Genomic DNA, 72,089 nt, shown 5'->3' with positions numbered 1-72,089 from the left:
GGATACCCTAATGTAGGAAAGTCCAGTTTCATCAACAAGGTAAACATTTTTAAATTAGCTTTATTACCCCTTGCATTTGTCTTTTATTGTAGAAAAATAAAAAGTGTGAACAGTCAAATTTGTTGTGACATGGAAGTGTGGCATTTGACTCTGCTGTGATGCAATTCTGCTCCTAAGGTGACTCGGGCAGATGTGGACGTTCAACCATATGCCTTCACCACCAAGTCACTGTTTGTGGGTCACATGGACTACAGATACCTGCGCTGGCAGGTAACAAGCACCTTGACGTGTTTTACAGTGCAGGATGTATTACACGCTTAAATTATACTTTCCATGGACACATAATTAGGTATGGAAACAACATGGAATGTAGGGCTGGGCGATATGGCTGAAATCTGTATCAGGATACTAGTGTTTTATGTTGTTCCAACTATAGTTATTGTTGTTTTTGTGACCTATCAAAAATAAGGACCAAGACAAAATATTGATTGAATGTAATATTTTTTATTTAAAATGTAACCATCCTCTGATTATAATCTCTTCAGCTATCATGGAAGAATGGAAACGTCAACACCACCATGGAAAACCATAAAATGCAAACACAATTCTAAAGTCACATTGAAAATTTTACAATAACCTCTTCAAATTGAGGTGCAAAATATGTACAAAATACTTAGTGTAACAAAATAGTGCTAAGTGTGAACACGTAAACGTAGAGAAACCTAAGAAAAACTATTTCAAAGGTGAATGTGGCTAAGGTAGTGTGATATTACTGATTACTAGCGCTTTGGGCTGACTGCGCTCCGTTTAGAAAAAATCTGAAAAACTCCCTTACTATCGAGGCAACTTTTCCTGTTTTATTGACAATTTCTGCGCTCTCTATAGCATACATTTTTAGTTTCTCTTCTCACTCCATGCATGCAAAGAATCAACCTCAAGACAAGATAGTGCAATCAAACTTGACGGTTGATACTGTTACCTGATTGGCTATTAGCGTATCACTCCCTACGTTATTCGGTTAGCGATTGCTTTTTCTGTTCCCTTCGATGAAGAATAAAGTTTAGCGAATGTTTTATCTATCACTTTTTTTTCCATTTTATTTGTTTGATATTGTTTCTGGATATACTATGTATTGATATTGTTTAATCACCCAGCCCTAATGAATGGTGTATGAAAAAGTGCGATATGGTTCATTGCATTTATTTATTATTTTTTTTTTTTATCAGTTTGGAGCGTCTATTGTGATGTGAAATAGGGCTGTACGATTTACGTGTTAACGCCGGGGACACAATCATGGAATTGGCTGAAGAAAACAATCACTGTTAAATGGGTAAAATAACAAAAATGTTTATACCATATTTTACATTTTAAGGTGCACTTAAAATCCTTTAATTTTCTAAAAAAAATGACAGTGTGCCTAAGGTAAGGATTAATTCTGGATGTGCTTACAGACCTTGAATCAATTTTACTTGGTACATGGTTTAATAAGTGTGACGGGCAGATGGCAGTCACAAATAAGAAATACTTGTAAGACTGCAAGTTGATTCCTGTTCAATAAATTACACTAGCTAGCTAACCCAAAATGCTGATGTTTCATTGAGAATATAAAACAATACACACAGCGCTCAAAGATCTGGCAAAGTAATTTAGTACGACTTTATTAAGTTTCAAAGCCGCACAGCTTTATGGAATGTCTGTGCATTACCGCTACCGTAGTCAGATGCACTGTGCTTCAACATAAGCGTATAACATTTTTTTGTGTGTTTAAAGACCTCAAAATTGCACTTATTAGAAGACATATCTGGTGTTTAGTTTTGCAGTATTGTGCAAAACCAACTTTTCTTACCTATTTGTACACCATGTGTATTTGGGATCTGCATAAATCCAGAAAATGTGTGCGAAAAGGCCATTGAAGTCCGAGGTTATAGTCATTTAGCTTTTTTTTCTTTCTCTATCTTGTTGTGGGATATTCATTCTCTGCAGTTGCTATTTATAGTTAGGGATGTATATTGTTAGTATTGTATGGATACTGATACCAATATCAATATTTTTCATCGATCATGGTAATCTGTACCCTTTTCGGTACAATATGTAATTGGTGTAAATAAAGATATGGGAACAAAAAAACAAATTATTAGCACAAGTGGTTGTACACCTCCACAACATCTTGCAACATTTCACATCAGAGAAGTGTTTTCCCAACACTTACTTTATGAGTCATAACAAGTCAACTATGTTTGCTAATGCTGTTATGTCATCATCTTGTAAAGACTACACCGATCTATCACTGTTTCTTTTCATTACAATAAACCTCAGCTGTAAATCAAATTGATGAACGAAAATGTGCGGAGCACATCACTTTTACATGATTATCAAATCAAACAGCAGCCCTTTGAGACACTTATGATTTAGGGCTATATAAGTAAACATTGATTGATATTATATAAATCTATACAGGCAAATAACATGTTAGGTCGGTCTGCATTTAAAAAAAATAGTAATTATTAATTGTTTTTATGTCGCACACGGTCTTATTTGAATGATGGACCGTAGGCTATGTTGAAAGTTACTGACCGATTGTATGCGTCCCTGCAGTGTGTACTATATAAATAAAAAGAGCCAGTGAGTAAGTGTAATCCTCAATCGTCCATTTTGTAAAGTCAAGAGACAGAACAAACTGAAACACATTTAAGCAAGGTGTGTTTTGATGCCACATAAACAGTTTGTGCGATGGACTGTCAGGCGGCAACTACAGACCTGCTATATTGCCTCAAAGCAACTTTATGGATTCTTGTATTACTTCAATTTTCCACCTATTTGAGTGGATTAATAATGACCTGTGGCTTACAGAACGTCTAGTATGACGGTTGATGAAGTGTGGCAGTTGTGTTTGAGTAAAGTGTGGTCACTTCAAAGACACAAACTCTTAACGTGTGTGCCTTTGAGGGACTTTTGTGGAAATATTGTGACAGACTTGTGTGGCGTTTCTTCCTTATTTGTGATTATGCCAAGCTGATTTGTATATGTAGCAGCGGAAGCTGAACTCAATGTGACAGCGTGTCATTTTTATGACGGTCAGCTGATTAAAAAATATATATAATCGTAACATTTGTCCAGAATCTTCCCGATCCAGGAGGAACAACCCAATTGGGAACCAGTACCAAAACCATACCGTTACTCAGTCTACATCCCTAATTCTAACACAAAGTACCATATAATTCCGATTTACATCTGTCAGTAGACTCTCTATAGAATAGCTAAAAACTACCGCTACAACAAAGATGATGTAGAGAAAATGCCGTCGAAATAGAGTCACATAAATAAGACCACACACAAAACGACATATCCTGAAAAGACAGTCAGAAAGCAGCTTTTAGATGGTCTGTATGTAAAACATAATCTGTGCAACATTTTGACCAAAGAACCACCAGTACAAAACAAATCTTAATGAGCCTTTTAATGAGGTGCGCCTTTTTTAGGAAAATAGACCTAAATATACCCGCTCATTGGCAGTGCGCCTAATAATCCGGCGCTCCCTATGGTCTGAAAAATTCAGGAAATGTGCTGTCATTGTGACGAAAAGGACTAATTGCCTGGGGAAGTCATGTGTCAAACCGATGTCGAAATGACCGCATCCTCCGAAATGCCAGCTAAGTCTGTGATCAAACATCAAAGCTGATGCGAGCCATGATGTTCTCTGGTCCCGCTACACTACTCATCTGATTGTTTTTGTGAACACCATCCATCAAAGCTTAGGCAGTGACACAATGACAGTGCTGTGCACAACATCTAGTCTGACTGCACTAGCAAAATTAAGGTTTCAGAAAATGGCTTAATAGCAATTGTTTTCCTCAAAGCACTTATTTGTAAATTTAGGTTACAAAATCATTGTTTTGATTTAAAATACAGGTCAAAATTTTAGATGTAACGATTTTTGCATTTAATTAAAATATTTTTTGGGGTTTCAAACAAAGAAAAATAGTACTGATAAAGCTTGTGCTTCATGTTGTTGATGATAAATAATGTGGTTATACGGACAGTAAAGTTAAAATGTTTCTTACACTAAATTGCAGGGTCAAAACCTTAGGCAATGTTTTTAAGTTTTATTTAATCAGATATCTTTGCAAAAAAGTATTAATAGTGGATTTTTCAGTAATGTGGTATTCTTGGCTGTTAAATACAACAACAATGTCCACCGAACCGAAAACCGTGCCAAGATGCGAACTGTATTTTATGAACCGTTCCACCCTTGGTATACATTGTAGTGACTTACTGCTGATTGTATCTATCAAGAATTTAAACCAACTTGTTTTCCATGTCTGTGCGTACTCAGGTGGTGGACACCCCAGGGATCCTGGACCACCCCCTGGAGGAGAGGAACACCATCGAGATGCAGGCCATCACAGCGCTGGCTCACCTGCGAGCGGCTGTCCTCTATGTGATGGACACGTCAGAGCAGTGCGGACACACTTTGCAGGAACAGATGGAGCTCTTCAGCAACATCAGACCTCTGTTTGCCAACAAGGTTAGCTTTTCACGCCATTTGTCCTTTGCTGTCTTTTCCTGTTGACTTGTTACACTTGTGCTCTCTCCTCACAGCCTCTCATCATCGTGGCCAACAAGTGTGACGTGATGAAGATCAGTGAGCTGTCTGAGGAGAACCAGGTTGGTGCTTCTTTATTGGATGTTGCTATGCTATGATGTCGTAACCAGTTATTAATAAGTTAGGAACTAACAATGCTGATTGTTTCTTGTCAGAAAATGTTTACAGACTTGACAGCTGAGGGCATCCCTGTCATTGAGTCCAGTACACTAACAGACGAGGGCATCATTCAGGTGAAAAATGAGGTACGACACAATGACAGCGGATAGAGTTGTTGTTGATGAGGTATTCCTTATTAACATGTTGTCTTGTACCCCAGGCCTGCGACCGCCTCCTCGTCCATCGTGTGGACAACAAAATGAAAAGCAAGAAGGTCCATGACGTCCTCAACAGGCTGCATCTAGCCATGCCCGCAAAAAGAGACGATAAGGTGAACATCTTCAATGATAATAATGCTTATCATTGACATACTAACCTTGGGAATGTTTCTCCAGGTGAGACCTCCATTCATCCCTGAGGGAGCTTTGCTGCGTAAGAAGGCCATGGAGGTGGACGCACCCAAGCGCAAACTGGTGGGTTTGATGTCCAGCACAGATTAGGAAAAACATGTTACTTTAGCTCTCTCTGACCAGACTTGTTTTCTTCCAGGAGAAAGATCTGGAGCAGGAGCTTGGCGATGACTACGTCCTGGACCTTCAGAGTAAGCGTCTCTAAAATTTATCAGCCAACTGTGCATCACCACAATGCTAACATTGTCTTTCTTATTAGAATATTGGGACCTGATGAATGAAGAGGAGAAGTATGATAAAATCCCAGAGGTTTGGGAAGGCCATAACATTGCTGACTTTATCGACCCAGACATCCTGAAGGTGAAGCTTATTAAAGTTATTTATTTAAAGTTCATCACAGCTGACACTTAATTTTGTGGCCTTTTGTGCTTATTTCATCTGCTATTATTTATGCTTAAGCGTTTTAATGGTATTTATGTGATTTGTCGGTTTTGCTGCACTGAAACCTCCTAAATGAATGCCTCGCGTGTATTGTCTACTGCAGAAACTTGACGACTTGGAGAAGGAGGAGGGGCTAAAGGAGCAGGCCGGCGAGTACGACTCAGACGACGAGAGCGAGGACGAGGACATGCAGGAGATCCGCATCATGGCCAAGCAGATCCGTGAGAAGAAGCACCTCATGATCGTAGCGTCCAAAGAAAAGGACGTGCACGGGCCCCGCATGCCCAGGACGTCCACCAAGGTGGGAGGGGCTAAATAGTGTTAATGTATTTGCGCCTTCCGTATTAATTGTTGGTAATGGACGATGTTAATGTGGATCGTCCCTCTGATGTGCAGGTTGAGAGAAAAACATTAGAGAAGGAGATGGGAGACCTCGGACTGGACATGAGCAACAAGGACAATGTGAGTCTCACATTCCTAAAATGTGTAAAATGTTTCCCTTATCCTCAGTCTGGACCCCTTCTTCCGGGGCCCAGGTTTAGACCGATTCTTTTTTTTTTTTTTTTTTTCCTCCCCTATTGTTTACCTGTATCTCACCTTTTTTGTAAGGGGTGCCGGAAGTTGCGATCCTGATCTGTCTCCCTGTAATGTTTGTCTGATCTTGAATGGAATTATGCTGAAAATTTAAATTTCCCCTAAGGGATTAATAAAGTATTTTTGATTCTGGTAATCTGACCAAAAGTGGACAGAGTTTGAGGGACAGCTGATCTGTGATCTGTGTGCTTGTCTTCTTCAGAGTCACTACGCCGAGCAGGCCCGGCGCTCCCGCAGCGTCACCAGGAAGCGAAAACGGGAAGTTTCAGCGCCACCAGCTTCCAAAACACGCAGCCAGAGCGCCTCTCGTCCTCCTCGGGACCAGTCTGGATTACGAGACGCAAAGGTACGTCGGCTTGTCTTCACGCAAGTCAACGGTTATAATGATTGCACATGAACATGTAAGCCAACTGCCACAAAGCACTAAAAAGTGTCCTGTTTATTGCTCAGATGGTGAAAAAGGCAAAGAAGATGATGAAGAACTCTCAGAAGGACATGAACCGCCATGGCAAGAAGGGCGAGGGAGACCGACATGTGTTTGACCTCAAACCCAAACATCTCCTGGCGGGAAAGAGGAAGTCGGGCACCACAGATCGCAGATGAACAGGAAGAGGAAGAAGTCTCTGTAGACTATTGTGACCTGCTTTGTCTCTGGACTTCTGCAGTTTGGAGTTTTATTCTACACAACAGTACAACTAAAAATATCAAATATATAATTCCTTTTTTTGACAAGGAAGCTTCATTGCTAAATGTTTTTACTGAACTGGGCCTATTGAGGTGTCTTAGTTTGTTCCTGCCGTTATTTAACTCCAATTAAGTGTGGGAATAAATTTACCCGACCCTGAAAAGGACAAGTGATAGAATAATGGCTGGATAGTGTTGGATAAAGTGAGGATGATAATTGTGCTTCTTCTCCACAGCCAAATACATCTACTGCACACCCAAACTCAGCTGTCATCTTGTCATTTTTAGACAAAAGTGCCTAAACAATACACTCTTCGGAGTAGGGAAACATTACTGAAATCTACTGTAATTGTTCAATGTAGAAATATGTTTAGCAGGGTTGGAGGTGCTGCTCATCAAAATGAAGTTTCAAAGCAACGATTAAAAAAAAAAAAAGGCAAACTATCAAGAAATTGATGTTTTGTGGACGTGTGCACCAGAATGCTCTTACAATTGCATCACTTTTATTCTCATTGAGTTTGGTTCAACGCGGCCTCATCTTTTGTTGCGAAAAGCCGGTGCACCGGAAACTGCTTCTCTTGACAAGTAGCGGCGTCCGTCAAGTGTCAACACGGCTTGTGGACTAAACAAAACACCATGAACATAATGGATTGTGCTGATTGGACCACATTCCCTGTGGTTATCTGGAACAGAACACCTTATTTCTAGACTTTCTGGTGAGTTAGAATCCATCTTTCGGCTGTACCATTAGCCTGTTAGCATCATTTGCAGTCTAGCTAGTGGGGGATAACGCTATAGCTTTGCTTGTGATCCTAATAACAGCATTCAGATTCTCCTATTTTCTCATAAAACTCCACGTATTTACTGTTTCGATGTGCCTTTAATCTAGAATATGGCCAGTACAATGATGTTTTGTGTTTGATCTCATGCTAAGCTTAATGACAACGGCAGCTCCTTTGACAGCTAAGACGCACTTAAAAAACAACGTAGAATATATCCTTACATATGCAAATAAATAACGTGGGCAGTGAACTTCATGTTGGCTTGATAATAAATACCAAGGAACATCGCCTTTATGTCGGTTGGTTCTCGTTCGTGCCATGCCTTCCACTAACATGTTTGTAAGTAAGATGATCTTCATACATACATATATATATATATATATACACACACACACAGTGGGACAAATAAGTATTTAGTCAGCCACCGATTGTGCAAGTTCTCCCACTTAAAATGATGACAGAGGTCTGTAATTTTCATCATAGGTACACTTCAACTGTGAGAGACAGAATGTGAAAACAAATCCAGGAATTCACATTGTAGGAATTTCAAATAATTTATTTGTAAATTATTGTGGAAAATAAGTATTTGGTCAACCATTCAAAGCTCTCACTGATGGAAGGAGGTTTTGGCTCAAAATCTCACGATGCATGGCCCCATTCATTCTTTCCTTAACATGGATCAATCGTCCTGTCCCCTTAGCAGAAAAACAGCCCCAAAGCATGATGTTTCCAACCCCATGCTTCACAGTAGGTCTGGTGTTCTTGGGATGCAACTCAGTTCTTCTTCCTCCAAACACGACGATTTGAGTTTATACCAAAATGGATACATGGATGATACAACAGAGGATTGGGAGTATGTCATGTGGTCAGATGAAACCAAAATAGAACTTTTTGGTATAAACTCAACTCGTCGTGTTTGTAGGAAGAAGAATACTGAGTTGCATCCCAAGAACACCATACCTACTGTGAAGCATGAGGGTGGAAACATCATGCTTTAGGGCTGTTTTTCTGCTAAGGGGACAGGACGATTGATCCGTGTATGGAAAGAATGAATGGGGTCATGTATCATGAGATTTTTAGCCAAAACCTCCTTCCATCAGTGAGAGCTTTGAATTGTTGACCAAATACTTATTTTCCACCATAAGTTACAAATAAATTATTTAAAACTCCTACAATGTGAATTCCTGGATATTTATTTCACATTCTGTCTCTCACAGTTGAAGTGTACCTATGATGAAAATTACAGACCTGTGTCATCATTTTAAGTGGGACAACTTGCACAATCGGTGGCTGACTAAATACTTTTTTACCCCACTATATATATATATATATATATATATATATATATACATATATACACATAATGTGTATATGTAAAATCCCACAACAGCTGTACAATTCATATTCTGAACTGCTCGCTAATGTTGCCATATCTTAAGTTATTGTGTAAAAATATGGGGGAAACAAAAAAAAATACATTACATTCACTTCTGTAACAAAAAAGATCAGAATAATTTGTAATGTTGGCTATAGAGTACATGCAAACCGTGTATTAAATCCAAAATATTGAAATTCAACAATTTGGTGTGATTGCAAACAGCTAAAATTCTGCTCAACTATGTAAACCAGGGGTCACCAACCTTTTTAAAACCAAGAGCTACTTCTTGGGTACTGATTAACGCGAAGAGCTACCAGTTTGATACACACTTAAATAAATTGCCAGAAATAGCCAATTTGCTCAATTTACCTTAAACTCTATGTTATTATTAATAATTAATTATATTTATCTTTGTGGAAACACTGATCATCTTAATGATTTCTCACAATAAATATATATTTTTGATGACATGTTTTAAATAGGTTAAAATCCAATCTGCACTTTGTTAGAACATATAACAAATTGGACCAAGCTATATTTCTAACAAAGACAAATCATTATTTTTCCTAGATTTTCCAGAGCAACATTTTTTAAACAAATTCAAAAGACTTTGAAATAAGATTGCAATTTGATTCTACAGATTTTCTAGATTTGCCAGAATAATTTTTTTGAAATTTAATCATAAGTTTGAAGAAATATTTCACAAATAATCTTCGTCGAAAAAACAGAAGCTAAAATAAAGAATGAAATTAAAATGTATTTGTTATTATTTACAATAAAAAAAATAAATTTACTTGAACATTGTTTTAAATTGTCAGGGAAGAAGAGGAAGGAGTTTAAAAGGTAAAAAGGTATATGTGTTTAAAAATCCTAAAATCTTTTTTAAGGTTGTATTTTTTCTCTAAAATTGTCTTTCTGAAAGTTATAAAAAACAAAGTAAAAAAATAAATGAATTTATTCAAACAAGTGTAGACCAAGTCTTTAAAATATTTTCTTGGATTTTCAAACTATTTGAGTTTTGTCTCTCTTAGAATTAAAAATGTCAAGCAACGCAAGACCAGCTTGCTAGTAAAAAAATAAAATTAAAAAAATAGAGGCAGCTCACTGGTAAGTGCTGCTATTTGAGCTATTTTTTAGAACAGGCCAGCGGGTGACTCATCTGGTCCTTACGGGCGTTAGCGACCCCGAAAGTAAACTATAATCTGCTACCCAAGGATGCACAACAATTCTTAATGAAAAAGGAAAAATATAATCGAAGAGAAAAATCAAACTTAAAACATTTGTATGCACGTACAGCACTTAAAGCCTTTACTATATCAGTATCCAGCCATCCATCCATTTTCTACCGCTTGTCCCCAGTATGCAGAATAAGCAAATAAGTCAAACAATGTACTAAAAGGATACATTTTAAGGAACTCTTCAAACTACTGGTGTTTATTAAGTAGAAAGAGGAATAACTATGACGGACATCATAAACTTATTGAAAATAAAACATTTTTCAACTCAGTAAGTGTATCATAACTGTCGTCACTTAAATAGTTAACTGTTTTTAGAAATCACTGATGTAAATTGTGTACAAAATGAGAACAGGAAGTGAACATAAAGTATGTGTTAGTAATTACTATGACGTGAAAGTGAAGTAGAATTAAATAATCTTTGCTTCTTTCTACTCTTTTTCAAACATGTAGAGAAAAATAGAAACATGTAAAATATGTAATGTATCGTGTTGAAACTGCATGCATGTGTGAAATACACTTCGACCAACCAACAAATGAAGAAAACGTATGTAGTGTCTTTGTCCTTATTTACTGTATTGCTTTGCTGTCAGAATGTGTTGGTGAAGGTTCTAGAAGAAGGAAGAATGCCAGTGGAGAGCAGTAGTAGCGGTGTGGTCCGACAGGCCAAACAGAAGAGGAAATCTCACAGTCTGTCTATAAAGAGGACCAACAGCACCGAGCAGGACCGCTTGGGCCTGCATAGAGACATGCTGGACGGCCAGGTGAGAGCCTCTACTCTTACCTCTTCTACTTGTGTGCCCCCCGCCCCCTCCGCACACACTTTTTTTCCACCTAAAAAGCTTTGAATATTAAAAAACATCCTCGATCTACAGATAAATAGGTTTCTGCTCATTTAACTATAAGAACATCTGACAGTGTAACACAATTTGGCCTCTGTGAGCTGACTATAGCCTGCCTGTAAGCCTAAACCAATTAAATGTCTATGCTCACTTGTGCAAGAACATGGGAGCTCAGCACTACACTTATCAGTCCCTCCAGCATTTCAGGGGTTTTTTGTGTTTGTTGTGGCCTAAAATGCCTGCATTTGCGGCATCATTTCAGAAAATTGCGGAAAATGTTGCAATGTTTTAAAGTTTATTTTTGTCAATAACATTGAATAAACTTGTAATTTTATTAATTATTCATCCATGTTTCAAGTGATCCTTGTAACCTTAACCTAAAAAAGGGATTTTACAAAAAGTGGACAACAAATACTGTATTAATGTTTTACTTATTTTATACTGCACAGGTTTTAAAGTAAACACTAGATGGCGGTAAAAGCATGTATCCAGACCTCATTGTCAAATGACCGTATTGTTGCATCCATCCATTTTCTACCACTTGTCCCTTTTGGGATCGCGGGGGGTGCTGGAGCCTATGTCAGCTGTACTTGGGCGGAAGGCGGGGTACACCCTGGACAAGTTGCCACCTCATCACAGGGCCAACACAGATAGACAGACAACATTCACACTCACATTCACACACTAGGGCCAATTTAGTGTTGCCAATCAACCTATCCTCAGGTGCATGTTTTTGGAGGTGGGAGGAAGCCGTAGTACCCGGAGGGAACCAACACAGTCACGGGGAGAAAACGCAAACTCTATACAGAAAGATCCCGAGCCCGGGATTAAACCCAGGACTACACAGGACCTTCGTATTGTGAGGCACATGCACTAACCCCTGTTCCACCGTGCTGCCTGTATTGTTGCAAGGATTTAAAATAATAGTACCAGCATCAAATGCTCCCTTATTGTCTGCTGTCTGCTCTGTCGTCCATAAGTTTTTGAAATTCCCTATGTTTGTTTAACGCTAGAAAAGCGTGGAAATAAAAAAACATTTATTTATGTTCCAACGACGGTTGTATGGTATACCAGTACTGGTATAGTATTGCTGTACTAATGAATCAAAAACGGTATTATACTGTGTTTGAAAAGTACAGTTTCCCAGGCATGACGGCACATCGTGAGGTCATGACATTGCTGGTTTTGCGGGCAGAGGAGCATTTTCGGCAGCGCACAATCATGGAGTACTTACAAGCAGACACAGCGTCCTAAAAACTAAAAATAAACGTGAAGCTATAAGAATGAAACGCCCTCAGGAAAAAGTCCTTTAAAACATGGCGAGTTAGCTAGCGGCTAATGTCCATCCACAGTTGCCAGTGTTTCAGCTACTTCTAAGCAGAGGTGGGTAGAGTAGCCAGAAATTGTACTCAAGTAAGAGTACAGTTACTTTCGAGATTTATAACTCAAGTAAAAGTAAGGAGTAGTCACCCAAATATTTACTTGAGTAAAAGTAAAAAGTATGTTGTGAAAAAACAACTCAAGTACTGAGTAACTGATGAGTAACCTGATTACGGCAAACAATAATTCACAAAAACATAAAAATAGCAATGAGCAAATTCAGAGCCAGGAATATCTCTAAAGCAACTAAAACAATAATATATATTAAATAATGGTAGATTAAAATAAAATAAAATAAATGGCACATTGAGCCACAATAACTTAACAGCCCCATAGCCTCAGTAGGCATTCATTGATTTGATTGATTGATTAAAACTTGTATTAGTAGATTGTACAGTACAGTACAGTACAGTACATATTCCGTACAATTGACCACTAAATGGTAACACCCCAATAAGTTTTTCAACGTTTATCAATTACTTAGTAAATGACCAAGTCGAGGTGATCTACCTCATATACATACACACACACATCATTTATACAGACACATATCATACATACACACACAAATCATATATATATATATATATATATATATATATATATATATATATATTATATATATACAGTATATAATTTATATTTATTTATTTTGCCGTTTTTGTTCACATGTTGAAGGTGTTTTAATGAATATACAAGCATGTTTAACTTATAGATTCCTATCTTTCATGAAGACAAGAATATAAATTAGTGTATTACCTGATTCTGATGACTTGCAATGATTGGACTCAGACGTCCACGTTTTCAAATGGAGGAGAAAAAAGTTCCTCTTTTCTGTCTAATAACACATGAAAGTAGTTGGTTTTTGGCATCTTATCTGTCCAGCTTCCATATTCGTTTTTATACACTTTACAAGAAATACATTGGCGGCAAACTCTGTAGTTTGCTAGCTTGTTTGGCTGGCTTTTAGAGACTCTTATTTTGTTAGCGCAGGCGCAGGCGCGATGGAGCGGCGCTTTTATTGTGAAGACAGGAACTGTGCGATCAGTCTTTAGGCTTCTGACGCGAAGTACGGTTGAAATAAAAATTGCCTTTTTTCCTTTACACTTTTTATTGATTGATTGAAACTTTTATTATTAGATTGCACGGTACAGTACATATTCTGCACAATTGACCACTAAATGGTAACACCCCAATACGTTTTTCAACTTGTATAAATCGGGTCATGTGACCGCCTGGCTCTGTTTGATTGGTCCAACGTCACCAGTGACTGCATGTGATTGGTGAAACGCAGGCATGCGTAGATTCTACTTTGAAGCTCTGTCATTAACCAAAACAAACATTAATAGATCGATAAAAAAAAAAGTAGCGAGTAGCGAGCTGAATGTAGATAAATGGAACGGAGTAAAAGTAGCGTTTCTTCTCTATAAATATACTCAAGTAAAAGTAAAAGTATGTTGCATAAAAACTACTCGTAAAAGTACAATTTATCCCAAAACTTACTCAAATAAATGTAACGCAGTAAATGTAGTGCGTTACTATCCACCTCTGCTTTTAAGTTACTAATCCTCGCCTCCATGGCAGCAAATAAAGTAAGTTTCTTACAAGTATCATCCCTGCAGCAAAAGGAATAGCTAAACATGCTTCACTACACACACGGCATCACAATCTAATCAAACGCCATGGGTGGATCTACAGCTGACATCCACTATTATGATACTAAGTACAGGAGCATATCTAGTCGATACTACTATGATTACATCAATATTCTATATCGTCACACAATCTTTTTTCCTTTTAAAAAAAATCATATTATGTTTATTAACTCAGGAAATACGTCCCTGGACACATGAGGACATTGAGTATGACCAATGTACAATTCTGTAACTTCTTGGTATCGGATCAATACCTAAATTTGTGGCATCATCCAAAACTAATGTAAAGTACCCAAACAACAGAAGAACAAGTGATTATTACATTTTAACAGAAGCGTAGATAGAACATGTTGAAAAGGGAAAAAAACAGATATTAACAGTAAATGAACAAGTGGATTAATAATAATTGTTCACATCTTGCCTCATCATTTTTACAAAATAATAGAATGACAAATGACACAATATGTTACTGCATATGTCAGCAGACAAATTAGGGTCCTTTGTTTGCTTACTTACTACTAAAATTGTCTGTTCACTATTTTATTTAAGGACAAAATCGTTATTCGACTAATAAGAAACATATGTTTAATGTACTGTATAATTTTTTGTTAAAATAAAGCCATTTTTTTGTGGTCCCCCTTTTTTTAGAAAAGAACCGAAAACTTTAGAAAAGTATCGAAATACATGTTGGTACTGGTACCAGTACTAAAATATTGGTATCAGGACAACCCTAGTTCCAACACATTTTCCTCTGCATCTTGAGAACATTAGTGAACTGTTGAGAACTATAGTGGTGATTTTTGTTGGTAAATGAGAGACGATAAGAGATTATCATCACACTTAAGCATCTCTAACATGTAAATGCTGCCTTTGCTAGGTCAGCATTGCAAATTAAAATATGTTCTTAATTTCCTTCACCAGATAAATGAATGTTGAGTAAATATATAAATACATGTAAACCATGAAGTTTGGAGGCTGATGTGTTACTAAATGTTCATATTCTACATCACCCGAAAGGCTTGATGGAAACCAGAGATAGCGCTGAACTACGCAGGAGGATGACAATTGTGCCGTTTGATTAATAAAAAGTTCATAAATTGTTAGACATTTCTGTTCTTGCTTTGTCTACAAAAGAAACAAACACACGCTTTAATTAGATAGTTGACTGCCGCTCATAGACAAATTCAATTAACAAAAATTACGCTGATTGGCTAAAATGTGAAAAGAAGCTGCAGACATTGGACAGAGTTGCAAGGTTGCTCATGTTTTGCAGGGAATTTGCACGATCGCTACATCGCAAAATTCTGGAGGGACTGATTTATTCCACCATTACTGTCAAGTCATTATTTCACAATCACTATGAAGACAACCAAGTTGTTGTACTTTACAGTCATTATTCCCACAGCATCATTCAATAAAAATTTGCAACAGATCAGTACCTGTGTCTACATGATCCGATGTCAGAATTGAACCTTGTCGGTTCCTCTTCTCCTGACTATTTGTTTTCTATCACTCTGGTCCCTCTTTGGATTCAGTCGTGTGATAATCTGGAATGTTTGGCCAGAATAGAGGTGAGTTTCAGGTGTTTGTGAGTGTTCCAAGTAGTTTTATATTACTAGCCATAGCTCCGGTGCTGTTGTGTATGTTTATTTAGAGACAAGCTCACATGTTTGGTCCTTTGTGTGTTTGTCTCCTATACCCTTTTTTAGGGATATGACAATATGAAAATGTCATCGCGGTTTTCATTATTTTTGTCGCGGCATTGTTGAATGTGCTTAAGAAGTTAGTACTCATACAAATACTGTAATCTTTTGACCAATTTAGTTTTTTCTTTTTAAATCATAATGAAAAGAAATAGACGCATAGTTAAGAAAATCCATTGGTTTTGCATGTGTTGTGTTTCTTATGTTTCATCTGACAGTGTTTTGATTTTAGTATTTTCTTTTTTAATGGCTAAACTTTGATTGTTTTAAATATTGGTTTGTACTGTAGCACTTTTAAGATTTATTCAAATCCCACATTATAACAAAGAAAAACTATTACTGTTATTATTTATTATTACATATTTTCAGCGGTCCTTGAACACACCATAAAAACATCTCCATCTTGTATTCCTCTTGTCTATGGAACGATCACTGATCTAAGAAAGCACGGCTTTTAGATTCAATGTGCAAAAACTACATACTGTATTTTAGTTGTCAAACAGCATAAGCTTAAATTTAAATTGGGGTATTTCCTTTTTTAATGGTGAAAGACGTTAATCTCTCTTATTTTCATGTTCGCGTTTAAGCTATCGAGTTGACTGCAGTTACTCCATGAGTTTATCCAAGTGCAGTTTATCAGTCAATTCAAAACAGTAATACTAAACGTCAGGAGTTTTATCACGGTTATTATTAATGTAGTTTGTCGTTACACCCCTTCCTTTTTTACTGCAAAGCTTTCTTTTTTCAAAAGCAAGGTGTTACATTCATAAATTGACTTAGTCCAAAAGGCCTAGATCTGAAGTGAAACGTCTTCGAAGACTAACTCAACAGTCCAGTTCTGATAGATTGAACGCCCTGAGAATACAATGACCTCTATTAATGAGAACATCCACCGACATTCAATAGATGACATCGCTTTTACTGAAATGCTCGCTGGCCAAAAAGCTCTCATCTTCTGAATGCTAACAGCACTCTTTACTGACCTCATACGTAAAAATATAAAGACACACAGCAGCAATATGCAAACTAGTACCGTGTCTCTGACCCGATAGATCTGACCAACCAGCACCATACGGTTCACTTAAGTTGTAGATGTTCAATTTCACATGTCAAATGGTGCTGTCTGCAGTCAGTGAGCTCAAAATACCGTCATGTGACATTTAGGTGTTTGTCTCTTGTTCGCCCTGCAGGACTCCAAACTGCCTTTGTCTCTGAAGACCAACCTGATGGATCTGTTTAGCCAGATCGAAAGAGAATTTGAGAGCCTTTACATCGAAAACATCGAGCGTAAGTCAGGACTGTGTAACACGAAATGATGATACAATGTCTTTCGAAGCTTCAATATGGGTTCTCATTAGTATTAATATCCCCTGCTAGCCTCCCAATGGACTGGTCTTTCACATTATGATATCGAGACCTGGGGTGGACCACTCCTTATACATCAGTCGGTGATGTCTCGGTGCCTCAACTTGTCTACATGCAAGAGTATCCCCCTGCTTGCCCCACTATGAACTACACTCTCACACTATTAACCGTATCCACTCGGCATCTATTGCACCAGTCACCCGGGGGGCACATTCGCAGTCCCTTCCAAGGTTTCTCATTGTGCCCATTGGGTTGAGTTTTTTCTTGCCCTGATGTGAGATCTGAGCCGAGGATGTTGTGGTGGCTTGTGCAGCCCTTTGAGATGTTTGTGATTAAGGGCTATATATAAGTACACTTTTTGATTAATTGATTGATAGTATTAAAGAAGGGTTTGCATACATACAAATAAAAGGACAGGGGGCTACTTTGATACATTTTGTACATCAAAAGGAAACGTCAAATAAATCCATTGTAGGTCGATACAGTAAACCCTCGTTTATTGTGTCTGTGCAGATAATCACTCTTAAACTCGTTTTACCCAGTGTAGTAGCCCTGGCTGCATTCTACTTGTGGGTACCGGGAGGATCGTCAAAGCGGGATTTTTCTGGCCATCGTCGAGGCTTTCAACAATGGACATAACGTGGAAATTAGGGCTGTCAAAGTTAATGGGTTTAAAACAAGTTAGCAATAATTTCCTGCACTTTTCATGGAATTTTGCATATGATTCACAATCCTTAAGAGATACAAGAACACATGTCTTTTTTTTAATGCATTCTAACTCTTAAGTCAGTTTACAATGGAGTCAATGGTAGCCATGACTTCCTTGCGTCTATTCATTCATTCATTTTCTACCGCTTATTCCCTTTTGGGGTCGCGGGGGGCGCTGGCGCCTATCTCAGCTACAATCGGGCGGAAGGTGGGGTACACCCTGGACAAGTCGCCACCTCATCGCAGGGCCAACACAGATAGACAGACAACATTCACACTCACATTCACACACTAGGGCCAATTTAGTGTTGCCAATCAACCTATCCCCAGGTGCATGTCTTTGGAAGTGGGAGGAAGCCGGAGTACCCGGAGGGAACCCACGCATTCACGGGGAGAACATGCAAACTCCACACAGGAAGATCCCGAGCCTGGATTTGAACCCAGGACTGCAGGAACTTCGTATTGTGAGGCAGACGCACTAACCCCTCTTCCACCGTGAAGCCCTTCATTGCGTCTATTGAAATGAAATCCAATAAATAACCATCCAAAAAGTGTCAACAATACCCCATTTACATTTTGTGACTTGAATATTAACCGAGTATTAGTGATATTGTTATAAACGCTAACGTTAAGGACATACATGGAGACAGGCAATTTCCTTATGCAAAATAAGTCAACTTCGACAGCCAAATCAGACCCAGAGATGGCGAGAAAGACACACGAAAGACGCTGGTTTGCACCCACCTTTTTTTTAACTCTTTGCGAGGATTAACCCTTAACCTGGCAACGGAAGTACGGCTATGGGAATGTTATTGATTGCCACAAAATAATATTAGGAAATAGGAAAAATACTGCAATGTAATACATATAAGACTTAAATTAACTTGAATATGCTTAAATAAAGTTTCCAAAAAATCTGTGATGTAGGGAATTTGCAATATTTGAAGCGCAAAGTTGCGAGAGATGACAGGGTATGTAAAATCCGACTGTAATTTACAGGTTATATAAAATACGATTTACAGGTTATATAAGATACGATTTACAGGTTATATAAAATACGACTGTAATTTAAGACATATATAAGACTGAATATAAACCAAAATATTTAAGATCTGCTTAGAAAAAACAAACAACCGTGATAGAGTGAAGCTGCAAAATTTGAAATGCAATGTGAAAGTCAAACTATAAATTGTAGGCTATCTGAACTAAACATTTAAGATTTGTGTTGTAGTTGACATAGTAAATTAGTTTAATATTTCATATAGCTCATTAAAAATCATTTCAATGTAGGGGCCAATAAAAAAACTGCTCTGTGTTGAAAAAGACCCCTTCGGCTAAGTACCTGCTGTAGCCAATGGCAGCATGTTTTCCTACTAAACTGTCCAACTGTTTGTTGTGTTTGACTGACAGTTCGCAGAGAGATCGAGACGCTGAACGATCGCTTGACTGCAGACGGTCAGACTCTAGAAGGCGCAGACTTGGCCAAAGGAGCCCTGAAAACAAAAAGTCAGTTACAGGCCAGCTTAAGAATGCACATCCATGTGACGATGAATGAAAATGTGTATTTACGGCCCCGCTGTGTCCACAGCAAGTCACAGCACCAGTCAGCTGTCGCAGAAACTCAAGACCACCTACAAGGCCTCCACCAGCAAGGTACACTTATTTACTTAAGTCTCACTAACCTTGTTGTACAAATTGACAAAACGTTAGGAACACCTTTTATAATGTGGAAGGTAAAAAAAAAGTTTGGGTAAGTGTGTTGGAGTGACGGCACTACCCATTGTGGACATTCACGAGAACAATCCTTTGTCGCTTCTCTGCTCGTAGCCGCGTTCAAACTCTTGCCACGCCCCTATAAGCGGCGCCCGCAACTTCAGCGTAAGCGGCTGGGAGTTGTGGGGCGGAGACTCATGGGTAACTTGTTGATTTCTCATCCCTCCTTCCCCCTGCCCTCCACCTCCCTGTGTGCCACTATGCATGAACAGCCCAGCCGGGGGGTGGACACGCCCTCCTCCGGAGGCTTGGTCATTCAAATGTAGGAGACTCTGTTGTGTGTGTTGTGATCGACCAACTGACTCATCTCCTTTGCACTAATCAAATCCTAATGTTGCTTGTCCTCATACTGGCATACTGCCCTACACCAGCTAATGTATACCGAACAAAAAAAAAGGCAATACCTTTGTTTTTGCTCCCATTTTTCATGAGTTGAACTCAAAGATCTAAAACTTTTATTATATACACAAGACCTATTCCTCTCAAATATTGTTCACAAATCTGTCTAAATCTGTGTTAGTGAGCACTTCTTTTTTGCCAAGATAATCCATCCCACCTCACAGGTGTGGCATATCAAGATGCTGATTAAACAGCATGATTATTACACAGGTGTGGCTTAGGTTGCCCACAATAACAGGCCACTCTGAGATGTGCAGTTTTGCTGTATTGGGGGACTGGGGGTGGGGGGGTTAGAAAAGCAGTCAGCATCTGGTGTGACCACCATTTTCAATCAATCAATCAATCAATGTTTATTTATATAGCCCCAAATCACAAATGTCTCAAAGGACTGCACAAATCATTACGACTACAACATCCTCGGAAGAACCCACAAAAGGGCAAGGAAAACTCACACCCAGTGGGCAGGGTGAATTCACATTCAGTGGGACGCCAGTGACAATGCTGACTATGAGAAACCTTGGAGAGGACCTCAGATGTGGGCAACCCCCCCCCTCTAGGGGACCGAAAGCAATGGATGTCGAGCGGGTCTAACATGATACTGTGAAAGTTCAATCCATAGTGGCTCCAAGACAGCAGTGAGAGTCCCGTCCACAGGAAACCATCTCAAGCGGATCAGCAGCGTAGAGATGTCCCCAACCGATACAGGCGAGCGGTCCATCCTGGGTCCCGACGCAATTCTTCACGCAATACAACACATCTCCCTTCGCATAGAGTTGATCAAGTTGTTAATTGTGGCTTGCGGAATGTTGGTCCACTCCTCTTCAATGGCTGTGCCAAGTTGCTGAATTTTGGCAGGAACTGGATCCACATGCTCAATGGGTGACATGTCGGTGAATATGCTGGCCATACAAGACCCACCATATTTTCAGCTTCCAGGAATTGTGTACAGATCCTTGCAATATGGGGCCGTGCATTGTCAGGCTGTAACATGAGATGATGGTCTCGGGTGAATGGCACAAAAATGGGCCTCAGGATCTTGTCACGGTATCTGTGCATTTGAAAGGCCATCAATTCAATTAACTTGCGTTTGTTGTCCATAACATGCGCCTGCCCATAACATAACCACACCCCCACCATTGGCCACTCGATTCAGAATTTTGACATCGGCAATCCGCTCTCCCACACGACGCCACACGCTGTCTGGCACCTGCACTGAATAGTGAAAACCGGGGTCCATCCGTGAAGGGAACACTTCTCCAACATGCCAGATTCCATCGAATGTGAGCATTTGCCCACTCAAGTCGGTTATGACGAGGATCCCGATGATGACGATGAGCATGCAGATAAGCTTCCCTGAAACGGTTTCTCACAGTTTGTGCAGATATTCTCTGGTTATGCAAACCAATTGTTGCAGCAGCTGTCTGGGTGGCTTGTCTCAGACGATCATGGAGGTGCACCTGCTGGACGTGGAGGTCCTGGGCTGTTGTGGTTACACGTGGTCAGCGTTTGGTCTGTGCAGATATTCTCTGGTTATGCAAACCAATTGTTGCAGCAGCTGTCTGGGTGGCTTGTCTCAGACAATCATGGAGGTGCACTTGCTGGATGTGGAGGCCCTGGGCTGTTGTGGTTACAACGTGGTCAGCGTTTGTGAGGCTGGTTGATTGTACTGCCAGATTCTCTGAATTGCTTTTGGAGACAACTTTGGGTAGATAAATGAACATTCAATTTACGGACAACAGCTTTAGTGGACATTCATGCAGTCAGCATGCCAACTGCACACTCCTTCAAAATGTGCGACATTTGTGGCATCAGAGTGGCCTTTTATCGTGGGCAGCCTAAGGCACACCTGTGCAATAATCATGCTGTTTAAGCAGCATCCTAATATGCCACACCTGTGAGGGGGGATGGATTATCTTAGCAAAGAAGAAATGCTCACTAACACGAATTTAGACAGATTTGTGAACAATATTTGAGGGGAATAGGTATTTTGTGTTCATAGTTAAAAATCTTTGATTTCAAGTCATAAAAAGTGGGAGCAAAAACAAAAAGTTTTGCTTTTATATTTTTCTTTAGTGTTCATGCTTCTGGTACATTTTAGGTAGCTGCTTTAAATTCACAGCGATCGAGTGTGCCGCCTGCATCAGTGATACACAACATCTTGCCTGCCTAGCACCAGAAAGGGGTAGAGGGGGGTGTATATTGTTGCGTCCCGGAAGAGTTAGTGCTGCAAGGGATCCTGGGTATTTGTTCCGTTGTGTTTATGTTGTGTTACTTTGCGGATGTTCTCCCGAAATGTGTTTGTCATTCTTGTTTGGTGTGGGTTCACGGTGTGGCGCATATTTGTTTATACGGCCACCCTCGGTGTGACCTGTATGGCTATTGACCAAGTATGCTTTGCATTCACTTGTGTGTGTGAAAAGCCGTAGATATTATGTGATTGGGCCAGCACGCAAAGGCAGTGCCTTTAAGGTTAATTGGCGCTCTGTTATTCTCCCTACGTCCGTACACAGCGGCGTTTTAAAAAGTCATAAATTTTCCCTTTTTTAAAAACCAATACCGATAATTTTGAAACAGATACCGATAATTTCCGATATTACATTTTAAAGCATTTATTGGCCGATAATATCGGCAGGCCGATTTCGGACATCTCTAATCATGACATTACAGCAAATTGAATAAAATAAAAATACTGTTGTGTTGCGGAACTTGGATCAATGTAAACACATTGGCAGATCATTGTACTGGCATTTATCTCCTAAAGGCCAGCATCCACTACAGTAGACACTTGTGTTTTGCATAACAGGACCATCTGAAATGTGTACCTCTGACAAAAAAAATAGACCAAAAACTAATGTCCACTACATAGAAGTATGGTTATCCAAAGAAGAAAAATAGTGAATGGAGATTTCTCCAACTTATTAGAAATGTGGCCCCTTAGAACAATTGAGTTGAAGAGCCCTGGTGTACAGTATGTTCACATGATTGGCAGACCCAGAAAAGCGAAGCAGTGAGGATGTGATGATGACCAATGGTGATTGTCATGCGTCCATATTGGTTGTTTGGCGCGGCCTTGTGCGGCGGCACACTGCAGCGTCACACTGCTCGCTCTCTTTACCATCAGCAGCTTCTTTGTTAGGCGTAACATCAAATGCTAATGCACATCAGCTTTTTCACTTCCATGGTGCTGTTTGTCGAAGTGACACGTCATCCTTATCATCAAGCTAACATTCCACAGATTTCCTCACAGTGTGTGCCTGCGCATATTTTTGTGTGCGTGTGTGTTACTTGGCATTCTTTTTAACAATTGAACACTTTCTTCCAGCTGGAACTTATTTAGCGGCCTGTGTCCAAAGCGAGCCAAGGGTCCCGTTTGTATCGTCCCCATCTTTAAAGTAAACAGCTCAAGTATTCGTCATTAAAAAGCGTACTACCAAGATGTTGAAATAACTGACAGTTGTTACCATATTGGACTTGTCTTTTCTGTTGCTCTTGTGTCCTCACAGTACTGCTCTTTATTACCTGCAATAACGCTGCCGTTGCTTCTTAGCCTTGGTGCACTACAAAAACCCTGCTCAGCAGCTCCTCACTGACCCTCATCCACTTCCTACGTGCAGGGTTCCTACACACGTCTTTGAAATGCTAATCAGGAAAATTATAGTGCATGTATTAAAGGGAGTATTTTTAAAGAATTTACAAAACTAACTGAGAAGCAATGTCCAATCATGGCAAATGTGGCGACTTGACGTCTCCTGAGCCGATGATTTTTAGGTGTAGGAACCCTGCAGTCCGCTCGGTGTGTGCTAATTGTTAATGTACACACTCTGCCTCTCAGATTGTGTCCAGTTTCAAAGCCACCACGTCCAGAGCTGTGTGTCACCTGCTCAGAGAGTATGTGGGCCACAGAGACGGTATCTGGGACCTCAGCGTGACCCGGACCCAGCCCACGGTGCTTGGTACTGCATCTGCAGGTACACACTTTGCTATTCTCTTACTTTTGACTTTGACTTGTTAGCAGTGTGTCTTGCTCCGCCCCTTTAGCCACCCTACCACTGTGCTTGCTACGCCGGCAGCAGGGTGCCAACAGTTGCGCTTGGTGCAAACGGGGCGTTCTGTAGTGTTCTTGATTGTCCCTAAGTCCTACTGTTGCGTGTGTCCAACAGACCACACGGCCATGTTGTGGAGCATCGAGACGGGGAAATGTCTCCTCAAATATCTGGGCCATCAAGGATCAGGTAGAGATGTCTTTGTAAGAAATCTTATTGTCAATGTGTAGTTTTCCTTTTTGGCTAATATATATTCCATGTCTTCAGTCAACTCCATCAAGTTCCACCCCACTGAACAGATGGCACTAACAGGTAATCCTCATCACTAAATCTTACATCATGTCCAGAGTTTTTTTAGTATTATTTTATTGTGTATAAACGCTCTTCAGCATCTGGGGACCAGACAGCTCACATCTGGAGGTTCCTGGTGCAGCTGCCCACGCCGCAGCCCGTTGCAGACGTCAGCGTAAGCCTCACCGACATGTCGCCTTTTGTTTCGCCGTGCAATAACAAAACCTCCTGCAGCAACCCCCCGGCGACGACGACGTTGAGGTTTCCGACAAAGATGAGGCCGACGTGGAAGCGGACGGTCCCACCGACTGCCCGTCCGTGCGCATGGCGTCCGTCACGCTGCGCAGTCACCAAGGCGTGGTCATTGCTGCTGATTGGCTGGTGGGGGGCAAGCAGGCGGTGACGGCCTCCTGGGACCGAGCCGCCAACCTTTACGACGTGGAGACATCGGAGCTGGTCCACTCGCTCATGGGTACCATGTTGTTGAAGTACATGGTGCTGACGAGTGTTTGGAATGTGATGATGACTATGTTTGTGTATCCAGGTCACGACCAGGAGCTGACGCACTGCTGCACCCATCCCACCCAGCGCCTGGTGGTCACCTCGTCCAGAGACACTACTTTTCGACTGTGGGACTTCAGAGACCCGTCCATCCACTCCGTCAATGTCTTCCAGGGACACACTGAGTTAGTTACACACACAACTACGTTTTTGTAGCTACTGTTAGTTTGCAATGCATATGTGTTTGCATCCACGTGCAATAAGAATGTTCCTGTTTACTTGTTGATGAGAATATTCCCAATATTTTTGCTAATGACGACACCATGCTTTTTTCCCGAAAATATCCTTGCAAACATTAAATTACTACTTCCATTTTTGTGCCATAAAAATAATGTGATAGTGCTGTATAGATTTTTAAGTCATTCTAAAATACATTTTCTGACCAGTGCTGTCACCTATTGCCCCCATCTTGTCCAAATCTTACAAAACTTGTCCCAAACATTTGTTCTGTCAAAAACAACATTTATGGTATTGACCGGGATAAGCAGTAGAAAATGGATGGATGGATATGATGAGGTGACGACTTGTCCAGCAGCTGGGATAGGCTCCAGCTCCCCTGTAACCTTAAGATGTTCAAGTGGTAGAAAATTAATGGATGTGTGGATAAATCAGTATTAGTCCACACATTACTATGACTGAATAATGACAAAATATTAATAACACAAAAACCTTAATAGCACAAACGTCTGTTAGCATGCGCAATAACCATTTCATATTCCTCCATATATGACTACAATATGTGGCCTAATATTGGACTTAAAACAGTCATATTAATAACCACAAATTCACCTATATTCTTCACAAGTAGTATTGTGGTGTGTGAGGGCGTAAAAAATAGAATAGTAGACTTTTTAATAGTGATGTCAAACTATAATTTTATCAGATTAATCACACCGTTGCATTTTGATTTTGCTGTAAATTACTTGTGTGCATAATTTAAAGTATCTTTAAGAAAGACACTAATATTTTGACAAAAGTGCAATTTTATTGTCAGAATGTCATACAGGAAAAAATTGTTAATGTTTTACTTGAATGCAGATCATTTATTTGTTCAAAATGTGCTGACATTTTTATTAAAAGTAAAGTCTGGGTGTACGTTTAAGTGAAATTTGCCAGCAAGCACAGCAGTCGAAGTCACGTATGCAGTGATCTAATCACTGATTGTATAGCAACCTGCTCTGTGTGTGGGATCAAATTAAATCAATCTGTGTACATACAGTATTGATGTGATAATGTTTTGTGATTAATCGCATGTGTTCACTTTGACAGCCCTACTTTATATCCGCATGGCGTGTTTACTGTCTAATTGAGCCTTAACCATCTCGGGACATTCAATTTGAAAAATCATCAAGCCAAATAAAGGGCGCAAAACATTTTAGAGTCATTATGTTTAATTTTTGCTCAATTTTCTCAAAAAACTATAAATAACAAAAAATCAAACATGCAATATTTTTTGTTTTTTTATCCTTTTAAATAAAGCCTTTTGAACAGATAATGTTACAGGTTTCAATTAGTAAAGTAACTTCTTTTAATGCAAATGTATACTAAATTGACAACGGACATCTGTCGTGCGATTATAAGCGATGCGTTCTGGAAGACGCAGGAGGTTGTTGTGATTTTAGGGATGCAGATGAATGAGATAGCAGCGTAAAGTAAAAAGGAGTAAAGAAGCAAAATCAAAAAGCTAGATCAGAAGGGAAGTGCTCTTAACGGCCAGACGATAACAGACAAAACGAAATGCTGGAACACAGCAAAAACACTTACTATGAAACGTGTAGTAAGTACCAAGCACAGTAGGAGCATACTATGGCAAAGCATGGAAAAGATCGTCTGTACTCACCAGGTAACAGCAGCATCAACAAACTAAGTCCCGATAAAGAATGGTGGCTCACACTCAAGTTAAATAGAACTCATTGCAAACCTAAAACATCCATCCAGGTGAAGGGAAATGCTCTGTGACAAAAGTGAAACATCCACGAGAAAACATTAAAAAGAACGGAAGAGCCACCAAAATAAAAGCACAGGACACGAACTAACACAAGACACCGGAGAACACCAACAAAAAGGGTATGGCCTGGTGTAACCAACCGTGACAACATTATTAGTCAAAAGGCCTTCAAATGTTTAAACAAATACATGTTTTTTTATTTCTGTTTCGGGCTGAATTTGATTTGAGCAAAGAAAGTAAAATATGTATTTATGCCTTTTGAAAAATGAAAGACTTAAATTTGCTCTTTAGCTTTGGGGTATTGTAAATGTTGGCCAGTGTATTGAATACCATTGAAAGATTTGGACATTAGAATTGTTGTATTAAACATGGACAAAAACATTTTAATGGATAAACACAACAAAAATGGTGGCCAACAAATATATAGCACTTTTCATACACAAGGTAGACTCAAAGTGCTTCACAGACAACAAAGTGAAATGAAAGAAAATAACAGCAAAATTCAAATGCACGGCCACTCTCCCAAATTCAAAATTCAAATGCACGGCCACTCTCCCCGGCGTGGCGAAGTTGGGAGAGTGGCCGTGCCAGCAACCTGAGGGTTCCTGGTTCAATCCCCACCTTCTACCAACCTCGTCACGATCTGTTGTGTCCTTGAGCAAGACACTTCACTCATGCTCCTGATGGTTCGTGGTTAGGGCCTTGCATGGCAGCTCCCGCCATCAGTGTGTGAATGTGTGTGTGTATGGGTGAATGTGGAAATAGTGTCAAAGCGCTTTGAGTACCTTGAAGGTAGAAAAGCGCTATACAAGTATAACCCATTTACAATAAAAATAAAAACAGTGCGGACGTTAAAAGTTAAAAGATGAAAAGATTTAGCTGAAAGCTAAGGTGAACACAAAAGTTTTCAGTATAGTTTTAAAAGTAGTCAGAGTTGGGGAAAGTCTGACATCTTCAGGAAGTTTACTCCAGCTATTTGTTGCGTACAAACCTTTACCAAAAGGACATAAAAGTCAACCTTTGTCCCCTGAGCGTTAAATGCTTGTAAAACGGGTACATACAAAAAAAACAACTAAATAAACTAATTGTTCTACTTAACAGAAAATGAAATGATTAGAAAGCAAACCCTTGTTAAATGGTTAACGGTTTCACTGATGACATCATCCACCACCATTCGTTAAAACCAGGAAATATCTGGCGGCTCCTTCCCAAAATTTTTTGAAGGTGAGCTGCTCAATCAGATGCAAGTATCTTGCGACAAATGATGAACTTATTCACACATCTAACTTACTACATACAACAAACTAGAGTTGTGTGTAGGATTACATGACATAAGTAAAATATGTCAAATATGAATCTAAAGTGCCAACTCATCAAGTCTCAAAAGTTTTCACAATATTTAAAGTTAAAGTACCGATTATCGTCGCACACACACACGAGGTGTGGTGAAATTATTCTCTGCATTTGACCCATCACTCTTGATCACCCCCTGGGAGGTGAGGGGAGCAGTGAGCAGCAGCGGTGGCCGCGCCCGGTAATCATTTTTGGTGTTTTAACCCCCAATTCCAACCCTTGATGCTGAGTGTCAAACAGGGAGGTAATGGGTCCCATTTTTCTAGTCTTTGGTATGACTCGGCCGGGCTTTGAACTCAAAATTTACGATATTATGTAGAGGAATAGGGATTCCAGTGGAAGAGGGGTTAGTGCGTCTGCCTCACAACACGAAGGTCCTGGGTTCAATCCCGGGCTCGGGATCTTTCCGTGTGGAGTTTGCATGTTCTCCCCGTGAATGCGTGGGTTCCCTTCGGGTACTCCGGCTTCCTCCCAACTCCAAAGACATGCACCCGGGGATTGGTTGATTGGCAACACTAAATTGGCCCTAGTGTGTGAATGTGAGTGTGAATGTTGTCCGTTTATCTGCTTGGCCCTGCGATGAGGTGGCGACTTGTCCAGGGTGTACCCCGCTGTCCGCCCGATTGTAGCTGAGATAGGCTCCAGCGCCCCCCGCTACCCGAAAGGGAATAAGCGGTAGAAAATGGATGGATGGATGTAGAGGAATATTGTGTTGATGTTTTGTTCATAGAAGATAGTTTACAGTCCTAAGCGGTCGATGTGTGTGGATTTAGAAACTTTAACCATATAATCTTGTCTACGGCAGCACGGTGACGTCTGCCGTTTTCACTGTGGGTGACAACGTGGTGTCGGGGAGTGACGACCGTACGGTCAAAGTGTGGGATCTGAAGAACATGAGGTCGCCCATAGCAACCATCCGCACAGACTCTGCTGTCAACAGGTCTGAGAAAATGACTCACACTTATTAATGAATATTTAGATTTATTTTGACTGTGTATGTGTGTATGGAACGCTCTTCTGATGGATGTTACGTACAATAATAATGAGCAAAGATGTAATGCTCCTTGTATGATGTTTGTATTGTAGGCATCACTTAAAGCATTCTCTCTGCAGGATCAGCGTGTCGGTGAGTCAGAAGATCATCGCTCTCCCTCACGACAATCGGCAGGTCCGACTGTTCGACATGTCAGGAGTGCGACTGGCCCGTCTGCCCAGAAGCAACAGACAGGTGCCAGTGTGACCAGTACGCTCGTACCAGCTGGAAATTGCCACGTCTCTGACACTGAGCTTCTTGCATGTGTTGCGTGTTTCAGGGTCACCGCCGCATGGTGTGCTGCTCAGCGTGGTGTGAAGACAACACTTCATGCAACTTGTTCACGTGCGGCTTCGACCGCCAGGCCATTGGCTGGAACATTAACATCCCCGCCCTCCTGCAGGAGAAATGACCCCGCCCCCTCCTCGTTCTAACATGTAAGTCCGGGAAAGGTTGTCACGTGCCATCAGTGTTTGTTCACGCAACAACTTCACGCGTCTTTTTGACAAAGCGATCGCTTACTGCTGCAACTGTGCACTGAGCACATCTTCTTGCCGTGTGTGTGCTTGTGTGCGTGTGCGCGTGTGTGTGTGTGTGTGTATGTGTGCGAGTGTAAACACACTTTCATTACCGTGTGTGTTTAGTGTGAAAGCGACTCCTGCACATCTGATAAAAAAATCTGTGCCACTGATGGATAAAAAAAGCACAACACAGAAGCTTATTGTGACCTTAATGCTAACATCATGTTAAAATAACCGTAGTAGGAAATAAGAACGTGTGAAAAATATACTCGGTTGTCGCTTTGTTAGTAGGTACACAGTCTTTTTTCTTATTGCCTCTCATTGTACAGATTGTGTACCTAATCAAGTGTCCGCTGAGTGTTTGTGTTACACAGTTATGTATTGTCTGTTAGCATTCTAGGCCCTTGCAATACCACTTTGTATTCCAGGAGGCAATAGTGAGTCACTGGCATCAAGGAGGCTTAGACATGTCATCAACATGCTACTTGAATTGTTGCCTTGTCAGTGTTAGTGAGAACCTAGACATACATATGTAGACACCGCGTCGAGTGCAGCGCTTAATCACACGTAGACATCGCCATATTGGATGTGAGAATATGCCTCATTTATGTGCTGCTTGGAATTGTACCAACCACATCTCATGGATCAGCTTTCACAGGTTGGACCAAAAAAACAATTTTGATTAAAACGTTGTAAATGGTTTGTACTTGTATAGCGCTTTTCTACCTTTTTTTAAGGAACTCAAAGCGCTTTGATACTATTTTCCATTAGCACACTGACGGCGGGAGCTGCCATGCAAGGCGCTTACCAGGACCCATAGGGAGCAAGGGTGAAGTGTCTTGCTCAAGGACACAACGGACGTGACTAGGATGGTAGAAGGTGGGGATTGAACCAGTAACCCTCAGATTGCTGGCACAGCCACTCTCCCAACTTCGCCACGTTGTCCCCTGTACAAATTGAATCTGATGACTTTAATACTACGAAGTCCCGCGCATAAAACTGTGGATTCTTGTGGTGAAACTAGGAAAGGCCCTTTATCTAGTTCAGTCCATTTTCTGCATTATTTTTAGGGGGTAGATATGCTACATCCAATATGGCGGACACCAGGATTTATTGCAGCCTGTCTATGATCCACGCATATATGCGTATAATCTGCGTTTATACATTCCTCATCTACACACGTATATATATATATATATATATATATATATATATACATATATATATATATGTATATATATATATATACTATATGATATGATTGATGTATATGTTCTTCACATATATGTCTAATGTCTACATAATATATGTCTGATCTACGCATATATGTGTGTCTATGATCTACTATGTATTGGTATGATCTATGCATATATGTCTATGATCCATGCATATACAGCTATGTTCTATGTATGTATGTATGTATGTCTATGATCTCCACACATTTTACATGTGTCTAGGATCTGCGTATATATGTATATGATCTACACATGTAAGAAATATGTATATATGTCTATGATCTACACATATGTCTATGATCTACGCAATATACATTTATGATATATGCATCAATATGTGTATTTCTGCATATACTGAATGTCTGATCTAAGAAATGTATATGATCTACACCAGGGGTCACCAACCTTTTTGAAACCAGGAGCTACTTCTTGGGTACTGATTAATGCGAAGGGCTACCAGTTTGATACACACTTAAATAAATTGCCAGAATTAGCCAATTTGCTCAATTTGCCTTTAATAAGTAGATCTATATATATAAACAAAATGGTATTTCTGTCTGTCATTCCGTCGTGCATTTTTTTTTTCCTTTTACGGAAGGTTTTTTGTAGAGAATAAATGATGAAAAAACACTTAATTGAACGGTTTAAAAGAGGAGAAAACAAGAAAAAAATTATAATTAAATTTTGTAACATAGTTTATCTTCAATTTTGACTCTTTAAAATTCAAAATTCACCCGAAAAAAAAGGAAGAGAAAAATTAGCTAATTCGAATCTTTTTGAAAAAATGTAAAAAATAATTTATGGAACATCATTAGTAATTTTTCCAGATTAAGATTAATTTTAGAATTTTAATATGTTTTGAATAGGTTAAAAATCCAATCTGCTATTTTTTTAAGAATATATAACAAATTGGATCAAGCTATATTTTTAACAAAGTCAAATCATTATTTCTTCTAGATTTTTCCAGAAATTCAAAATACTTTGAAAAAGATTTAAACTTGATTCTACAGATTTTCTAGATTTGCCAGAGTATTTTTTAAATATTTTAATCATAATAAGTTTGAAGAAATATTTCACAAATATTCTTTGTGGAAAAAACAGAAGCTAAAATGAAGAATTAAATTAAAATGTATTTATTATTCTTTACAATAAAAAAATAAAATTACTTGAACATTGATTTAAATTGTCAGGAAAGAAGAGGAAGGAATTTAAAAGGTAAAAAGGTATATGTGTTTAAAAATCCTAAAATCCTTTTTAAATTTGTATTTTTTCTCTAAAAATGTCTTTCTGAAAGTTATAAGAAGCAAAGTAAAAAAAAATAAATGAATTTATTTAAACAAGTGAAGACCAAGTCTTTAAAATATTTTCTTGGATTTTGAAATTCTATTTGAGTTTTGTCTCTCTTAGAATTAAAAATGTCGAGCAAAGCGAGACCAGCTTGCTATTAAATAAATACAATTTAAAAAAATAGAGGCAGCTCACTGGTAAGTGCTGCTATTTGAGCTATTTTTAGAACAGGCCAGCGGGCGACTCATCTGGTCCTTACGGGCTACCTGGTGCCCGCGGGCACCGCGTTGGTGACCCCTGATCTACACATATACGTGTTTTCGTTACTAGGGATGTATACCGATTAAAGGTATTGTTTGGTACCGGTTCCTAATTGGGTCGGTCCACTAAGGACCATTAAAATTCTAAACTAATGGTACGGCTATCGGTAAAAAAAAAATGTTTTTAATCTATCTTACTGTAATTATGACATATGCCCGCTGTCACATTCATTCAGGTGCAGAATTCTATTCAAAGCAGAATAAAAGACAGAGGTAGGATGGTGATACATTTCAGGTCAATCACGGTCATCAGCTGTGAGCATATATTAACTCGATCAAACATGGCGGAACAGCCAATCTGAGGCCACATTTTACCGCACCATTACAAAGGTACACATAAGTTAACAGAATCATAAATATGAACAGAATGACAGAGCGAAACGAGCAGCTGAGGACAGCAATATAAATGTCAGCCATAACTTGGAGTTATCTAGGGCCCTATGATTTCCACGTAATTGGACTCGCGGACAGAATCAATGTTTGCTAAAAACAGAATCTAAATGCAGTAATTCGTGGAAATTAGCCGAAAGCGACTGAGATGCTGTTATTGAGAGGGAAAGGGGATATCATGTTTACTTGACAAGCACTCACCTCCATGAAGCCTGGCTTGCCAGGGGCCAGCTCTGGAATGCATCCTTCTCGTACCATCTCTGTTACTACCTCCCTGACTCGCAGCCACCACAAACTACCAAACTAACTCCAAAATACAGAGCCGAACATTTCCCAAATGCCTTTTACGTGTCAGCTGATATGTTTCTTTTGCAAATTTGTCGTCCAAAAGCTGTGACAAACACATACTTCTACTGCTAATGGTAGGAAGTTGTGGACGTGACCACCGATCTTCATTGGTACGTTAAAGATAACTTGACAGCTTCTTATACTGTAGTTGGAGCACCAGTGTTGAAATAATAACAGAAGCAATTTTGTGCATGCTTTTTTTTACTTAAAAGCATGTACACTGGAAATTGTTGGTACATTGTTATGCTTTTGTTCTTTTTGTTATCTAAAATATTTTTGATTTACCCAGAATTCTAATACAATGTTGAAATAATCCCTAGTTTAGTTGTTTTTAGTGTAAATGCTTTACAACTGGCAGGTTAAAAACTCTGGAAGAAATCATTATATGAATCGAAATTGGATGATACTTTATGAAAACAATTGTTGCACAGCCCTACGATGTGATAACCAGCTTGGAATAATCACAAATAAGGAAGCAACACCACACAAAAGTTTGTAACACAATAATATGTCTTCCTCAAAAGTCCGCACGCTAAGCATTACTATAAGTTTGAGGTGAACTCGCTTTACTTAACTTCATCAACGCTTCCTTAACTGTCCTCGTAGCAATCCAGTAATCCTCAGGCTAACATTAATCCACTCAAAAAAGTGAATAATTGCAGTACTGAAATCATTCATGAAGTTGCTCAGAAGCAAGATAGCTTCATCACAAGATGACATAAGAACTGCATTGCACCTTGCACTGCAAACATAGTTGACTTGTTTAAGACTTAAAAAAAAACGGTATTGATAAAAGACTTCCGTGCTGTGAGATGTTACATGATGTTGGTGGTGCAAAATAAAAATTCTAATAAAAAATATTTACACCAATTACATACAGCACCAATAAGAGTACTGCAGAATACCGGTATCGATAAGTAATATCGATATTGGTATCAGTATTGATATAATCCTAATGATATACATCCCTATTCGTTACGCAATCTGTACGTCAATGATCTGTTCATATATGTCTATGATCTACTTATAGATGTCTATGCGTAATATTGCCAAGTTAGTGTTAGCTATTGTGCTGCCCCCTACTGGCCTAAAGTGACAGTTTACATACAGCGTCAGAAAGAAGCCCCGCACATATTTAAAGGAAGATAGTAATATGTTTAAAAGTTGTTTTATTTATTATGCGCTGATGTCTCAGCATGCTGCCATGCTACACAGTATAGCTCTGCAAAATTTATTAATGTTATAATTCTGGTAGAGGGACGATTGAAAAGGTTGCTCTGTAAAAGAAAAAAACGGCAAAAGAACAAGTAGAAAAGCCCACATTTTCTGAAATATCTCCTATTGGAGAAGAAAGTCATTGAGGACATAGAAAGAACAATCATGTTGTGGTTCTAATTCTAACATAGCAGCATGAGGGGACAGTCAGTAGTGATTTCTTAATAACAAGTGGTGACTTTTTTACCTTTTGTGGGAACTTCCGGACAACAAAAGTGTGTTAAATGTCAAATGTTTGATAGTCATAACTTGCGTAACCCATGTAAAGTCCTTTCAAATGTTTTTTATTATATGAAATGTAATATATAAAGAGCATCACGTCAAGTGTATTTCATCCATTTGGACTGATTGTGCATTTTATTTTCAAACATTGTATTCCCTCCCAATGAAATCCCAAATATGTACTTTGACTGACAAATATTTCAAGAGTAATATTATGTTCGTGTTCATCAGCATTTACTTTTTATGGATTCAAAGTAATACTAGTAGTAATACTCAGCACACTTGAGACAGTATTCACACAACACACACAATAAAACCTTTAAATTATTGAAGTGCATTTTTGTCAGTGTTAGGTGTGTAACACGTTGTTACATGTTAATAAAAGCAATTTTCTTCTTCACTCAACGTTTGATTTCTTTTCAATCATTAACGTAATCATGACATACTCAGTCACGCGGTGCTCGCATCGTGATGCGCGTTTTGTCACCCCAAGATGCAAATGGACCAAAACGGACGAGACTTGCAGGTAAGAGCTTGGTTTAATACAAAAATAAAATAACACTGGTACAAAACGCAAAAGAAAGCGCGCGCCTACGCACGGGAAGCTAAAGCTAAACTAGCATGGAGTCCAAGAGTCCAAAAGTAACGTGCCGAGTGCACAAGAAGCTAAGGACCAACTTAGCATAGAGACAAAATTTAAGAAATACCAATGTGAGTGATGCTTACAGCAAACAAAACATCCAGGCAGAAGGCAGGCTTAAATACGGGCAGTAATCAAAACACAGGTGCGCGTCAACCGGAAGTAGCAGGTGGAACCAATACGAAACCATGGTAACCAGAATAAACAAGGAAGAGCACAACTAGGGATCGGAAGAGTCCAAAAACAAACAGAAAACACAAAAGGACTCAAAAAACCAAAATAATGTTTGATCCGCGCGGCGGATTATAACACTTACATCCTTACATCTCATTGTGAAACTTATTTGCGATATCTCTTTAGATCCTCAGTCATGAACGCAAATGGCCCTAAAATCTGGACATATAACATATAAATATACACAAAAAAAGGTTGTAATTAATCAGATACTAGTTACCTTGGAGTCTTGTTCACGAGTGAGTGAAGAGCGGACCGTGAGATCGACAGACGGATCGGTGCGGCGTCTTGTGAAGTGAAGTGAATTATTTTTATATAGCGCTTTTCTCGAGTGACTCAAAGCGCTTTTACATAGTGAAACCCAATATCTAAGTTACATTTAAACCAGTGTGGGTGGCACTGGGAGCAGGTGGGTAAAGTGTCTTGCCCAAGGACACAACGGCAGTGACTAGGATGGCGGAAGCGGGGATCGAACCTGGAACGGTCAAGTTACTGGCACGGCCACTCTACCAAACGAGCTATCAGTAATGCGGACGCCGTATCGATCCGTTGTGGTGAAGGAGGAGCTGAGCCGGAGGGCAAAGCTCACAATTTACCGGTCGATCTACGTTCCCATCCTCACCCACGGTCATGAGCTTTGGGTTATGACCGAAAGGACAAGATCACGGGTACAAGCGGCCGAAATGAGTTTCCTCCGCCGGGTGGCGGGGCTCTCCCTTAGAGATAGGGTGAGAAGCTCTGTCATCCGGGAGAAACTCAGAGTAAAGCCGCTGCTCCTCCACATTGAGAGGAGCCAGATGCTCAGGATGCCACCCAAACGCCTCTCTAGGGAGGTGTTTAGGCCACGGGGAAGACCCAGGACACGTTGGGAAGGCTATGTCTCCCGGCTGGCCTGGGAACGCCTCAGAATCCCCGGGACGACCTGGAAAAAGTGGCTGGGGAGAGGGAAGTCTGGGCTTCTCTGCTTAGGCTGTTGCCCCCGCGACCCAACCTCGGGTAAGCGGAAGAAAATGGATGGATGGATGGATAATTAGTTAATGAAAAATTACACTAAACCAGTGGTTCTCAATTGTTTTTCTCCGAGTACCACCTCAGAAAACCCTTGGCGTTCAAAGTACCACTATAATGACCCAACATTAAAATACAGCGGCGTAGTAAGTCTAAATATTCATTAAAAACAAGGCAGAGGTTTTATCTAACAAGTATATTTAATATTTTGGGCCACTGTTACATTACACAGAGTTTGAACAGTAACACTTGGTTTGAATATTTAATTAAGTCATTATTTGGCATACCACGAGATGGTACAAGTATTACAGTTTGAGAATCACTGCTCTAAACAAATTAAACGATAACTGAATTGAACATGTTTAATCATTTTAAAATGCATTACAATTAATCGTTGAATTTAGAAGACCAGATTTCTATCATATTACAATTTATAGTTGTATAATACATTTTGTGTTCAGACATGCATGGCATCCTGTATATTCAAAATTGTCTTATAAATATGTGTAATAATACTAATTTAAAGGGAAAAACATGATGTATTACATATTTTTTTACATGTATTCACTCATATTTAATATTCAAATGGATAAAATGTACATCCAATCAACAGAAGATCAAGGACAGTTTTTTTTTTCAAAGGGGAACATTATCACCAGACCTATGTAAGCGTCAATATATACCTTGATGTTGCAGAAAAAAGACCATATGTTTTTTTAACCGATTTCCGAATTCTAAAAGGGTGAATCTGGCGATTGAAACGCCTTTCAATTGTTCGCTGTCGGAGCAATGACCTTTCACCCGTGACGTCACAACATGAAGCAATCCGCCATTTTCTCAAACACATTACACACACCGAGTCAAATCAGCTGTTATTTTCCGTACCTTGGAGACATTATGCCTCGTCGGTGTGTTGTCGGAGGGTGTAACAACACGATCAGGGACGGATTCAAGTTGCACCAGTGGCCAAAAGATGCGAAAGTCCCTCGTTTGTTCCGCACACTGTACCGACGACAGCTATGCTACAACAGAGATGGCAAGAATGTGTGGATATCCTGCGACACTCAAAGCAGATGCATTTCCAACGATAAAGTCAACGAAATCACAAAGGTGAGTTTTGTTGATGTTATTGACTTATGTGGAGTGTGCTAATCAGACATATTTGGTCACGGCATGACTGCTAGCTAATCGATGCTAACATGCTATTTGGGCTAGCTGTATGTACATATTGCATCATTATGCCTCATTTGTAGCTATATTTGCATCCAGCCTTTCCCTCCACCCACATTTAATGCCAAACAAACACATACCAATCGTTGGTTAGAAGGCGGTCGCCGAATTCGGCAGCTTTTCCTCTCGTGCCGCTGTCTGTCATGATATGGCTCAATAGCTTCAGTTTCTTCTTCAATTTCGTTTTCGCTACCTGCCTCCACACTCCAACCATCCGTTTCAATACATGCATAATCTGTTGAATCGCTTGCGCCGCTGAAATCCGGGTCTGAACCCGACCTACTATGCTATACCTTTCTGTACTACCCGCCATGTTTGTTTCTGGTGATAATAGGCGGGTGGATATAAAGACGGTTAAAATCAGGCACTTTGAAGCCGTTTTTCGGGATATTGCGTGATGGGTAAAATTTTGAGAAAAACTTCGAAAAATAAAATAATCCACTGGGAACTGATTTATGTTGGTTTTAACCCTTCAGAAATTGTGATATTGTTCCCCTTTAATGAGTACAATCCGAACAACTTTTTTAGATGCTTTGTAAGCTAAAGTAAATTAATGTAAGTAAACAAAAATATTCTAGCCCTGCAACAAACGGTAGAAAAATGGATGGATGGAGCTTTCAGTCAGATGCTTTGAAGGTGTGTCTCACATCCTCACTAATAAGCTAACCCTCCATGACGTCAACACGACTCTTTTCTTCTGGAACTTTCCTGGTCCAAACTCCGAGGCCGGCGCCACGCAGAGCTTTCTTAAACCGCTGCATGACCCCTTGGTACTGTCCGGCTGCCTCCTTCCAGCCGGCGTGCGTCCTCTCGGCGTCCTCTGGCGTCCAACCTCTCATCTGCATGCAGGCAGGGCAAACATCTGATTAAATAAGTGCATGGAAACGCAGTCACCGGGTGTCGTTCAAGATGGTGCACACCAACTCAGGAGCCGTTTTGATGAGCCACGCACCTGCTTGTGCAGCCACTGCCAGCGGGCGAACAAACGACGTCGACTGAGCCTCGACGGGGTTCCGCAGCACAGGTGTCTACCTGACGACGCGCTGATCTCCTCCACGTCTTCGTCGCCGAGACTCCAGTTGATGCTGGCGCTCCATGCTTTCCCAGCTGCACGCCGCTCGCCACTGCGAACCCCTGACGACCATGGAGGACATCTTTAGGTTCAAACGACTGATGGAAGTATACTGGGGACACTTCATTGGGTACACCTGCATGTCTGGATGTACAGTTGTGGTCAAAAGTTTACATACACTTGTAAAGAACATAATGTTGTGGCTGTCTTGAGTTTCCAATCATTTCTACAACTCTTTATTTTTTTGGGTGATCAGTGATTGGAGCACGTACTTGGTCACAAAACACATTCATGAAGTTTGGTTCTTTTATGAATTTATTATGTGTCTACTGAAAATGTGACCAAATCTGCTGGGTCAAAAGTATACATACAGCAATGTTAATATTTGGTTACATGTCCCTAGGCAAGTTTCACAGCAATAAGGTGCTTTTGGTAGCCATCCACAAGCTTCTGGTTGAATTTCTGACCACTTCTCTTGACTAAATGTGTTGGTTTTCTGACATGGACTTGTTTCTTCAGCATTGTCTACACCAGCGGTCCCCAACCTTTTTGTAGCTGCGGACCGTGTGAGTGTGAATGTTGTCTGTCTATCTGTGTTGGCCCTGCGATGAGGTGGCGACTTGTCCAGGGTGTACCCCGCCTTCCGCCCGATTGTAGCTGAGATAGGCGCCAGCGCCCCCCGCGACCCCGAAAGGGAATAAGCGGTAGAAAATGGATGGATGGACGGACCGGTCAACGCTTGATAATTTGTCCCGCGGCCTGGCGGGGGGGGAGATTTTTTTTTTTTTCTTTGTCATGAAAAGGAGTTTTTTGGGGTTGGTGCACTAATTGTAAGTGTATCCTGTGTTTTTCATGTTGATTTAATAATGAAAAATAATAATAATAAAAAATAAAAAATAAAAAAATTAAAAATGTATTTAAAAAAATTCTGCGGCCCGGTACCAATCGAGCCTCTACACCAGGGGTGTCAAACTCAAACACAGAGTGGGCCAAAATTTAAAACTGAACAAAGCCGCGGGCCGAGCTTGAACAAATTAACCTTTTAATAGGGACCCAAACAAGTCTTTCATTGAATATCGAAGAAGCAAGGCTTATAAAACTTTATAGTGACATGCAAAATTGAGTTTCAAATAATAACAATAATGATTTAAAAAATGGCATATCAAATCAAATTTAAATAAAAATTGAATGCCTCTTTTGTATTTGCAGCCTTCTGAGGTAAATATTAAAATTAACTTTTTCCAGAGGCTAATACATTTGAAAATAAAATAACAATGAATAAATCAACCATTCAGGCCTTTTTACTGCTCAGTTAATGTCTGGGCTCAGGTGGGCAGGGTTTGTTGGTAGCGGGGAAGGGGTGCATATTGTAGCGGTTTGGATGAGTTAGTGCTTCAAGGGGTTCTGGGTATGTGTTCTGTTGTGTTTATGTTGTGTTACGGTGCGGATGTTCTCCCGAAATGTATTGGCCATTCTTGTTTGGTGTGGGTTCACAGTGTGGCGCATATTTGTAACAGTATTAAAGTTGTTTATGTGGCCACTCTCAGTGTGACCTGTATGCTGTTGATCATGTATGCCTTGCATTTACTTACATGTGTGTAGAAGCCACATATATTACGTGACTGGGCCGGCAGACTGTTTGTGAGGAGGAAAAACAGACTTGACGACAGGTTGTAGGGGACGCTAAAGGCAGTGCCTTTAAGGCAGACCCCCAAAATTGTTGTCCGGGTGAATTCGGGAGAATGGTTGCACCGGGAGATTTTTGGGAGGGGCACTGAGATTCGAGAGTCTCCCGGGAAATCGGTGAATGCGGTGTGACAGCGGCACCGCTTTATAACACCGGCGGGCCAGCTTTAATGTTAATTTGATATTGCCTCAAGGGCCAAATTAAATTACACGGCGGGCCAGAGTTTGACACCTATGCTCTACACGTTTAAATCAGGACTTTGGGAAAGCCATTCTAAAATCTTAACTCTAGCCTGATTTAACCATTCCTTTACCACTTTTGACGTGTGTTTGGGGTCATTGCCCTGTTGGAACACCCAACAGCGCCCAAGACCCAACCTCCGGGCTGATGATTTTAGGTAGTCCTGAAGAATTTGGAGGTAATCCTCTTTTTTCATTTTCCCATTTACTCTCTATAAAGCACCCAGTTCCATTGGCAGCAAAACAGGCCCAGAGCATAATACTACCACCACCATGCTTGGCGGTAGGTGTGGTGTTCCTGGGATTAAAGGCTTCATCTTTTTCCTGCAAACAAATTGCTGGGTATTGTGGCCAAACAGCTCAATTTTTGTTTCATTTTGTCAAGAGGAGTGGTCAAAAATTCAACCAGAAGCTTGCCAGTGTCAAGTTTGTATTTTTCCTCAGTTTGTTTTTATTTCCTGTCAGCCCTCTTATTTTGGTTCAGTTTCCTGCTTGTCTCCCTGAGCGCTGTTTCCCCTCAGCTCCGGCTGATTTGTACTTGGCCACAGCCGGTGTCAATTAGCAGCTGTTAATTAGCTCTGCCTTGCCCTCCCGTCAGTGCTGGACTATTGTCGCTGTACCTGTAAGCTGCGGACGGTTTGCAACTTGGTGTCTTCTGTTTGCTGGTTCCTGTTCGCTGTTTCCAGTTCACCTGGTATCGTGGTTCCTGTCTCCTAGTTCCTGGTTTGTGTTTTTCTTGAATATTTTGGACATTAAATCTTGTTTTCCTGCACCAAGCCTGCCATCTCTGCATCTTGGGGTTCGTCACCACCAACACTACACAGAAGCTTTATTGCAGTAAAACTTGCCAAGGGACATGTAACCAAATATTAACATTGCTGTATGTATACTTTTGATAGCAGATTTGGTCACATTTTTGATAGACACATAATAAATTCATCAGAGAATCAAACTTCATGAATGTTTTTGTGACCAACAAGTGTGTGCTCCAATCACTCTGTCACAAAAAAATAAATTAGAGAAATTATTGGAAACTCAAGACATGTTTTTTGCAAATGTATGTAAACGTATGACCACGACTGTAGGTGCAAGTGTTTGCCTAATGAAAAGACTCTAAAGGGGTGAAAGGACGTACAGGCGAGGAGCGGCTGCTGGCGTCTGTACGGGTACGGGGGGCGTCGGACGGGTGCCAGACGGCGCGTTAAGACCCGGTGCAGGTGACCTGTGTGACTCAGCGTCCCCACGGTCAAGCTGTGCAGGTAGACAGGCTCCAACAAGTGTGACAAGAGCGCCCCCTGCAGGCCGACAACACACCACCTGGTGGCCACACAGATTGGTCTCCAGAAGCAATACCACGTTCAGATGATAAACTCATTCAACTGACTTTGCTATTTTATCAGTGCAGGACATGCTGCCTTCAGGTTTACCCGACAACACAGCCTCTCTCTTCTGATTGGCTGTGATGGGCAGCGTGCCCTCACCCCCAATCACTTTCTTCCTGAGGTGACAGTGCAACCTCCTGTTGGCGTCTGGCGGCACAGGGAGACACACGTTCAGCGACTACATTCAGTCCGGTCCGACTTGTCTTCGGCGCTCACATGAGGCGTTGGTCTCGTAGGGACAGTTGAGACGAGCGTCCCCGCATGGCGACGAGGTCACGTACATGTGGAATCGAACGCCGTCTCGCAGTCGGAAGACGCCGCCGCTTGTTGACGGGACAAAGATGGACTCAGGATGACTTTGACAAAGTGAGGAAGGAGGTTTAGGTGACTAACTCCTGACAATACCGTGCCTAATAAATAAGATTTTACCTGAGCAGCTCCAGCTGAGCGTAGAAGAATCTCAGCAGCGCCCTCCTGCAGAGGACCTCGGCATGACAGTCGCGTACTGTACAGTCGTGACTGCAAACATCCAGCTGTTTGGTCCCTGATGCCATGGAAACCACCTCAGCTGATCTTGGGTCAAAACCTGGCCGGCAAAAGTATGAAAGCAGGAAGTGACGTTCATGCTAAAATAACTACTCAAGCTAATTTTGCCGTTAACCGTCTTCATGGTAAAATGTGGTAGCGACTTCCCGTAAGTAATGTAGCAAAATTATTTGCAAATATGTATCTGAAATTGTGTGTATGGAAACAAAATTGTGTGTGTTTGTACAGTTCAGGCCAAAAGTTTGTGTGTACAGTTCAGGCCAAAAGTTTGGACACACCTTATTTCAATGGGTTTTCTTTATTTTCATGACTATTTACTTTGTAGATTGTCACTGAAGGCATCAAAACTATGACACCTGTGAAGTGAAAACCCTTTTAGGTGACTACCTCTTGAAGCTCATCGAGAGAATGCCAAGAGTGTGTGTGGAGGCCTAGCTCCTCCGGGTTCTCTAGACCACCAATGATGAACATGACAGCCGTGTTCATCTTAGCGAACAATGATTTATTTCTCAATAAGGTGCGCTTTTCAAACATGTTAAAATTTTCTCTCGCTAGTTCTCCACCATCCACCACCTCCTCTCCTTCCCGACTGCTGCCTTTAACAGAGTGACAGGTGATCAGACAAACACTCACAGCTGTGTCATCTACGCACCTGTCACTAATCTTGAGGCCAGTCCTGACACACCCTGCTTCGCTGCGGGTCCGCAGGCACCCCCCACCATCCCCATACACACACACACACACACACACACACACACACACACACACACACACACACACCCACACAGTGTGCAAAACAGTAATCAGAGAAAAGGGTGGCTATTTTGAAAAAAAAATAGATTATTAAACATGTTTTCAGTTATTTCACCTTTTTTTTGTTAAGTACATAACTCCACATGTGTTCATTCATAGTTTTGATGCCTCCAGCGGCGATCTACAATTCTAAATAATCTTGAAAATAAAGAAAATCCATTGAATCTGAAGGTGTGTCCAAACTTTTGACCTCTACTGTATATCAATCTGTGTGTGTAATCAGATGGGCATGTGTGTGTTCTAAGTTGTTTGTCCATATTATGGTTTGTCTGTGTGTAAAAAAAAATATCTGTCGGTTCGTATTTCGATCGCCATGTGTGTAAAAAAATGGGTTGTACTTGTATAGCGCTTTTCTACCTTCAAGGTACTCAAAGCGCTTTGACACTACTTCCACATTTACCCATTCACACACTGATGGAGGGAGCTGCCATGCAAGGCGCTAACCAGCAACCATCAGGAGCAAGGGTGAAGTGTCTTGCTCAGGACACAACAGACGTGACGAGGTTGGTACTAGGTGGGGATTGAACCAGGGACCCTCGGGTTGCGCAGGGCCACTCTCCCGCTTTTGACCCGGATGAAGAAGTAATCCTCCATTGCAGACCTGGGCAAATATTTTGACTCGGAGGGCCAAATTTAGAGAAAAAAATGCGTCTGGGGGCCGGTATATCTGATTTTTAGTAAAACTAATACAAAACCTCACAGTAATGTCTGATTGGTTTCTAAAAACGTTATGACAGACCGCTTTTTAAAAAATGGAATGGAATTTTTGATTTTTTTTTCTGAATGAGACACCCAAAATGTACATGAAAATAAAGAATGTGGGATTTACAATATTAACTATGAATGAAACTTTAGTTCTGTAATTCACTGTAGCAATTCAATGAGACTTCACTGCCATCGGGCCAGCCTGACCAGATGACTCCTCTCTGAGCTGCTACCTTATCGTGGTAGAGGAGTTTGCGTGTCCCAATGATCCTAAGAGCTATGTTGTCTGGGGGCTTTCATGCCCCCTGGTAGGGTCTCCCAAGACAAACAGGTCCTAGGTGAGTGATCAGACAAAGAGCAGCTCAAAGACTTCTATGGAATTACAACAAAATGGACTCAGATTTCCCTTGCCTGGACGCGGGTCACCGGGGCCCCGCTCTGGAGCCAGGCCCGGAGTTGGGGCACGATGGCGAGCGCCTGGTGGCTGGGCCTGTCCCCATGGGGCCCGGCAGGGCACAGCCCAAAGAGGCAACGTGGGTCATCCCTCCAATTGGCTCACCACTCATAGGAGGGGCCATAGAGGACGGGTGCATTGTGAGCTGGGCGGCAGCCGAAGGCAGGGCACTTGGCGGTCCGATCCTCGGCTACAGAAGCTAGCTCTTGGGACGTGGAACGTCACCTCACTGGGGGCGAAGGAGCCTGAGCTAGTCCGCGAGGTGGAAAGTTCCGGCTGGATATAGTCGGACTCACCTCGACGCACAGCAAGGGCTCTGGAACCAGTTCTCTCTCGAGGTACTGGACTCTCTTCAACTCTGGCGTTGCCGGCAGTGAGAGGCGACGGGCTGTGGTGGCAATTCTCGTTGCCCCCCCGGCTCAAAGCCTGCACGTTGGAGTTCAACCCGGTGGACGAGAGGGTAGCTTCCCTCCGCCTTCGGGTGGGGGGACGGGTCCTGACTGTTGTTTGTGCTTACGCACCAAACAGCAGTTCAGAGTACCCACCCTTTTTGGGTACACTCGAGGGAGTACTGGAAAGTGCTCCGCCGGGTGATTCCCTTGTCCTACTGGGAGACTTCAACCCTCATGTTGGCAACGACAGTGAAACCTGGAGAGGCGTGATTGGGAAGAATGGCCGCTCGGATCTAAACCCGAGTGGTGTTTTGTTATTGGACTTTTGTGCTCGTCACGGATTGTCCATAACGAACACCATGTTCAAACATAAGGGTGTCCATATGTGCACATGGCACCAGGACACCCTAGGCCGCAGTTCTATGATCGACTTTGTAGTTGTGTCATCGGATTTCCGGCCTCATGTTTTGGACACTCGGGTGAAGAGAGGGGCGGAGCTTTCTACCGATCACCACCTGGTGGTGAGTTGGCTGCGATGGTGGGGGAGGATGCCGGACAGACCTGGGAGGCCCAAACGCATTGTGAGGGTCTGCTGGGAACGTCTGGCAGAGTCTCCTGTCAGAGAGAGTTTCAATTCCCACCTCCGGAAGAACTTTGAACATGTCACGAGGGAGGTGCGAGACATTGAGTCCGAGTGGAGCATGTTCCGAACCTCTATTGTCGAGGCGGCTGATTGGAGCTGTGGCCGCAAGGTTGTTGGTGCCTGTCGTGGCGGTAATCCCAGAACCCCGTTGGTGGACACCAGCAGTGAGAGATGCCGTCAAGCTGAAGAAGGAGTCCTATCGGGTTCTTTTGGCTCATAGGACTCCGGAGGCAGTGGACGGGTACCGACGGGCCAAGCGGTGTGCAGCTTTAGCGGTCGCTGAGGCAAAAACTCGGACATGGGAAGAGTTCGGGGAAGCCATGGAAAACAACTTCCGGACGGCTTCGAAGCGATTCTGGACCACCATACGCCGCCTCAGGAAGGGGAAGCAGTGCACTATCAACACCGTGTATGGTGCGGATGGTGTTCTGCTGACTTCGACTGCGGATGTTGTGGATCGGGGGAGGGAATACTTCGAAGACCTCCTCAATCACACAAACACGTCTTCCTTTGCTGAAGCGGTGCCTGGGGAATCTGTGGTGGGCTCTCCTATTTCTGGGGCTGAGGTTGCTGAGGTAGTTAAAAAGCTCCTCGGCGGCAAGGCCCCGGGGGTAGATGAGACCCGCCCGGAGTTCCTTAAGGCTCTGGATGCTGTGGGTCTGTCTTAGTTGACAAGACTCTGCAGCATCGCGTAGACATCGGGGTCAGTACCTCTGGATTGGCAGACCGGGGTGGTGGTCCCTCTCTTTAAGAAGGGGGACCGGAGGGTGTGTTCCAACTATCGTGGGATCACACTCCTCAGCCTTCCCGGTAAGGTTTATTAAGGTGTACTGGAGAGGAGGCTACGCCGGATAGTCGAACCTCGGATTCAGGAGGAACAGTGTGGTTTTCGTCCTGGTCGTGGAACTGTGGACCAGCTCTATACTCTCGGCAGAGTTCTTGAGGGTGCATGGGAGTTTGCCCAACCAGTCTACATGAGCTTTGTGGACTTGGAGAAGGCATTCGACCGTGTCCCTCGGGAAGTCCTGTGGGGAGTGCTCAGAGAGTATGGGGTACCGGACTGTCTTATTATGGCAGTCTGCTCCCTGTATGATCGGTGTCAGAGCTTGGTCCGCATTGCTGGCAGTAAGTCGGACTCGTTTCCAGTGAGGGTTGGACTCCGCCAAGGCTGTCCTTTGTCACAGATTCTGTTCATAACTTTTATGGACAGAATTTCTAGGCGCAGTCAAGGCGTTGAGGGGTTCCGGTTTGGTGGCCGCGGGATTAAGTCTCTGCTTTTCGCAGCTGATGTGGTCCTGATGGCTTCATCTGGCCGGGATCTTCAGCTCTCACTGGATCGGTTCGCAGCCGAGTGTGAAGCGACCGGAATAACAATCAGTACCTCCAAGTCCGAGTCCATGGTTCTCGCTCGGAAAAGGGTGGAGTCCATTCTCCAGGTTGGGGAGGAGACACTGCCCCAAGTGGAGGAGTTCAAGTACCTAGGAGTCTTGTTCACGAGTGGGGGAAGAGTGGATTGTGAGATCGACAGGCGGATCGGTGCGGCGTCTTCAGTAATGCGGATGTTGTATCGATCCGTTGTGGTGAAGAAGGAGTTGAGCCGGAAGGCAAAGCTCTCAATTTACCAGTCGATCTACGTTCCCATCCTCACCTATGGTCATGAGCTTTGGGTCATGACCGAAAGGATAAGATCACGGGTACAAGCGGCCGAAATGAGTTTCCTCCGCCGGGTGGCGGGGCTCTCCCTTAGAGATAGGGTGAGAAGCTCTGCCATCCGGGAGGAACTCAAAGTAAAGCAGCTGCTCCTCCACATCGAGAGGAGCCAGATGAGGTGGCTCGGGCATCTGGTCAGGATGCCATCCGAACGCCTCCCTAGGGAGGTGTTTAGGGCACGTCCAACCAGTAGGAGGCCACGGGGAAGACCCAGGACACGTTGGGAAGACTATGTTTCCCGGCTGGCCTGGGAACACCTCGGGATCCCCCGGGAAGAGCTGGACAAAGTGGCTGGGGAGAGGGAAGTCTGGGCTTCCCTGCTTAGGCTGCTGCCCCCGCGACCCGACCTCGGATAGGCGGAAGATGATGGATGGATGGATGGAACTATGAATGATAAAATACTGAATATTGACAACATATGAACGTCACACCCCCTCTTGATTGACATATTTTACATTTAAGTGAAACGCAACAAAAATGCAACAAACACAGCGAAATATGAAAGCGAAGGTTAAAAAAAACCCCACCTACAATCTGATACATCTGATATATCACTAAGCTTTAGACGTTAGTTGTAAAAATCTCCTTCCGTGTCGGTCCGGGACACCCGCATTTCAGGCTGGCCGCTCTGGAAACACTCTGTGGAAACGCTCCCCACCCACACTGCTTGGTGCCTCGTCTGAGCTGCTGTGACTTAGATGACCATAGTAACTAGTATATCATGCAAAAACGTAGATTTCAAACTTTGAAATATTTTGTATAGTTCAAGACTGTGGAGGGTGGCGTGGTTGGAGCACCTCCTGCGGGAAGAGTGTGTGTATGGCCCGGCTTCTAAACCCAGTTGACAGGTGAGTAGATTGCCCAGCTGGGAATAATTATCTAATCCCCTGTCGCATATATCAGCATCACCGAGGCCATGAGAGATGGCGAGCTGATGACAGCAGAAAAACCCCACACGAGAGAAGGAGGAAGCACAGAGGCCGCTGGTGACAAGCACTGAACATTATAGCACAGATAAATAAAGACTGGTTCAAACCTGTGTCTCGGGCTCACAGAAGTTCTGTCGGTCCGAAGGAGAACTCACACGCGGAGGCGTTCATAAACACTTACGGTCATTTGAAAACTTCACTGCACATCATGACGGCAGCTACAGTTTCCATCTTAAAGATATAAAAAAAATATACGGGAATGTCTGGCGGGCCAGAGTGAAAAGCTTAACGGGCCTTAATTTTCCCAAGTCTGCTCTATTGGCTGGTTTTTGTTTTTTTGGTACTTCTCCTTGCCTTTCCCTATACTCACCTCTAGTTGGCGCCTTGCAACCACTTACACTCATGTTGGCGTGGATGCTAAGAACAATGGACTTTTCACCACTCTCTGTCAATAAAAGTTCATGTTTTAGCAGTAACTTAGCGGCTAGCCTCTTTTGGGCTGAATCCCACACTGGAGAACCAGGTCCTGGACTTCCTGACTAATAGACCTCAGACTCAGGTCTCTTCCTCCATCAGTCCCAGTACTGGCCCTCCCCAGGGTTGTGTGCTGAGCCCCCTACTATTTTACTATGCTGACGTATGACTGCTTGGTGAGATATCCCAGCTGTGAAGTTTGCAGACGACACAGGCAGGAGGTTGAACACCTGGAGCAGCGGTGCAGAGAAAACAACCTCTACATCAGGGGTGCCCATTAAGTCGATCGCGAGCTACTAGTCGACCGCGGGGTGTGTGTCAGTCGATCTCCAGCCAGGCTTTTAAAAAAAATAGACTTAAAAATTAGTGATCATCAATCTTCACCAAGACGTCACTTAAATGACATTCACGGTACCGGAGGGTCTTGTGAGATGACGCTGCCTGCTGCAAGATCATTATTATTAAAATATGACCGAGAGGAAGGCGAGAAACACTTTTTATTTCAACAGACTCTCGCGCCGTACCTTCCGTCAAAACTCTAAAGGCCGACTGCACATTTCCTATCTTCACAATAAAAGCCCTGCTTCATGCTGCCTGCGCTAACTAAATACAGAGTCTCGGAAAACTGGCGTGCACAAGTGATCCCTCAGAAAGCTGGCGTGCACATCACTTGTGCATGCCAGCTTTCCGAGACTCTTATTTTGTTAGCGCAGGCAGCATGAAGCAGGGCTTTTATTGTGAAGATAGGAAATGTGCAGTCGGCCTTTAGAGTTTTGACGGAAGGGACGGCGCGAAAGTCTGTTGAAATAAAAAGTGTTTCTCGCCTTCCTCTCTGTCATTTTTTCATAATAATGAACTGGCAGCAGCCAGCGTCATCTCACAAGACCCTCGGGTGACGTGAATGTCAATCAAGCAAGCTACGGAATTTGTCGCCAATGTTTTTCTTGTAAAGTGTATGGAAGCTGGATGAATTAGATGCCAAAAAACAACCACTTTCATGTGGTATTGTACAGAAAGGACAACTTTTCTTCTCCTCCATTTGAAAATGTGGGCGTTATCATCATTACTGTCTGATTCCAATCAATGCAAGTCATCAGAATCAGGTAATACACCAACTTATATTCTTGTCTTCGTGAAAGAAAGACATCTATATGTGTTACACATGCTTGTATTATCATTAAACACATTTAACTTGTTTGCAAAAATGTCTCTTTCATAAATAAATAAATATAATGATATATATAAACGAGGTAGATCCCCTCGAGTTGGTCAATTGAAAAGTAGCTCGCCTGCAGAAAAAGTGTGGGCTCCCCTGCTCTACATCAATGTGAAGAAAACCAAGTAGATGTTGCTCAACTACAGAAGGAACAGAGGCCCATCTGTGGAAATGGTCTCCAGTTTCAAGTACCTGGGTGTGCATATAAACAAGGACCTATTCTGGAGCACCAACATATCTGGTCCGGTCAGGAAGCCCCACCAGCAACTCTAATTCCTCAGGAAGCTACGACGAGCTGGACTTGGAAGCTCAGTCCTGAAGAACTGTGTGGTGGAGAGCGTGCTCTGCACAGGCATTACCATTTGGCACGGCAGCTGCACAGCGGCGGAGAAGAAGGCACTGCCGAGGGTCCGGAGCTGCACAGAAGACTGTGAGAAGAAGCCGCAGACCTCAACACCTCAGAACTTTACAAGCAGAGATGCAGGAGGAGGGCCCTCAGCATCATGAAGGACTCCACTCACCCTGAACACGATCTCTTTCAACCCCTCCTTTCAGGCAAGCGGCTGCAAAGAATAAGGAGTAAAACCACCAGGCGCAGAGACTGTCAGACTGCTGAACACTAGCCTAAAGTCACCCTCTTCTTCTTCCTCTTCTTTGACCTGCACACACGACGAAACAATTTCTTATTTATTTATGTATCATTCCCCCCAGTGTTTTTAGCTGGCTAATCTCGCTCCTATCTCTTGTTAAGTGCCTTGAATCCTTGAAAGTTTACTTTGTCTGGGGGCGGAGCTCCCTTAGAGATGGGGTGACTGTGAGAAGGTCTGTTATTTGAGAGGAAATAGTAGGAAAGCCGCTAAACTGCACCACATTGAGAGGGTAGATGAGGTGGTCCGCCGGACGCCTTCCTGGGGAGGTATTTTTTAGGGCACATCCAACGGGTGAAAAGCCACCGGGGAGACTATAGGTCTCAGTCATTTAGGGAGAGCCTAGCCACCCGACAGACAAACTGCGATCATTTCGACAGCTATGCAGTTACTGATAACCAACGGTGTGGAGAGTACCCCAAAATTGTACTCAAGTAAGAGTACCATTAGCTTAGATCAATCAATCAATCAATCAATCAATCAATGTTTACTTATATAGCCCTAAATCACTAGTGTCTCAAAGGGCTGCACAAACCACTACGACATCCTCGGTAGGCCCACATAAGGGCAAGGAAAACTCACACCCAGTGGGACATCGGTGACAATAATGACCCAGTGGGACGTCGGTGACAATGATGACTATGAGAACCTTGGAGAGGAGTTAAGCAATGGATGTCGAGCGGGTCTAACATGATACTGTGAAAGTTCAATCCATAATGGATCCAACACAGTCGCGAGAGTCCAGTCCAAAGCGGATCCAACACAGCAGCGAGAGTCCCGTTCACAGCGGAGCCAGCAGGAAACCATCCCAAGTGGAGGCGGATCAGCAGCGCAGAGATGTCCCCATCCGATACATAGGCAAGCAGTACATGGCCACCGGATCGGACCGGACCCCCTCCACAAGGGAGAGTGGGACATAGAAGAAAAAGAAAAGAAACGGCAGATCAACTGGTCTAAAAAGGGAGTCTATTTAAAGGCTAGAGTATACAAATGAGTTTTAAGGTGAGACTTAAATGCTTCTACTGAGGTAGCATCTCGAACTGTTACCGGGAGGGCATTCCAGAGTACTGGAGCCCGAACGGAAAATGCTCTATAGCCCGCAGACGTTTTTTGGGCTTTGGGAATCACTAATAAGCCGGAGTCCTTTGAACGCAGATTTCTTGCCGGGACATATGGTACAATACAATCGGCAAGATAGGATGGAGCTAGACCGTGTAGTATTTTATACGTAAGTAGTAAAACCTTAAAGTCACATCTTAAGTGCACAGGAAGCCAGTGCAGGTGAGCCAGTACAGGCGTAATGTGATCAAACTTTCTTGTTCTTGTCAAAAGTCTAGCAGCCGCATTTTGTACCAACTGTAATCTTTTAATGCTAGACATGGGGAGACCCGAAAATAATACGTTACAGTAGTCGACCATAAAGTTTGTAGAATTGTCCGGTATTTCTGCCAAATGTTACATCTTTAGCAAGAGCTCCTCGAGGTCGCAGCCCGTCCAGGCGCCGCCATCTTGGATTCAGTGGTTCTTAACCTGTGTTCGATCGGACCCTAGGGGTTCGGTGAGTCGGCCTCAGAGGTTCTGCGGAGCTGCCGCCGCGGCGGTCAAGACACACCCGACTCATTGTGTAAATAAAAACTTCTCCCTATCGGCGTATTATGGATACCCTCAAACAACGTTCCCTCTGTGTGAGCAAACACAAAAACTCCTTGAGCATTCAGTGGAGCATATGTGAGTACACCTGTCCAAAACCTGACTAAATAACAAATTAAATGTTTTATTATTATAATCAAATGACAGCGGTCATTTCCATGACATTATTTTCTAATATAAGTGTTTTGGCCCACTTACATTGACAATAACAAAAATATTGTTTTTCATCAGCTGTCTACTAGTATTGTATATCTAGGTGGAAAACGAAGAAAAGGAACAGACTTTGCTGTGAAAATAAATAAATTATTTCATTTGATCATTTATCATTTAAAATGACCCGAGAGTGGCACTTGCCGAAGTGACGCCACGCATATCTGAACTGGTCTCACAAAGGCAACAGCAGAAGTCACACTGATTTGCAGGTGTGTAATTTGTTCAATCAATCAATCAATGTTTATTTATATAGCCCCAAATCACAAATGTCTCAAAGGACTGCACAAATCATTACGACTACAACATCCTCAGAAGAACCCACAAAAGGGCAAGGAAAACTCACACCCAGTGGGCAGGGAGAATTCACATCCAGTGGGACGCCAGTGACAATGCTGACTATGAGAAACCTTGGAGAGGACCTCAGATGTGGGCAACCCCCCCCCCTCTTGTTGAGAGTTCATACAGCGTGTTGGTTTTGTTCTTTGAACAAGGTGATGTTCATGCACGGTTCATTTTGTGCACCAGTAAAAAACAACATTTGACTTTGCCTTGAATTTGAAAAAAATTGTTTTTGTATTTTTCACTAAAGAAGGGTTCTGTGAATGCGCATATGTAACTAGTGGGGTTCGGTACCTTCAACAAGGTTAAGAACCACTGGCTTAGATTAATACGACTCAAGTAAAAGTAAAATATAGTCATCAAATAATTACTTTAGTAAGTGTAAGTATTCTGTAAAAAAAAAAAATTACTCAAGTATCGAGTAACTTGTGAGTAACTTCTGATTTATTTAGTAGTTATTTTTAATGGTTCTTGTGTAAAAGTGTGTTTGGGTGTGTAAAATATAAAAAAATATATACAAACGTACAATGTAATGCAACATGTTTTCTCTGGATTGATTGGCAACACTAAATTGGCCCTAGTGTGTAAATGTTGTCTGTCTATCTGTGTTGGCCCTGTGATGAGGTGGCGACTTGTCCAGGGTGTATGCTGCCTTCTGCCCGATTGTAGCTGAGATAGGCTCCAACGCCCCCCACGACCTCGAAGGGAATAAGCGGTAGAAAATGGATGGTTGGATGGATGGATGGATATTTTCTCGAGTTAGAAGTGAAATTATTGTAGGCTGAAATGTGAACGTTTCTACTGACACAGATGACAGCACATGATAAAAAAAAGTTAATTATTGAATATTTGTTCTGCCTTGAAGGTTGATTGGCAATACTAAATTGGCCCTAGTGTGTGAATGTGAGTGTAAATGTTGTCGGTCTATCTGTGTTGGCCCTCTGATGAGGTGGCGACTTGTCCAGGGTGTAACCCGCCATCCGCCCGATTGTAGCAGAGATAGGCGCCAGCGCCCCCCGCGACCCCAAAAGGGAATAAGCGGTAGAAAAATGGATGGATGGATGTTCTGCCTTGTCTTACGTCATGTCACTTTTTACAGTCAGTACGTATTCCATCTATCCATCCATTTTCTACCGCTTATTCCTTTTCGGGGTCGCGGGGGGGCGCTGGCGCCTATCTCAGCTACAATCGGGCGGAAGGCGGGGTACACCCTGGACAAGTCGCCACCTCATCGCAGGGCCAACACAAATAGACAGACAACGTTCACACTCACATTCACACACTAGGGCCAATTTAGTGTTGCCAATCAACCTATCCCCAGGTGCATGTTTTTGGAAGTGGGAGGAAGCCGGAGTACCCGGAGGGAACCCACGCATTCACGGGGAGAACATGCAAACTCCACACAGAAAGATCCCGAGCCTGGATTTGAACCCAGGACTGCAGGAACTTCGTATTGTGAGGCAGACGCACTAACCCCTCTTCCACCGTATTCTATGTACTAAATTAGTCTGATTTGTTAAATAATTTGGTTTCTTCTAGTCTTACAGCTACATGTGAAGTTGTAGTTTCCATGTTCTCCATCTCTAATGTAACTGTTGGCCATACGCAATGTGCCTCTTGTGCACTAGGGGGCAATTGTGGTCATTTTAGCTTGTTTAGCTATGTTAGAACTTAATACAGTAGAAGGAGCTAATGCTACATGCTAATAAGATAGCGCTAGTCACTTTAAAGCAACGGATTTAACAGATAAGTACAACTTTCCACTGCTTTTTAATGTTGTTGGTAAGGTTTTTAAAGTGTTTAAGTGACACCTGTGGTTGTAAGGATCCTCAGAGACATACACAAAGATTGTTTTTTTTTTAGTCAACTGTTTTAGGAGGTTTCTCTTCAGTAGTTCTCTCAAACAGCTGGGATTAAAGTGTCTTCTTTGGGAACATTCTGGTACTTACTAAACCAGTATGTTTCTATTTTATCATATAATTAAAATCCCTGGCCTATTTCAGCTTCCTATAGTTGTACTTTGTGCTTGTTTGATTGGTGAAATGCTTTTCAACGTCACTACTGCTTAAGTTGGTTGGATTGGCGAAACAGAGTCATGTGACAGTGACTCCCGGAAGAAGGCTCCCTGACATAAACCTAAGTCCTTGCAAGCCTTAATTGATATTCATAAATAATTGTGACGTAAATAAATGTAAAGATCGGAATCCAACTTAATGTAACGGAGTAAGAATAGAGTTTCTTCTTGTCAAAAGTACTTTTTACTTTTAAAAGTAAAAGTCTGTTGCATTAAAACTACTCTGACAAGTACAATTGATGTAAAATGTTACTTAAGTAAATGTAACAGAGTAAATGAAGCACGTTACTACCCACCTGTTATGAAACAAATATTCTTCTGACCTAGCTTCTTCTACTGCTAAAACATGAAGTTTTATTTACAGCAAGTCATGAAAAGTCCATTGTTCTTTGCATTAACGCAGACTATGGTGAGTATAGGGAAAAGAAAAGGGGAAGTTACAGAAAAATAATTTTACGTTCAAATCACTTTACAGACAAGTTCTACACGACAAAAGTGTTGCAAAAGTCACGTGTAGAAAGACAGCAAATAGAGAGTTCCTACTTCACACACATCTAAAATACGCACACACACATTTTTTTTTACACACACGCCGATTGAAATATGGACAGATATTTTTTTACACACAGACGAATCATAATACGAACCGACAACTTAATTACACACACAGATTGATATACAGACACATTGTAGTACACAGACATGTGAATTGGATTACGGATGCACAAATTGAGATACGTGTTTGCAAATAATTTTTCTAAAAAGAATTCTTCCATGGCTTTAGGTATTCCATTGTTGTAGACGGCACGGAAACAAAGATAACAAAAACTCCGGCACATTGTGCTGCATACAGTTGCAAAGTCCGCTGTACGGTTAAAATAAGAACACTGGGAATAGGATCTTTTTTTTTTTTTTTTACAAATAATAAGATGTCTATTAATATTCATCTTTTTACGTTGAATATGAAGTTAAATGCATGAACATTGATTGAGAAATAAGCAAGTTATGAATTATTTTCTATACACTTTACATTGCTTTGTATAGCATGTTCTCAAATGGGAAAGTTGCTCCTGCTCAGATGGCCGCCACGTAGGCACGCTATTTGGTTGCTATACTGTGCACTGGCATATCAAGTTATACCTATGGCCGTTTCGTTTACTGTCTTTATGCTAAGATGAGGTATGCTATTTCGGCATTATGCTAAGCTATACACTAGCTGCCTACCGTTTGTATGCTAAGCAAGGATAGCTGCTTCTGGTCTTCATGTCAAACTGGGGTAGCTACTAGGGCTGTGAATCTTTGGGTGTCCCACGATTCGATTCAATATCGATTCTTGGGGTCATGATTCGATAATATAGATCGATTTTTTTCGATTTGATTCGATTCAATTCTCAATTCAAAAACTATATTTTTCCGATTCAAAACGATTCTGTATTCATTCAAAACATAGGATTTCAGCAGGATCTAACCCAGTCTGCTGACATGCAAGCAGAGTAGTAAATTAAAAAAAAAAAAAATAGCTTTTATAATTGTAAAGGACAATGTTTTATCAACTGATTGCAATAATGTAAATTTGTATTAACGATTAAACGAACCAAAAATATGACTTATTTTATCTTTGTGAAAACATTGGACACAGTGTGTTGTCAAGCTTATGAGATGCGATGCAAGTATAAGCCACTTTGACACTATTGTTCTTTTTTTTATTAATAAATGTCTAATGATGATGTCAATGAGGGATTTTTAATCACTGCTATGCTGAAATTATAACTAATATTGATACTGTTGTTGATAATATTCATTTTTGTTCCACTACTTTTGGTTTGTTCCGTGTCGTGTTTGTGTCTTGTCTCAATTGCTCTGTTTATTGCAGTTCTGAGTGTTGCTGGGTCAGGTTTGGTTTTGGAATTGGATTGCATTGTTATGGTATTGCTGTGTAGTGGTTTGTTGGATTGATAAGAAAAAACAAATCTATTTTTTAAAAATGAGAATCGATTCTGAATCGCACAACGTATTCGATCCGATTCAACTCGATTTTTTCCCTCACCCCTAGTAGCTACGTTTAGTTTTTTTGCTGGTTTGTCTCAGTGCTAAAACGAAACAGATCTTTTGTCTTTGTGTTAAGCTACTGAAGTGAATTGACTCATATTCTGTTCACATATGGTGAATGTTTATATTCAACTTGGAGAAAACGAACCACCAGGCTTAAGTAAAAAAATGGTTGAGACCATAATAAATTAAGGAGCCTTAGTTGGACAGTCGTATGTGGACTGGGTTAACTCTCTCAATAAATTCCGACTTCGGAATGCAAAAGTTATAGCCCTATCCTTGAGAAGAGACTACCTGTCTAGCTAAATGCCAACATTTAAGTTATGACTTAAAGCACTTGTTTTCTAGACACTTGCACACAAACATCTCCTTTTATGGCCAGAATGTCCTTTCCTGACTTAGCACACACATGAGACAGGAAGGAGGAATATAAAACTGATGATTTGGCTTCTCCAAGTTAGAAGTGCCTCATTTTGTTTTCCTCCAGGTACTGCAGTCTTGTATAATGATGCTTGCTTGTAATAAAGCAACTTTTGGTTCAGTCAAGCGTCTCCGACGTGTCTTCCTCTCGACTAAAAAAACTCCTTTGTCCCACACGCTATTAGACTGTACAACTCCTCTCTGGGGAGGGGGGCGGGGAGTACTAGGATGACGGTGGATGCAAAACAATAACAGTGCAATACTCTTTCATAACATGGTCACTACTGCCTAGTTTCTCTTGTTATATTCTTGATTTATTGTTACGTTTTTATTTTCATTCTTATTGTAATATTGTTCTATTTTGTTTCCATTTATACCCCCATTATTTACTTTTTACTTTTTAAATTCGATCTCAATTCTGAAAAATGCAGCTGGAATTTAAATTTTCCTGAAGGAATCAATAAAGTACTATCTATCTATCTATCTATCTATCTATCTATCTATCCATCTATCCATCTATCCATCTATCCATCCATCCATCCATCCATCCATCCATCCATCCATCCATCCATCCATCCATCCATCCATCCATCCATCCATCCATATATCTGATCCAGCCACACTGGTGTGTCACCCTTCAGTCCGGACAAGGATGACAAAACCAGAAATACGATAAACATTGATACACATCACTACTACCTGTGTTTGTGCTAATTTAAGATAGGCCTATTTGTTTACTGTGTTCATGCTAAGATAAGATAGCTATTTTCATTTTTTAATGCTACGACAACATGGCTGATTTGTCTTCATGATAAGCTACCATAACTGCTTCCTGTCTTTGTGATGAGCAAGGTAATCTAGTTCTGGTTTGATAAGATAGGCCAGCGGTTCCTGTCTCAATGCTGAGGTGAAATGGTGTTGTGTCTGGCGCCAACCTGTGGTCATGATAATGGCAGCCATTACTTTGTAGCCATAGACGCTGTCATCCATCAGCTGGCGGCGTTTCAGTGTCACCAGCTGGAAGATGGACTCGGCAAAGAACTGCACAGAACAAATGAGTCAGTATTTGTGAGTAGAAACAACTCAAGACACTTTCAATGACCCTTGACACTAGTGTGTGTGACCGTTGGCGTGAAGGTGAACACCAGGTGTTGAAAAAGGTGGAGCGTAACGAGCGTTTTAAGCAATTATGCGTGTAATTATGTCTCCGTCACAGCGTCTTCCTGCTCCGCTGCCCATCCTCCTTCATTGCTAATGTGCTCTAATCGCTAACGCGTCACACAGCCTGACTGACAGCTCGTAACGTAGAGGATGCTATCTGAGGGAGCTAACTGTCATCGTCGGGAGATTGGGATGTACTTTCTCTCCTAATGTTGGATATGACATCTTTGTGGACATGTTTGAAGACTAGACACATTCCAAGTTGCTGTGATCTGACCTAACCAGGAATCCACCCAGGTGTGAATAATCCAACTAGAAGAACTACAATGAGGGCAGGCCTGTCACATAGACACTCTTATGCGGTTGTTTAGGGCCACGTCCGTGTTGCCTGGGCTTTTGTAAAAACGTTTTCATTTAGATTATAAATTACATCATAAAAGTTCACATAAATAACATTTTACTGTCAAAGTTCAATAATTATATTGTTTAAATTAAAGTATGAATGTGTAACGCTACCTACACTCCTTTGCAACAATGTAAAATGGTCCATTTCTCCACTCAACACAGGGGTTATAACGCATTTAAAGTTCACCTCAATGCATTCACACACATTTGGGACCCAAGAAGAGGTGATAAAAGAAAGGTAAAAATAATATGATAAATCTAAGTAATGTTTAAGTTTCACTTTTGCACATAACCGTGGTGTATTCAAGGAACCTTGATTAAAGTTCAAAACAGAGGCGTCACTAGTTTTTTAGCCTAGACTACCCCATACTTGCCAACCTTGAGACCTCCCAATTCGGGAGATGGGGGCCGGGGGGTATTTGGTGGTAGCGGGGGGAGGTGGGTGTATTGTAGCGTCCCGGAAGAGTTAGTGCTGCAAGGGGTTCTGGGTATTTATTCTGTTGTGTCAATGTTGTGTTACGGTGCGGATGTTCTCCCAACATGTGTTTGTCATTCTTGTTTGGTGTGGGTTCACAGTGTGGCGCATATTTGTAAAAGTGTTAAAGTTATTTATATGGCCACCCTCAGTGTGACATGTACGGCAGTTGATCAAGTGTGCATTGCATTTGTGAGTGAAAAAGCCGCATATATTATGTGAAAGGGCTGGCACGCTGTTTGTATGGAGAAAAAGCGAAGGCGATGACAGGTTGTCGAAGACGCTAAAGGCAGTGCCTTTAAGGCACGCCCCCAATATTGGGGAGAATGGTTGCCTCGGGAGATTTTCGGGAGGGGCACTGAATTTCGGGAGCCTACCGGAAAAATAAGGAGGGTTGGCAAGTATGGACTACCCTGACTACAATCTACTCATACTTGTGTAACTTTCTCTCATAGGATGACAGGTGTGACGCTTACCGGAGGTAGTTCTGATGAGGTGTCGTAAATGTCCATCAGCGTCCTGTCAGGGCCCACGCTTACGTTGTACAAGCTGCGTAGAGCCAAGGCCGCCGCCCGCTCTTTGGCCAGTCTTTTACTGTGGCTGCACCCCTCAAAGAACCTCCCGTCTACCCTGACCACCACCATGAACCTCCTGGCGGGCCGGCAGTGAAGTCGCTCTGTCAGGCAGAAATAATGCAGTCCTGGTCGCAGTTTGTCGAGCAGCGCCATCGGAGTAAGATGTCCTAAAAGGGAGGAGCTGAGGACTTGAGTAAAGACCTCCTTCTTCTTTTCCATTATGAAGGTGCAGCGTTCATCCTCTGAACCAAACACTTCAAACTGGTCCAAGTGGTCTCTCGTGTAATCCGCACTGGTGGTCCTGATGTCCTCCATGTTGGTGTGAGCCTGTGAGCAATCCGGGAACTGGATGAAGGACTTAAGGGCTATCTCAGCAGCCCTCATCTTAGCCTTTTTCTTTGTGGCCCCACGGCCTTCAAAGTGAAGACCACTCACATCCACACCCACGGAAAACACAGGAGCATGCGGGGGTCCGGTCTTTGATGTAACCTCATAGTGCAGACCAGGTGTCAGCTCGTTCAGACGTGCCACGGCGGTCTTACGAGCCAAAGTCCAGGAGCTTCTTTGACACGGAAACTGTTGTTTCTTGTGGTCTATTAAGGGCTGCTTTCTCTTGGAGGGTCCACGATGGTTTGAGGGATGATGGTAGTCCACTTGGTCTTGGTAATCCTCCCCACTGCTTGGACCTGAGGACACAATTCTCATCTTACTTTATTTTGAAAGTCTTCTATTATCAGGTTTTTCCATTCAAACTAGAACTAGCACGAGAATCAACATGTGGACTTTGATGACGGATGCTGAATCATTAAACTACACAAACTTCATGTCACCATCATGCCATGTGACACTTCATCAGAAATTATTAAAAGGAAAAAGAGAAGTAGTTATGTGTGGGCCTTGGACAATACGATTTCGGAAGAATATGTAGGTGGAAAATTATGTAGAACAAGTAGTCGGCAGGATACGTAGAACATGTTGAAAGAATAGGTAGAACAAGTAGTCGGAAGAATAAGTACAACACGTAGTCGGAAGAGTAAGTAGTCGAATATATAGAAGACAAAGTCGGAAGAATATGTTAGCAAAAGAATATGTAGTCGGATGAATACGAAGGACACACTCGGAAGAATACGTAGGTGGGAGACTAAGTGGGTGAAAGAATATATATAACATGTAGTCACAAGAATCTGTAAGAGGAAAAATATGTAGCACACATAGTTGGAAGAATAGGTAGAACACAAAGTTGTAAGAATTAATAGATTATGTCAGGTTCAAACACTGGTGACATCTAATAATCAGTCAAGAAGCAAGGAATAATGCAGAGACAGAGTTCAATTTAGCTCATGAGGAGACAATAGTTTTGGGCTGTATTGTAGTTACAGATCCAAACTACGTTCTAAAACTCAAGCCCGCGCGCCTATTCTTTTTATTAGGAATGTCTCTATTACATCACTATCGCTGTCGCTGAGGGAAGGGGGTAATCTCGACAACTCAAGTTGGACACAATATATACAATAAATGAAAATTAGTTGATGCAGGTCATATCGCCTGTCTGCGTCACGGCGATCTTCGGCCTTGTCTCTGCTCTGTCTGCGTCACGGCGGTCTTCGGCCTTGTCTCTGCTCTGTCTGCGTCACGGCGGTGTTCGGCCTTGGCCATCAGCAGGCCGAGTCTGGACACAACACTGATAAAAACAACTGGCAATCTTTTGGATTGCCAGATTGCATAGATACAAAAATACCACTTCAGCACAATTGACAATTTATATCAATGGCCCTTAAGCATAAAGTTATGATGATCATATATACATAATTATTCTAACAGATTATGTAGTCGTACAATACGTAGTCTGAAGTATACGTAGTTGGTAAAATAAGTAAGCGGAAAAAATACAATGTTGAAGGAATACGTACAGATTGTGGTCAGAAGAAGATGGAGTCGGAACAATACATAAGTCAAAGAACACATAGTCGGAAGAATAAGTAGATTAGGTAGTTGAACAAATACCTAGTCAAATTTGTAGAATCACATAGTTGGAAGAATACCTAGTCGAAGTAATATGTAGAAAAAAAAAAACTTCCTTGGTGCTCTGGGTGCATCTGTTAAAAGCAGCTTTAGAAACCTTGGGGTTGTGTTTGATCGATCAGTGTCTTTGGAGGGTCACTGTCGTCAACTGACCAAAAACTGTTTTTTATCATCATAGAAATATTTCTAAAGTGAAAAATTTGCTGTTAAAATTGGATCTTGAAATGATCATTGACGCGTTCATTTCATCTCGTATAGACTATTGCAATTCTCTTTTCACTCTTTTCAACAAGTCAACGCTAAAGAGACTTCAGACGGTACAAAATGCGGCCGCTAGACTTTTGACCGCTTCACCCAGAACAGCCCACCTCACCCCCATTTTATCCAGTCTTCATTGGCTTCCAGTCAAATTACGCATTGAGTTTAAGATTTTAGTCCTGACTTTCCGTGGGTTGCATTGTGGGGCTTCCCCGATACATTGCTGACTTGTTATAGCCCTACTCTACAGGCCGAAGCCTCCAGTCTTCAGACCAGGGTCTTCTAAAGATCACAAAAACTCATTTCAGAACCCGTGGAGACCTGGCATTTAATGCTATAGCTCCCAGACTCTGGAACTACTTGCACCAGTCCCTCCGTGAGCTTGACTGCGTTGATACTTTTAAGAAACTTTTGAAAACTTGTCTTTTTAGTAAAGGTTTTAGTTAATGCACCTTTAACTATCATGTTTAATGATGTTGCCCCTGTTGTTTTAATTGAATTGTTGTTTTAGTTCATCTATGTTTTGTACAGCGCTTTGTGATTTTATATGTGAAAAGTGCTTTATAAATAAAATGTACTTATTTACTTACTTAGAACACAGGCAGAAGAATACATAGTATAAAGAATAAGTAGTCTAAAGAATATGTATCCGGAAAAATATTTAAACGGTACAATATGTAGTCTGCGGAATACGTAGAAATTGTAGTCAGAGAACACGTAGTTTGAACAATATGTTGGAAAAAGAAGAAGAAGAATACACAGTAGGAAGAATACAGAAGTAAATGTTGAACATGTACTTGGAGGATACGTAATTGGAAAATACGTAGTCAGAAGAATACGTAAAACAGGTGACTGGAAGAATACATAGTCTGAATAAATGTTGGAAGTATACGTGCTCTGAATAAATGTACTTTAGCTAGAAAATTGGGGTAGAATACATTCAACACATTGTCGGAAGACGACATTGTCAAAAAAACACATAGTCGGAAAAACAGGTAGTCAAAAAAATACGTAGATGGAAGTATAGGTACAACATGTAGTGGGAAGAATACGTTCAACACTTAATCGGAAGAATACGTAGAACACTTAGTCGAAAGAATGTGTCAACTTCATGTTAAAAATAATACGCAGAGCACATAGTCTGAAGAATATGTAGAACTCTTAGCCGGAAGAATACATAGAACATATTAAAGAATACGGATAACACATACAGTAGTTGGAAAAATATGTAGAACATGTAGATAACATAGAATAAGTAGAACACATAGTCTGAAGAATACGCAGTCGGAATAAGACTGTACAAAGGGCGGAAAAAAATCAAATACATCGTTGGAAAAATACAATGTTTGAAGTATTTTCTTCTTCCAAATGATACAGTATATATAAATATTTTCTGCATTCAGCTGCTTCTGATTAAGTTGATTTAAATATTAATTTAGCTTGAAATGGAACATTCAATTAGAAGAGAAATCAGATTGATTGATACTTTTATTAGTAGATTGCACGGTTTAGTACATATTCCGTACAATTGACCACTAAATGGTAACACTCGAATCAGTTTTTCAACTTGTTTAAGTCGGGGTCCACGTTAATCAATTCATGGTACAAATATATACTATCAGCATAATACAGTCATCACACAGGTTAATCATCATAGTATTTACATTGAATTATTTACATTATTTACAATCCGGGGGGTGGGGTGAGGAGCTTTGGTTGATATCAGTACTTCAGTCATCAACAATTGCATCAACAGAGCAATGGACATTGAAACAGTGTATGTCTGACAGTAGGATATGTACAGCCAGCAGAGAACATAGTGAGTTCAGATAGCATAAAAGTAAATATATTAGAAGTACATTTGATTATTTACATTAGGTTATTTATAATCTGGAGAGATGGGATGTGAATGGAGGAGGGTATTAGTAAAGGGTTGATGTTGCCTGGAGGTGTTGTTTTAGAGCGGTTTTGAAGGAAGATAGAGATGCACTTACTTTTACACCTGTTTTGAGTGCATTCCACATTGATGTGGCGTAGAAAGAGAATGAGTTAAGACCTTTGTTGGATCGGAATCTGGGTTTAACGTGGTTTGTGGAGCTCCCACTGGTGTTGTGGTTATGGCGGTCATTTACGTTAAGGAAGTAGTTTGACATGTACTTCGGTATCAGGGAGGTGTAGCGGATTTTATAGACTAGGCTCAGTGCAAGTTGTTTTACTCTGTCCTCCACCCTGAGCCAGCCCACTTTGGAAAAGTGGGTTGGAGTGAGGTGTGATCTGGGGTGGAGGTCTAAAAGTAACCGGACTATCTTATTCTGGGATGTTTGGAGTCTAGATTTGAGGGTTTTGGAGGTGCTGGGGTACCAGGAGGTGCAAGCGTAATCGAAAAAGGGTTGAATGAGAGTTCCCGCTAGAATCTTAGAGGTGCTTTTGTTGACCAGAGAGGAGATTCTGTAGAGGAATCTCGTTCTTTGGTTTACCTTTTTGATTACCTTGGTTGCCATTTTATCACAGGAAAGATTAGCCTCTAGAATGGAACCTAGGTAGGTGATCTCATCTTTCCTGGTGATAACAATGTCACCTACTTTTAGAGTGAAGTCACTGACTTTCTTAAGGTTGATAAGGGACCCAAATAGGATGGATTCTGTTTTACCTAAGTGTATGGATAGCTTGTTGTCAGTGAGCCAGGTGCAAATATTAAGGAGTTCAGCATTGAGGATTTGTTCCACCTGTGAAGTGGATAAGTCTGTGTGTGCGTGTTCGTGTGTGTGCGTGTGCATGGGTTTTGCAAAGTGTATTTTAACCATATTTTACTTTTACTGTGTTCAGTGGTCAAAATAATATTAATTTTACCAAATGTTGGATTTTGACACATGTTCAAAATGTGATTGTGATTGCACAGTCCAATGTCATCCAATAGGAGCAATGGTGTGTAAGACAAATAAAGTAATGAAATATTATATAATTAGTGTAATGTCATTAGTGTAGTGTAATATAATGCAGTGTAATGTGATAAATGTAGTGTAATGTAATATAATATACTAATTAGTATAATGTAATATAATGTAGTGCTCCACTCATCAAATTTACAGCCAAAAAGCAATTTCCAAATGCACATGTGCATGTTGGAATTATTAGGCAACATATGGTCCAAAGAAACGAAGACAGCAATCATCTCTAAAGCCTCACGCTACTCTTTTCTCTCTCTCTTCTTTTTAACTATTTCAAAAGTATTTCTATAAATTATTTTTAATTGTCTATTTTACTCAATCTCAAAATTATTACATGATGCATGATCTATTGTATACCTGTTTTATGAACATCAATTTAGTGGGGAAAAAAGACGGCGTGTGTCGTCCATCGTAAGCATTAGCAAACTGAGTGCGCTCAAACGCAGGATTTGACGCGGTGATGATTGTTCTAGAAGCTTTTATTTCTGTATTGTCAACATAAAAAAAAAAAGGCCATCGTGTGTTTAATGAAAGTGGAACCGGCTTAGAGCGCTTTGAATAAGCAAAAAGCCATCAGCATGTAATCTGCCGCCTTTTCTGAGGATTAGCATGAGGACAACAATGGCGGATTAATCCTGAGAGGATGACCTGTTGCTCTAATTATCATTAACACACACACATTTTAGAGGCCATCTGCCTCGAGCATTCTATCACCGAAAGACAATGCTCCTATTTTTCAGCTTCATAAATGATTTGTTGCTATTAATGTCCACAAACTTTCTTTTCACTCTTTGACAACATCCGCAACATGCTAATGTTACATACTACTGTCGCATCATGCCAACACCTGTCTGATAATGATCACTTTATTACGTATTTTCAACATATTTTTTCCTCAATTTGTTTTGTTTTTTCATTGGCTTTTTAAAAAAAATACAAATAAACAAGAAAAGTAACAATGAAATACTTCTCATGCACTCAGCACAATATTGATGAAGAAAACTTAAAATTTTAAAACAACTTAACTGCAAAATGTGGCAAAAATCAACCATTTCATTATTAGATTCAATGATATGAAAAGCAACATTCGTGTTTCAGACTCTTAACAACTACATCTTTGTTGATCATACTTTTGCATGATATAATTGTGTCAATGCTCCAAAGCACTAACACATATGGTTTTCGACACCAAAATTAATGTATTTATTATTATTATTAATCTACCTTCCACATTTTTCATCCGATTTAAACCATTCCAACTTCAAACTCTTCAGGCTATTCGGTAATCGCGGGCTTTACCTTGACAAATTCCAAATATTCCCAGATTTCCCAGAATTCCAGGTTTTCCAGGACACCTTCTCAGTGGCCTAGTGGTTAGAGCAGGGTTGTCAAACTCAAATACAGAGTGGGACAAAATTTAAAACTGTACAAAGCCAAGGTTGAACAAATTAACCTTTTAATAGGGACCCAAACAAGTTTTGCAATAAATATTGAACAAACAAGACTTATATAACTTTATAGTGACATGCAAAATCGAGTTTCAAATAATATGAATAATAATAAAGAAATATCAATGGCATATCAAATAAAATCGAAATAAAAATGTAATGCCTCTTTTCTATTTGCAGCCTTTTGAGGTAAATATAAAAACAAACTTTTTCCACAGGCTAATAATACATTTGAAAATAAAATAACAATAATGAATTAATCAAACATTCAAGCCTTGAAGCACCAAGAGAAAGTGGTAGCGAGGGTGATTATTGTAGCGTCCCAGAAGAGTTAGTGCTGCAAGGGTTTCTGGATATTCGTTCTGTTGTGTTTATGTTGTGTTACGGTGCGGATGTTCTCCCGAAATGTGTTTATCATTCTTCTTTGGTGTGGGTTCACAGTGTGGCGCATCTATGTAACAGTGTTAAAGTTGTTTATACGGCCACCCTCAGTGTGACCTCTATGGCTGTTGACCAAGTATGCTTTGCATTCACTTATGTGTGTAACAGCTTCATATATAATGTGAAAGGGCTGGCACGCTGTTTGTATGGAGGAAAAGCGGACTTGACGACAGGTAATAGGGAACGCTAAAGGCAGTGCCTTCAGGGCACGCCGCCAATATTGTTGTCGGGGTAGAAATCGAGAGAAATTCGGAAGAATGGTTGCGCCGGGAGAATGTCGGGAGGCGCACTGAACTTCGGGATTCTCCCGGGAAAATCGGGAGGGTTGGCAAGTATGAGTATTAGCGGTGAATGCGGTGTTACAGGGGCACCGCCGGCGGGCCAGCTCTAATCTTAATTTGATATTGCCTCAAAGGCCAAATGAAATTACACGGCAGGCCAAATTTGGCTCGCGGGCCAGAGTTTGACACCCATGGGTTAGAGTGTCCGCCCTGAGATTGGTAGGTTGTGATTTAAAACCGCGGCCAAGTCATACCAAAGACTATAAAAATGGAACCCATTACTTCCCTGCTTGGCACTCAGCATCAAGGGTTGGAATTGGGGCTTTAATCACCAAAAATGATTCCTGGGCGCAGCACTGCTGCTGCCCACTGCTCCCCTCACCTCCCAGGGGGTGAAAAAGGGGATGGGTCAAATGCATAGAACAAATTTCACCACACCTGGTGCGTGTGAAAATCATCGGTACTTTAACTTTAACTTAATATCAAATTATGTATTACTTCGATGCAAAATTATGTTTCCACAGTCTTTTGATCCATATGTGTCCGCATTGCTTGTGAGTCCTGACAAGTTGTTGTGTTTGTTTTCCTGAGTTCTTGTCCAGCGCTCTTATTTCTTGTGTGACAATCATTGGTACTTTAACAAGTTTCCCATTCAAAATGAATTGGCCACTTTTCAAACTTCCACCATTTCCACATTTTTATACCGATTCAAACCATTCCAACTTCTACATATTCCACTCATGCTGGAAATTCAAACTGTCATTTTTCCAAGTTCCCAAAAATTCCATGAATTCCCAGAATTCCCTTTATTTCAAACCCTTTTTTGACCCTTTTTTCTGGCAACTAATCCGTCCACATTTGTCAACCCACTTCAACCATTCCCTCCGTCCAAACACTCTTAATTAGGACAAAAAACCTGGAAAAATTCCCGGTTTTCCCGAAATTTCTGGAATTCTTTAAAAACCTTTCTCAATTAAAGACGTTACTACTTCAACATTTCTCGACTGATTTGAAAAATTTCAACAGCAACCATTTTTCCAAAAAATTCACGCTTTTCCCAAAATTCTCAAATTTCTATGAAATTCCCATTGAAATGAATGAGAAAAGTTCCACAATTCTCACATTTTTCATCCAATTCGAATCGTTTCAACTCCAAAATATTCCGCCTGTTCAAAATTGTGTGCCTTCCTTCAACAATTTAAAACGAATGCCAGTTTTCCAAGAATACACAGTTTTCGGGGACATTTTCCTCATCCAAAATGAATTGTCCATTTTTTGAACTTTCACAATTCGCACATTTGTCATCCGATTCAAACCATTCCAACATCAACACATTCCACTCATCCAACTAACACTTTCCAAGTTCCAAACAAAATTCCGTTGTTACTGGAAATTCTAACTTTTCAACATTCAAACCGTTCCAACATTCAAACTATTTTTCATTCACACTACATTCTCTCAGCATTTCGGTTCAACTTCAGCATTGGAGAATCCATCCATCCATTTTCTACCGCTTGTCCCTTTTGGGGATGCGGGGGGGTGCTGGAGCCTATCTCAGCTGCATTCGGTTGGAAGGCGGTGTACACCCTGGACAAGTCGCCACCTCATAACAAACATTCACATTCACATTTACACACTAGGGCAAATTTAGTGTTGCCAATCAACCTATCCCCAGGTGCATGTCTTTGGAGGTGGGAGGAAGCCGGAGTACCCGGAGGGAACCTACGCAATCACGGGGAGAACATGCAAACTCCACACAGAAAGATCCCGAGCCTGGGATTTAACCCAGGACTACTCAGGACCTTCCTATTGAGAGACACATGCACTAACCCCTGTTCCACCATGCGGCCAGCATTGGAGCATTCACACGCAATTCCTTCAGGATTTACCTCATCCAGTTCAAATATGAGATCGACAGGCGGATCGGTGCGGCGTCTTCAGTAATGCGGACGCTGTATCAATCCATTGTGTTGAAGAAGGAGCTGAGCCGGAAGGCAAAGCTCTCAAATTACCGGTCGATCTACGTTCCCATCCTCACCTATGGTCATGAGCTTTGGGTCATGACCGAAAGGACAAGATCATGGGTACGAGCGGCCGAAATGAGTTTCCTGCACCGGGTGGCGGGGCTCTCCCTTAGAGATAGGGTGAGAAGCTCTGCCATCCGGGAGGAGCTCAAAGTAAAGCCGCTGCTCCTCCACATCGAGAAGAGCCAGATGAGGTGGTTCGGGCATCTGGTCAGGATGCCACCCGAACGCCTCCCTATGGAGGTGTTTCGGGCACGTCCGACCGGTAGGAGGCCACGGGGAAGACCCAGGACACGTTGGGAAGACTATATCTCCCGGCTGGCCTGGGAACGCCTCGGGATCCCCCGGGAAGAGCTGGACGAAGTGGCTGGGGAGAGGGAAGTGTGAGCATCCCTGCTTAGGCTGCTGCCCCTGCGACCCGACCTCGGATGAGCGGAAGAAGATGGATGGATGGATGGATGGACAGTTCAAGTATGTCTTTTGGACATACTTGAATATATACATGAATGTTGGTAACGACAACAAGACCAAAAACAAAGTTAATCTTCAAGTGTTGTTTATCTTTGTGTTGATATCTCACAAATGTAACAACACTTCAAAAGATGCCCAACTTTTTACTCACCTGTAGTTCTACTCCTCCTCTTCCTCCGCCTCTTCCTCCTGGTGCCTGATACATCACATACCTCCATGCTATATTACTGTTTTGTGTGTGTGCGTGTGTGTGATACACCAAGTACACTCTTCTTCACACTCAGTGTGGTGTGTTGGCGTGTGACAGCCTGAAGCTTTGCAGGGAAATGACCCCCACACTAACCCCCACTTTAAGCCACGCCCCCACCCTGTGCTGTGACATCACGCAGCATCACAGAAAACATGTCAATGGGAACTTGTATACTCAAAGTGATCAACTGACTCAACTGCAGAGAGAGTCCTGCGTAAAAGAAGGTTAGGTTCCTTGTCGAATGGTGCATTTATTTAATTAACACATTACAATATAAAGTGTGTCCCTAAACTATCTTTTCTTTCACAGTGACTCCACCTTGAGGAGGATGAATTCAGATGATGGAAAGAACCACCATGACACTTGTTTAGGTACACCTGTGCGTAAACCATGGCTGCTTTCTCAAGTCACACTTGCATCAAGTGCGCGCGCTTGTGTGTGCTCATCGAGCCGTGAAATAATGACGGGGACGTGCATTAAGTGCGTAAGCGTGTGCGCGCCCGCGCGCTCATCCAGCTGTGAAATAATCATGCGGATTAGATGGGAAGAATGATTGATTAAATATGTGGCTGGGGTCATGTGACCGATGTCTTTGTCTATCAACAGCAATTTTTAATTGACTGATGATTAAAATGATAACTGATTATTTTGATGAGATTTTTATAAATCAGATTTGACACGAAATATTACATGACGGAACAACAGCGACATCCAGTGGCAAAATACTGTACTTACTACACTATGTTCTGCTGTCTTGTCTGTAAACCAGTGGTTCTCAACCTTTTTTCAGTGATGTACCCCCTGTGAACATTTTTTAATTCAAGTACCCCCTAATCAGAGAAAAGCATTTTTGGTAAAAAAAAAAAAAAAAAAGAGATAAAGAAGTAAAATACAGCACTATGTCATCAGTTTCTGATTTATTCAATTGTATAACGGTGCAAAATATTGATCATTTGTAGTGGTCTTTTTTTAACTATTTGAAAAAAAAGATATAAAAATAACTAAAAACTTGTTAAAAAATAAACAAGTGATTCAATTATAAATAAAGATTTCTACACATAGAAGTAATCATCAACTTAAAGTGCCCTTTTTGGGGATTGTAATAGAGATCCATCTGGATTCATGAACTTAATTCTAAGCATTTCTTCACAAAAAAAAAAAAAATGTAACATCAATATTTCTGGAACATGTCCCCAAAAAAATCTAGCTGTCAACACTGAATAGTGTGCATTTCTTTTCACAGTTTATGAACTTACATTCATTTTTTGTTGAAGCATTATTTAATGAATATATTTATAAATGATTTTTTAATTGTTGCTATTTTTAGAATATTTTTTAAAAATCTAACATACCCCTTGGCATACCTTCAAGTACCCCCATTTGAGAACCACTGCTGTAAACCACTTGACCGTCACATATTTCTGCACGTGCTCATTAATTTTGTCATGTAATAAATATAGCTTAACATCTTAGGAATCACATATCCTACGAAGTGAGACCAACACTGTTACAATGTCCATATCTCAGATGATAAACTTGTTGATGACTGAAATATGCCTCCCAACCCCCCTTCACAAATCCCCCCCCAAATTGTAAATAATTCAATGTATATACTCTGATGATTAAGTTGTGTTGGTTAGTGTCCGCCCTGAGATCATACCAAAGACTATAAAAAATGCGACCCAT

The 72,089-nt window shown here is 41.3% G+C and overlaps 3 protein-coding genes across 5 annotated transcripts in view; 2 read left to right on the top strand and 1 right to left on the bottom strand.

Moving 5' to 3' along the window:
- Positions 1-7,093, top strand: part of LOC133568661 (GTP-binding protein 4-like) — an 11,277-nt gene extending 4,184 nt beyond the window's left edge. The window contains exons 5-17 of the mRNA XM_061920730.1: positions 1-39; positions 178-270; positions 4,334-4,525; positions 4,600-4,665; positions 4,759-4,848; positions 4,923-5,033; positions 5,098-5,175; positions 5,252-5,303; positions 5,372-5,472; positions 5,657-5,854; positions 5,950-6,015; positions 6,350-6,493; positions 6,598-7,093. The exon at positions 1-39 is cut by the window's left edge and continues 62 nt beyond it. Of these exons, the coding sequence (XP_061776714.1) occupies positions 1-39; positions 178-270; positions 4,334-4,525; positions 4,600-4,665; positions 4,759-4,848; positions 4,923-5,033; positions 5,098-5,175; positions 5,252-5,303; positions 5,372-5,472; positions 5,657-5,854; positions 5,950-6,015; positions 6,350-6,493; positions 6,598-6,750 (1,383 nt within the window). The 3' untranslated portion in view covers positions 6,751-7,093. The remainder of the gene's footprint in view (positions 40-177; positions 271-4,333; positions 4,526-4,599; positions 4,666-4,758; positions 4,849-4,922; positions 5,034-5,097; positions 5,176-5,251; positions 5,304-5,371; positions 5,473-5,656; positions 5,855-5,949; positions 6,016-6,349; positions 6,494-6,597) is intronic.
- Positions 7,094-7,221: 128 nt separating this feature from the next.
- Positions 7,222-35,278, top strand: LOC133568662 (WD repeat-containing protein 37). Of its 3 annotated transcripts, XM_061920732.1 has the most exons (16): positions 7,222-7,547; positions 10,820-10,990; positions 15,639-15,674; positions 16,997-17,093; positions 19,290-19,385; positions 19,468-19,532; positions 23,884-24,019; positions 24,212-24,283; positions 24,362-24,406; positions 24,484-24,560; positions 24,620-24,857; positions 24,930-25,071; positions 29,053-29,187; positions 29,361-29,475; positions 29,561-29,717; positions 30,573-35,278. In XM_061920732.1, exons 2-15 carry the CDS (start codon positions 10,853-10,855, stop codon positions 29,690-29,692), a joined length of 1,524 nt encoding a protein of 507 aa, XP_061776716.1. In that variant the 5' UTR covers positions 7,222-7,547; positions 10,820-10,852; the 3' UTR covers positions 29,693-29,717; positions 30,573-35,278. The 3 variants fall into 3 exon arrangements, with proteins under 3 accessions (XP_061776716.1, XP_061776715.1, XP_061776717.1); XM_061920731.1 differs by having other exon boundaries at positions 29,561-35,278; XM_061920733.1 differs by lacking the exon at positions 15,639-15,674 and having other exon boundaries at positions 29,561-35,278.
- A 3,337-nt stretch (positions 35,279-38,615) lies between these two features.
- LOC133568660 (double-stranded RNA-specific editase B2-like) lies at positions 38,616-70,454 on the bottom strand. Its single transcript, XM_061920729.1, has 9 exons — positions 70,305-70,454; positions 60,162-60,946; positions 58,580-58,685; positions 42,800-42,956; positions 42,587-42,726; positions 42,373-42,517; positions 42,124-42,305; positions 38,943-39,124; positions 38,616-38,829 (listed from the first exon to the last, which is right to left on the bottom strand). The coding sequence occupies exons 1-9, from the start codon at positions 70,369-70,371 to the stop codon at positions 38,653-38,655; spliced, it is 1,941 nt and encodes a 646-aa protein (XP_061776713.1). The 5' UTR covers positions 70,372-70,454; the 3' UTR covers positions 38,616-38,652.
- Positions 70,455-72,089: the final 1,635 nt, after the last annotated feature.

This window comes from Nerophis ophidion, linkage group LG14 (genome assembly GCF_033978795.1).
Source record: "Nerophis ophidion isolate RoL-2023_Sa linkage group LG14, RoL_Noph_v1.0, whole genome shotgun sequence".
In the NCBI taxonomy this organism is placed as follows: domain Eukaryota; kingdom Metazoa; phylum Chordata; class Actinopteri; order Syngnathiformes; family Syngnathidae; genus Nerophis; species Nerophis ophidion.
This window is presented reverse-complemented; position numbering and strand designations above follow the sequence as displayed.

Excerpts from the sequence above, each read along its gene's own strand:
- LOC133568662 (XM_061920732.1), top strand. The coding sequence starts at position 10,853 with ATGCCAGTGGAGAGCAGTAGTAGCGGTGTGGTCCGACAGGCCAAACAG. Across the intron at positions 19,386-19,467 it reads AGGAGCCCTGAAAACAAAAA|CAAGTCACAGCACCAGTCAG; the intron begins GTCAGTTACAGG and ends CTGTGTCCACAG. Across the intron at positions 19,533-23,883 it reads ACAAGGCCTCCACCAGCAAG|ATTGTGTCCAGTTTCAAAGC; the intron begins GTACACTTATTT and ends TCTGCCTCTCAG.
- LOC133568660 (XM_061920729.1), bottom strand. The coding sequence starts at position 70,371 with ATGGAGGTATGTGATGTATCAGGCACCAGGAGGAAGAGGCGGAGGAAG. Across the intron at positions 58,686-60,161 it reads CCTCATCAGAACTACCTCCG|TTCTTTGCCGAGTCCATCTT; the intron begins GTAAGCGTCACA and ends TGTTCTGTGCAG. Across the intron at positions 42,957-58,579 it reads TGCCATTATCATGACCACAG|GTTTTGACCCAAGATCAGCT; the intron begins GTTGGCGCCAGA and ends TTTGCCGGCCAG.